General features: G+C 44.2%; 1 protein-coding gene across 2 annotated transcripts; it reads left to right on the plus strand.

The window, feature by feature from the left end:
• Positions 1-11,167: 11,167 nt before the first annotated feature.
• Positions 11,168-57,584, plus strand: Asb7 (ankyrin repeat and SOCS box containing 7). Of its 2 annotated transcripts, XM_048434783.3 has the most exons (7): positions 11,168-11,728; positions 11,923-12,020; positions 16,254-16,288; positions 17,865-17,984; positions 20,338-20,599; positions 40,562-41,167; positions 54,203-57,584. In XM_048434783.3, the coding sequence occupies exons 5-7, from the start codon at positions 20,389-20,391 to the stop codon at positions 54,340-54,342; spliced, it is 957 nt and encodes a 318-aa protein (XP_048290740.1). In that variant the 5' UTR covers positions 11,168-11,728; positions 11,923-12,020; positions 16,254-16,288; positions 17,865-17,984; positions 20,338-20,388; the 3' UTR covers positions 54,343-57,584. The 2 variants fall into 2 exon arrangements, with proteins under 2 accessions (XP_048290740.1, XP_048290739.1); XM_048434782.3 differs by lacking the exon at positions 16,254-16,288.
• The last annotated feature ends 14,311 nt before the right edge of the window (positions 57,585-71,895 follow it).

Genomic DNA, 71,895 nt, shown 5'->3' on the forward strand with positions numbered 1-71,895 from the left:
GCACACCATGTAGAGTGAAGTTAGATATTTATTCAGTGGGTTATGGAAGGGAAGGGGAGAAGGGGAAAAGCAGAGAGAGGGAGAAAGAGAAAGAAACAAAGAGGGGGGAAGGGGAGAGATGGGGAGAAGGAAGAGACAGAAGCTGCCTCTGAGGAGAGAGAGAGAGAGGAGAGAGAGAGAGGGAGAGCGTGAGGAGATGGAGAGAGAGAAAGGAAGGGACTCAGGCTGGAAGCTGAAGATCAACTTGCCTCAGAGGACAGGGGAGGGTGTGGTGTGGGAGAATTGTCTGTATTCTGTCAATCATGTATTTTAATAAAATGCTGATTGGCCAGGCAGGAAGTATAGGCGGATCAACTAGACAGAAAGTAGAGGTGGGGCAATGAGAATAGGAAAAGGCTAAGGAAGAGAAAGCTCCCTCTGCCACTCCTGCGCAGACCACCAAAGAGGCAACATGTGAGCTGTCACGCTGAGAAAGGTACTGAGCCATGTGGCTAACATAGATAATGATAATGGATTAATATAAGTTACAAGGACTAATAAGAAGCCTGACCTAATGGGCCAATCAGCTTTATAACTTATAGAGATCGCTGTGTGATTGATTCTCTGGGACTTGCCGGCTGTGGGGTACCGGGCAGGGACAGAAACCCCAACAAGCCGGCCCCTCATGTTACAAGGGTGTGGGTGTGGCTTGTCTCTTAAAGGGACAGGACAGACCATTACACCTAGTCATGAGACAGTCACTTTCTTTCCACCAGACTCACCACTGGAGATGGTGTGTTCAATTGTCTCATGGCTTAGAACTGAGACAGAGGCATGGTTCCTAATCAGTACTCTCAACTGCAATCTCATCTCAGATTCTTAACAACAAATGTTCTCTTAACAACATTTGAAAATGATTTCATGTTCACCAGAGCCAAGCTATCATGTCCCCTTCCCCCAGCTCCAAATCTGCAAGGAACCCACTGTGGGTGTTGGCCAGGTTCTTAGGATCTTTAGGAGGAGTTGTCCCACCTCATCCTACTGACCACCATCCATGCCCATCTTTTCAATAGAGCTCTCCCACATCCTGAGGCCCTGCCACCCTCTCCCTCACCTGTTTGCAGAAAACCTTCAGGGAACAAATACCTCCCACTGGACAGAATAGGCCTAATATCCCTTCTGTGAGGGACCAACAGAGAATTGGAAACCATCAGAGTCCATGTTTTCTTTCCCATACCTGTCTCTACTCACACAGAAACTGAACAGCTCTTTTAATCAAGACCCCTTCTTCATTCATTAAAGAATTTCATATAATATATAAACTGTCTCCTTGACTTAGGGTTTCTATTGCTATGAAAAGATACCATGACCACAGCAACTTCTAAAAGGAAAATATTTAATTAGGATGGCTCACTTATAGTTTCAGAGGTTCAGTTCATTATCAGCATGGCAGGGAAAATCGCAGCATGCAGGCAGAAATGGTGCTGGCTACATCTTGATCAGAAGGCAACAAGAAGTGGTTGTGATACTGAACAAAGCCCACCCCCCCAGTGACACACTTCCTTCAACAAGGCCACACCTTCTTCAACAAGGCTATACTTTCCAATAGTGCCCCTACTTATGAGCTTATGGGTGTTATGGTAAAAGTAAAATGGCGCCATTCCCCGAGTGGCCCACGGGCCACGAGTGGCAGCTGATCCCTGGCAGGGAGCCCCATGGCGGTTGAGAGCTACTCAACAGGTGAGAGACAGAGACCTATTAGGCATGTCATGCAGAGAAAGTATGTATTTATTGTGTTATGGAAGGGAAAGGGGGTAAGGGGAGAAGGGGGGAGAGCAGAGAGAGAGAGGCAAAGAAAGAGAGAGAAGGGGGGAAGAGAGGAGCCACGGTAGCAACTACAGACAGAGACAGAGAGGAAAGGAAAAGAACTCAGGCTGGAAGCAGAAGGAAGATCTGCTTGCCTCAGCGGAGGGGGAGGAAGGGGAGTAGGTGGGGCTTGTTTCTTAAAGGGATAGGACAGACCATTACTATGGAGGCCAAATACATTCAAACGATCACACTCCTATACATGAGTAATTTGGTTACAAACCAAGAAATGGATCAGTGAGGCTCATGCCTATAACCCCTGTGCACTGGTTAGATTTTTCTGTCAACTCAACACAAGCTAGAGACATGTAGGAAAGAGGAATTTCAATTATTATCATGCCTCTATAAAGACGGCCTGTAGCAAGTCTACAGGGTATTATCTTGATTAATGATTGGTGTGGGAGGGCCCAGTCCAGTGCGGGTGATGCCATTCTGGGAAAGTGAGTCAGAGGTATAAAAGAAAGCAATTTAGCTGCCCATGGAAAACAAACCAGGAAGTGCATTCCAATGTGGTCTCTGCTTCAATTCCTACCTCCTGACAGACTATCAGATATACGAGTCTGAAATAAACTTTCCTCCCCAACCTGCTTATGGTCATGGTGTTTATCACAGCCATAGGAACCAAACTAAGACGCCATGGAAGCCCCTCCTGGGAAAGACACAGTTTCCAAACAGCCCCTGGGTTAACTTATCCACCTGTGCCCATGGTTAGTAGAAGAGATGAGAAGCGCCACAAGGAAACCTATTAATTAAATCAAATTGAGAGAAGTAAAACAGGCCCAGTGAGGACTCAGCTTTGCTTCATTCTGGAGTGGCCATGAGCACACATACACACACTAACCTGGATGGAGGGGGTCCCACAGGCTTTCCCATTCTCAAGACCCATTTCATCAGCCAAACTTCCTTAAACACCAGACAAAACCTTTAGAATCTAGACAGACCCCACTTCCTTTGGCCCACTTTACTAGATATATATAGCTCTTTAAGATATTCAGCGATGGGGGGAGGCCTCAAGGACCAAGAAGGAAAGGCAGCGTGACAAACAACAGGCACAGCACAGAAGAGCAGTCACAGACCACGCCTATGCCAGAGCAGCCCTAGGTACCTTCCCCATATGGTCCCATTCTGTATGCTAAAGCCCAAGTTGATTAAAACTTTCTTAATTTACAAGAACCCTCACTGGATTGTTACAACTGCTGCCAAGTAGGACACGTCATTTAGAACTGTCAAAATCCATGTGCCCACCACCTTGCCCATAACTGGAACTGCAGGAACTGAGAAAGGGACTGCCCCTGCCTGGCTCAGGAGGGGGCTCATCTCAACAACAGAAGGCCGCAGGACTCTAGACCAGAGGGACTGACAGTGACTTTTGATTCTGTTTCTTTGTTATAAGGCCATTGTGGAAAGGAGCCATCTTCAGATTGACTGATAAGAGCCCAGAGGTTGTACAGACTCCCAAAATTTCCCATCTCTATGGAAGAGCTTTGAACGAGTTTTGTTCTTAGGAGCTGGAACCAGGGGAATGGCAGCATCTAATACAAACTTGATCCTTCCTGGCTAGCTCTGTCATTGCAGTGTCCAAGGGCTATCTTTTTCTAACGCACCACAGACTTAGTCCAGCATCAGAAAAGTTTTGAGCTGGAATACAGCTCAGTGGTGGGGCATGCGTCTAGTAGGTGTGAGTTCCTGGGTTTTAGTCCCAGAACCACCACTACCACTGCCTCTCAATTTAGTACCAGAGGAATCTAGAACACGATATAGGCAATATTCTCAAATTCGAGCATCAGAATTCCCCAGGCGGCTTGCTAGAACATGGGCAACATGCTCACCCTCGACCCCAGATTCTGATTTTGTGGGTCTGGGAAGGGTCAAGAATTGGGTCAAAGATGACACTAAAATTTTCTGCTCAGGCTTTAATTTTACTGATGACAAAGCTGAGTTCCCTGGTTTCATATCAAACTGTGCTAAGCATTTTCTAAAAATGGAGCATCTTATTAATATTAAAAGTGATGGTTTTCTACTCTTAGTTACTCATGATTAAGCAGTCCTTCAAAAATCAATCTTCCATGGGAAAGATTCACTGTTCTTCCCCACCCCACATCTTCTTAACTGTCTCACATTTCGGCATCCTGTTTGCTGTGCCAGTGTGATTTCTCCACTCACCCCTACCCCTCTTTCTACCAGGTATAGCTGGATTATGGCTACAAGGATATCACTGGTGACATCTGGTCTACTGTGGTCCTATTCATAATTGCCAGATCCCTACATGGTTCCATCCAGAATGGTACCTATCATTCAGAGCACAAGCTACTATTTTTCTCTACTACCAACTGCTTTAGAGACTATTCATGGCTTACAGGACAGTATCCTACATAGACAACATAAATTATTAGGAAAAATTTCCAAGCCCCAAATTCTAAAGAGTAACCAATTATAGCTGCTACATTTGGGGTTGGGACTTCCTCCAATGAATCACTGTTTAAGCCTCCAATGAATCACTGTTTAAGAATTATTTAACCATTGAAAACAAAAACCAAACAAATAAAAACATGTTGCTTTATAAAAGATTCATTAGTTAATATTCTTTTATGATGAACCAAACACTACACACACATAGGTGTGCACACACAAAGATTTATGTGTGCCTGTGTGTGTGTGCCACAAGCGTTTGGGAGCCCACAGAGGCCAGAAGAGAACATCAGATCTCATGAAGCTGGTGTTACAGGGAGTGTAAAGCATCTAATGTGGGTGAGAAACTGAACTCGGGCCCTTTGCCAAGTACTGTATGCACTTGAGAAGTCAGATTTCTGAGGTGCACTGGCCAGCCAGCCGAACTGATGAGCTCCAAGCCATTAAGGACCTTGACTCAAATGAGGTTGATGGTGTTTCTGACACCCAGGGTTGTTCTGTGGCCTCCATCCAAACAAGCACATGTATAAACCCACAAACCCACACATACACACACACACACACACACACACACACACACACACCAACGAACTGGCTTTTGCAGGCCATGGAGTAGTCAAAGGACTGTTTCTTCAAGGACAGAAGCCCCTCATTAAGATAAGGGTGAGGTTTTTCTGGAGGTTTCTCAGGACAAGGAAGAATAGCCCAGGTTTCCTTCAGCAGGAATTGGAGATCAGTGCAGTGGTCTTGTGGCCTATCTGGTGGAGACAACCCTGGGGTTGTCTCTCTATTCTAGCCAATAGTTTGCAGGAAGAACAGTATGTCTGACTTGGCTGCAGCATACAAGTGTTGCCCTCAGTGAAGTCACTGCTTAAAATCTAAGACTATGTAACCTTGTTTAAACTGGCTTTCAGTACTAACAGACAGGTGGGGGTCAGAACAATCAAGAAACAAGGTTTTAAGGCAACAATGAAATGAACTAGAGAAACAGGAAAACCAGTTTATTAGTAACATAGCTAAGGGTGTGGAGGCCTGGCTACCACACCTGCATCAAGAGATGCTACCTACGAAGGAAGGAGCTTGCTCCTCACACGTCCCTGGACTGCAAGGTTCTTAAGAGCACGTGTCTTCTGACAGCTGTGGATGACGGAATGAACAAAACAGCTTCCTCCTGTGAAAAGCCATATCATAGTCTAGGCTGGAGAGAGGGCTCAGAGGTAAATGCACTCGCTTCTTTGCAGAGGACCTGAGTTCAGTTCCCAGAACTCACAGTGGCTCAGTGGCCCACCGCCCTCTGTAGCTGCTGTTCCAGGGGATGTGACACCCTCTTCTGGCCTCCTCAGCACCAGCATACATGTGGTGCACAGACATGCAGGCAAACAATCATTCCCATAAAACAGAAAGAAATACATCTTAAAAGGAAAAGTGCAACACTGAAACCCCTAACTGCCTACTTCGCATCAAAGTGAAAAAACACCCCAGAGGAGTCACTTCCACACCAGGGAGGTCAAAGTGCACCCAGGAAGAATGTCTGCCTTGCTGCATCCAGGACCCATTCAATCCTGATGATATGGTAGCATTATTTAAGAACTGGGCCTAATATGATCCTGTATACGAATATTACACTAAAAAATAAGATAGGGCTTACTACCAGGAGCTAGAAAGACCAATCATTTTTATTTTGAAATAAAATTAAATATATGCAGTTATTGTATAATGTTGAAAAAAATCTTGGAAGTTTAAAACATAGTAAATAATCAACATTAAGTCAGCCTCTGATCTCCATATGCAATCATATATACACACAAAATAAACAAATGTAAGTTTTTTTAATTAAAAACAATCATGCTATATTAAGATAAAACCATGACATTAAATCAGGGTTTCTTGTTGAAATACACTTACTATTTTTATATTTTGAGAATATTTGTAGTCTGATTTTAGGGGTAAGAATCTTTGTATTGTGTTTATATGCAATCACTGCCCTATCCTCAAATAAACAAATGGCACACAGGTATTTGTATAGATGCTTAACTGGGAATATGCATGGAGTTGGCTAATTTAAATTCACTTTTTGTATAGAGTACAAATATTTTCCATTTTTGTAACAGTTAACCCTCTGTCATTTAAGCAAATCTTCTAACTATTTCTAAAACAAATAATATTCTGCAGTGTAAGGCTGCCTAGCAGGTGTGAGTCCCTGGGTTTGATCCCCAATACTGCAACAAAAGCAACCAAAGAAAAAGCAACCTCCACCTGCTCCAAAGCTATGCGATCTGAACTGCTTTTAAGTCATAGATTATAATTTAAGAATTAGAAAATCTGATAGCTGAGGTCAATAAAGAACTCTGGGTTCTCCAGTAGCACACCTTGCAAAAATTCTGGCTATCTGATGTGCTTCCTGTTATCTCTATATCATTTGAAAATTTGTTCCAACTCGGCTGTGGGATTTTAACTGGAAGATGGATGAACAAGCCATGCAGAGAGAGCACAGTGACCCTCACAGGGTGCTGCCAGACCTCCCTGTCTCTGAAGCAGCAGCAGCATCTGGCCCGAGCTCTGCCACTGTGTGGCAGTCTCTTCTCCCTACCTCACACACCGATTCCACTTCTCCCCTCTTGCTCCTTCTTGGAGTCTGAAACTGCCCGATGCTATCCTTAGCAAATGTCCTAAAAACTAACTTGGAAAGTACATCCGAACTATAAAAACCTTAACAAATGTAAAGATCTAATAGATTCACAAATTAGGTAACATCTCATTTACTGATTGTTCTCTTTTTCTTTCTTCCTTTTGTCTTTTTTTCCCTGTAATGCTCAGGATTTAGCCCAATGCCTTGTACATGCTAGGTAAGTACTCGACCCCTGAGTCACACTCCAAACATCACATAAAGATATAGAACAGGCATTCTAAGGAGCTGTGCTCCACAGGAAGGAAAACAAAAGCAAAGTAGAAATGACAGGGACATCCTTCCAAGCTGGCTCAAGTACAGTGGATTCCCATGAGTCCCTGTTGTGCACCTTGTGAACTTTATTTTTATCATTATTTAAAAAAACTGGCTTATTTCAAAGTTCAATTTAGTTACCTATACTTAGTACCAATGACTCTTGTGGTTTGGTCTGGAGGGCTGGTTAGGCCTGGCGCAAAAGCAAAGGCCTCCAGCAGGTTTCTTTCACATGACCATAAAATAGCAGCAAGCCATTGCGGGCAAATCTTAAAAGCTCTGGGCTAGATTATTTCTTGTAATTCTCAAATCCCATAACCCCGAGAGCACTGGGGACTACATGCAGGGACTTATGGGGAATTACTTCCATTATAATCACTTTTAGACTAAGCCTAGGCTAATTTGTAAGTATGTTCATGTTTTAAATGCACTGGAAGGTAAAGGAGTTTGGCTAAAGCCAAAGTGTTCTGGTCTCCAAACTGTCTGAGACACTCCTTTGTTTTTACAGTAAATCACTGTAGGGCGAAAAAGATAGCATACCACTGAACAGTCTTTGATAGAACTGGTTTCTAATTACATGTCAGGCATCCATTTTAAGCAGAAATGTCAGGGTTTGAAATGACAGCAAGCTGACTGATTGGCAGGGAGTACCAAGGATAAAACTGAGGGTTAAAAGGCTTTGGAAAATATGTGGAATCCTTCAAAACAGTTTGTGTCACTTTGTGCCACTGCTGCTGGTGCTGCTTGTTTGCTGCTGGAATTCTGAAGCTGCTTGCGGAGTGGCACACAGTTCTAGGAGCAAGCTGTTGCAGAGCTGCAGGCTCCACAGACATTTGGTCTAAATTAACAGCCAGAAAGGGATTGAAAATGTCCCCTCTGACAACCTGGCTCTTACGGAAACAAAATGATACATTTTCTAATCTAATTAAGCAGTTATTAAAGTGTCCCCTTCTGGGCTGGCAAGACAGCTCGGCGGGTACAAGAGCTTGCTGCCAAGCCTGATGACCAACCTGAGTGTGATCCTTGGAACCCACACAGGGCAGAGTGAGAACGTCCTCCACACCTAACACAGTGGTACATGTGCATCCCACACAGACGCCACACACTAAACAAAAAGTGTAAAAGAATTAAAGATGTTCTGAGAACTTGTATTCTCTGAGAATAAGGAGGGAAAGAAACTTGTGGGGCTCACTAAGGGAAATAGTAACCCAATCATTAGCCCATACTGGTCATATGCCCTGGTGTCTAGGATGCAACCTTGAAAACAAAGGCCTCTACTACTCTTCCCTATTATTTTCATACAAACTTAAAATTTTATCAATAGGTCTACTGACCAAGGGGACTGATTCTCTAAAGGGAATGTAGGCCTACGTTCACATAGGTAACAACTGTCCACTTTTCCATTAAAAAAAAAAAGGCTGCCTTTTCTAAAAGCACACTGGCTTTTGGCAACGTAGTCTATAAAGGAGCTCCTTCTCCATCACGCTCTCTGGATCCTCTTCCTCTCCTTGGTCTCCTGTCAGGACTTCTCAGAGCACAGCCCTCCCCACCCCCTCTCTCAGAATAATTCCATGAACTTCTATGTCTTCAATTTTACTTCTACAAGTGAGGGGTTAGCACCTTTCTGGGCTGTGCACAGATACTCCTTGACTTACCGTGGGGCTGCAATCCAATAAACACACCAGAAGCAGAAAACCCACTTATACCCTAACTTACTGACCATGTCTAGCATACTCAGATGGGCAAACTTCATCTAATACAAACCATTCTATAATGGAGTCCTGACTCATTAAGTGCTGTGCCACAGGGGAGAAACCATAGCTGTCTGTGTATAGGATGCTTAGGGAAGCCTGCTACAGACATGAGGGGATGTGAAAACACAACAACCAACAAATACTGGAAGCTCTAGAGCATTGGCTGTTTTCCCTGGTGACCGTGCAGTTGCCTGGGAGTCATGGCTGCCCAGCATCTTATTGAACTGGGTATCATTACTCCAAGAAAAAAATTTACAAAATGTGAAGTTAGGCTTCCATTGACGACTAACAGTGAGCCTGTGTTTAAGTGCTCACACGCCTCCTGCAGAACTCCACTTGGAGATGCCACAGGTACTCTGACCATAGACACAACTCATTCCATGCCCTTCAAGCCCACCTTTCTCTCTACTCCTCCTCAGCAGGGTGTATGGAGCCCGCATCAGCTACTTATGGAGGCTGGAAGTCTTGCATTTTGGAAGCCTTCCTTACTCCACTTCCCCTGTCCTCACTGCCACTGCTTCAGTGAACCTCTTCTACCCTACACAGTCCATGGATTCGCTCCTAAGACATTTTATCTTGGCTCACCCTACATCCATCCACATACTGAAAAATTGACTTTTCTTAGGATAATGTCCAAAACTTCAAAAACGCACAGCCTGGCAGGGCCCTTAAGACCTGCCTATTTGGGTCTCTCTACTTCTGTGCCCTCAAACTTAATTTGTAGGGTTTTCCTGAGGTCCCCAAAGACTCTACAATTGGAAAATACCCAGGCTTTCACTAAGCCCCTTTCTGATGAAATCATGTTTAACAGTCTCTCATCTACTCTCAGTCCCTAGAAACATTGTATATATTCAAGTCAAAGCTCCCTGTCAAAACCACAGTATCTATTTCACTGTATTGTCCTCCGATGTTTTCAGTTTTAGTCCGTCCCCCCACTCCCCTTCCCTGTCTATGACCTTTCCTGGGAATGAATGAATCTAGTTTGCTCACATAATAGATAACTCCTATGGAAGACAGAGGAGTTTTGAATAAATAGTAACAGCCTAGAAGAAAAGAATCAGAGGCAAATTGAACACTTTGACTCCCACCTGCTTCAAAATCTCTCAATAAGTCTTTCTCCCCTTTACTCTGCTTCGGCCACGGCCTTTCCTTTCATACTTCTAAACAGTAAAGCTTATTCTAGTACCAAAGGTTTTGTGCTTTGTGCTTCTGATTAGCTCTACCTGCAAAAGACTTCCCTCAGATTTTTATTGGACTAGTTTTTTTTTTTTTTTGGGCCATTCAAGTTGCACAAATGTCATTCTTTGGGAGACATCTCCTGCCAATCTGAAAGAGCCCATCACAACCTAGTCAAACTGAATTCTATTACTTTGAGGTTTTTTTCCCTAATTATTTTGCGGTTTCATCTTTTCTTGTTAAGCAAAAGATGGTTTACAAAGTCTCTCCAACAACTAGAGCAGTACCAAGCAACCAGTAAACACTTGCTAAACGAATAAAGCACTTAAACATGTATCAATATGCCCACTTTGAATCTCTCCCCACCCCCACCCCCGCTCGTTTCATTCACAGGAAATCGCGAGGATCGCTATCCTCGCAGGAAAGGCCTCGAACCCTCATCTCGATCCCAAAGAGCGTGCTCCCTCGCAGGCTGGGCAAGGCGTCCGCAGCCTGGAAGCTAACCGGGTCTCAGAGACCGACAGATGCACCAAGGATCCGCCGCTTGCTTCCCAGAAGCGCGGCGGAGCGGCAGCGAGTCAGGGCCCTCCTCACTTGCCCTCGGCTCTGTCGCCGCGCCAGTTGCTCAACCTACCGCTTACACGCCGCTGTCGAGCCCAGCTCAGCCCGGGCTCCGGGTTACCTGGCTGCCAGCCGGTCGGGCCGCGCTGCCATCCACCCCGCCACTGGCGTCCGCAGCTGCCCGCTCCGGGCCACCGTACTCCACGGAAGGCCTCGCCGGCCCCTCCCTCAGCGTGCGTCCAAGCCCCATTCGTAGTACAGTGTTTCTTAGCAACCGCTTCGAGTCTCCAGGCCGGGGGTGGAGCCTCGGAAACCACCGCGGGGAAGCGGAGGGACGAAGCGAGAACGACCAATCGGAGACGAGTTCCAGTCCCTACCGGCCCGCCTCCTCTGACTGTCGCGAATCCGCAGGCAGCTTTACGGCAGCCAGGGGGTGGGGGCCTCTGGGTGAAGAGAAGGAAGCAACCAACCAACCAAGTCGCCCCCACCCCCTACCCCCACCTCCACCCACCGCGGATCTGGTTTACGGCTTGGAGCGCAGGCTCCAGTGCGGCAGCTGATTGGTTGCCGAAGGCTTGGTCCCATCCCAGTGACCCCAAAGTGCTGGAAGGAGGGGGCGGGGGTGGCCCAGTGCAAAGTGCATCCCGAAAGCCCCCTGTCGGGACACCCCGCTGCTGACACTTGGACCTGGTACGATTTGGGGTCTCCCTGTCCCCAGACCTCTTGAGTCCCTCGGTAGCTGGAAGCCTCCGGCCCGGCGCGCGGCAGACCCCTGGTCTGAGCCCCTGGACTGGGACTTGCCCCCCCCCAACCCGAGCCGGCACTTCCTCCCTGCACCCCTTCCCGGAGGCTGTTCCTGAGGCCAAGACCGCCACCTCTAACCGGATCGGCTCTCTGGATGCTCTCCGGGCTGGGGCCGTGAAGCATCGAGGAGAATCAGGAACACGGTGTCCGGCCCTGCCTGGGGTGTTTCTTCAATGGAGAAGTTGGTGAATGTGCAGGAGGCTGAAAGGAGGGAGAGGAGCTGCAGCTGAGGGGACAGGTAAAGTCAGTTTCTTCCCCCCCCCCCCACTGCCCCCCTCGAGGGGAAGGGGCTGACTGGGTGTGGGAGGAAGGAGAAGCCCTGCTTCGCCTGCCTGCCCTTGCCACTCTCCAGCCTTTCTTAGCTCCCCCATTCTCAGAGCCCTCTCCTCGCCCCTGGACTCACTGCACCGCTCATGGGTTTCTGTTTTCCAGGTTTGAGCTGGCTGGAGGACACTCGTGAGCAGAAGGGGTCTACCCACCCGCCGGAGAAGCAGCAGGGAGACTGCTTTGGACCCGCATCCTCTCTAAAGGTAAAGACCAGGCCGCCCCTCCCCCATTGTTTATTCCTGGCCCCTACCTCATTAAGCAGTGCTTTATTTTCAGGGTGGTTGCCTGGGAATGCCAGCTTTCCTAGACCCTAGCTTCCTAGCCAAAGGAGAAGCACAGCTCATGTCCGATCCTTAACATCTCAATAACTTCTCCAACCCAGAAACATCCCCTGGTTCCCGGTCAGAATGTTTCCGTGTTTTGCATTATCTTTTGGTACACTGTGTCATTTACTCTGCTCTGAGGCTTTGAGACCTTTCGGTAGCTCCCCGCCTTCCTTACTCTCTTAGGGATTCCTCGATTCCATGTTAATTGCTTGTTAATTCTGAATGATGCTGCTTTAAACTAAACCACAGTTTACTGTCCTCCCCCTTGGTTTTCTCTCTACCTCCATCAGGAAAGTTTCAGCGTTACCTAACTGATAATGGCTTGGCAGCAGAAGGTGAACCGGAGGACTGAAACTTGGGGGTTTTGAAGAAAATAATTTGCTTTGGTTTTCCTGGAAAAAGTGAATGTGTGTAGCTAACTTAATAGAAACTGTATACAAGCAATTAGCCCCTGAAACAAAGTATGTGGCTTACTCTTTGGGTTTTTGTGCCAGACAAAATGGATGGACACCAGAGTTGTTATAAAGTGGTATAAATATTTGTTACATCTTTGGGGTTCTAGGTGAATTTAGAAAAATTGGCTTTGTACCTCCTTGACAGTAGTGGCACAGTCAGGAATTTGAAAACAAAGTAACGTCTTGGTATGTTTAGCTACCTGGGGCTTTTGGCAGTGGTCTTTCTTGTTTTCTCACTTTAAAACCCTTACAGAGAATTTGCTAGATTGAAATGTAAGCACCTAGTTCATGTGGTCAGATTTCTGCTGCCTATTTTGTTGCTGCCTCCAAAAATGCCCTCAAGGTAAGTTTAGACCATTAATGTAAGCAGAGAATATCTACAAACCGACCATGTGGAGAGAAGGTATACAAAGGACAGCAGAGAGACTGCCTAATGAGTAACTCTATAGCATTTGCTATCACACACACACACAAAATGACTCATTTATTTTAATAACTCAAATTTTTTGGAATTTTCGGTACAAAGAAGTAATTAAATTGGTAGACTTTTTACTTTGTTCCTTTACTTTGTGCCTTGCACACACACACACACACACACACACACACACACACACATGCCTTTTGAGTTTACTGATCCTTAAGACTTAAAGATAATTTTAAAAGATTCTGAGGGATTGTATATTTTTAAAACTTGAAATTAGATTCCAAAGAAAGAGTGTTATGAATGGAATTTAAAAGTAGTATATATTAGCTTCATGTGATAGAGCCCTCTCTCTAATTGCTCTACTTATTTTGCTTGGTTTTTTTTTTTAAAAACAAACAAACAAACAAACAAAAAACAGGGTTTCTCTGTGTATCCCTGGCTGTCCTGGAACTCACACTGTAGACCAAACTAGCTCCAAACTCAGAGATCTGCCTGCCTCTGCCCTGAGTGCTGAGATGAGAGCGCTGGGATTAAAGATGTGTATCACCACTGCTATTCTTTCCAGGCTGAGGCAGTAGGATGGAGAATTTGAAATCAACTTGGGCTGTTTGCAGAGTGAGACATAGTTTTTAAAGAACCGAGTAAAAGAAAGCAAAAGGAGGAAGGAGCCCCTAATATTCATCAGTGACTGTACTGTGGAGAAAATTTAGGGTAGCATTCTTAGACACACACACACACACACACACACACACACACACGGAATTAAGGAAAGGTCTGTCAAGGTAAAGGGTAGTTGATACTACTTAAATACAGAGCTCAGGGCTGGAGAGTTCTGCAGTTAAATAGGGATCTCAGCAGTGGGCTGCCTTCTGAGTACCTTATACCTTTGTAAGTAATGGTAATAAAATATTTGGAGTTTGTTCCAGAGATAAAAAGCAGTATATATTTTGTGATCTAGCCTCTTTAGTGGGAGTGGTGGGGGGTTATTTTCCTCTTTAGAGTTAACCTTAGAATGTATTTGCTAGGGTTCCTAAGTGAGGACTATGTTTACCTGAGATTATAAATGAGGAGCACTAGTCACTCTTGTAAAGATGGATATTCCTTTGTGCTGGTTTTCAGCCAGGCCGTTAGTGATACTTAAATCACGGTGCGTGACTCTGCTCGGCTAGCAATGGTTTTCCTAAGAAAATACACACACACACACACACACACACACACACACACACCCGGGGTGGGGGTTGTAATTAGTATGGTTGAGAGTGTTTGGTTTAGGTTATGTCAAACATTTAAAATTTATTTAACTTGGACATTTACTTAACAACGTGGCCATCTAGATTTTTATATTTCTGTATCTGGCAGTCAACTTGGTGTTAATTTTATTGTGAATGACATTGGGGGTGCACTAATCTGGTTATTTGGTAACAAAATGCAAATTTACATCACAAAAGAAGAGTAATTAATGCTACTTAGGTAAGTGCTACATCTTTAGTATGTTATGACCGCCTCTATCTTTTATACCTAAAATGATGTCATTCAGTCACGATTAATTCTATTAGATTATATGCATACATTATATATAAAGTAAATGTATAATGTCTTATTTTGTTCACGTGTGTGTGTGTGTCTTTAGTTTGTTCACATTTAGTGTATGTGTAGTCTCTGCTCACATTTAGCCTTAGTGGTTCCATTCTTAAAATGGGTAAATAAGGTCAGATAATCCAGATATCTAAAGCCTGACCTTCAGTCTTTCATTTTCATGTGAATGCGCTCCCTCAGTGTAACTTTCTGGCAAACTTCTTTTAGGCACTGGCTAAGTTTGACTTGGCATGACTGCATTAATAGAGCACTATTGACAAAGCATTTCTAATACCCGTGGTTTAAGCTTTGAGTTGGATCTCTGTCACTTCATCTGCATTTTGTGAAAATCATTGGGTTTTCTCCTATAATTTATGTGAGTCATAGGTGCTGTGCATGACAATCCTTTTTGTCACACAGAGGTCCAGTCATTTGAAGGAAATGCAATGTCCTTCTTTAGGGACATGAATGCTATGGTATGTTGAGTGATACCAAAATAACACCTGCTTTATTTGGGCGTCAGGCTCTTGGTGGTATAAGTGGAGCCCGGCAGCCTGCATGTTGGCTGTATTGTGTGCTTTGATCGGACAGAGTATATTTCCATTCTGGCTTCTCTCTGGGGTCTTGTGAGCCATTGGTAGATTTTTAATTTTTGTCCTCAACCCAGTGTCTTGAAAGTTGCTTATTTCTTTCCTTATCATGATTTACTCTGCAGAGAAATGCTCTGTGCTATCCTGAGTCAAGTGCTGTGTGACCTTATTTCTGTTGGTTTGAGACCAGGAAACGGAGGTCCCATGTGTGTCCCTTCATAAAATGTTGCAGAAACAGGCAGCAAGCCTACAGTCCTGACACGTGGGAGCTAAGGCAGGAGGATCCCAGGTTGCTAGCCATCTTGCCCTTACAAGGGAGGCTTGGTATCTCAACCAAACAAAACAAACAAAAAAAGTGGAAGAAAATAATACGCAGAAGTGATTAAGTCTTGTGTCGAAGGAAATTGTTGAGACATCAGATTTGTTGAAAGCTATATATTCTTGAGCAAATTTCTACCACACCTTGATTAATGTGTATATTCTACTTCAGCCTATTATCTCAGTGTAGATTTTCTTTTAACTGTGCGAGGTAATTCTGATCTTAACTGAATGAATTTTACTTGTCCACCTGTAAAGAAATTAGGCAGCAAAAAAATTGTAGTATTCAGTATGGTCAACTGTATGAAAGCTTGGAGACCTAGGTTATGATCTTTTCCCTTTTTTATAGTAGAAAAGATGAGTTTGCCAAATGTAAGCATAGTATTAACATTAAGTAGTAGGACTACTTTAGAAAATGATACGCATTGGGGAAAAAGATTCATTTCGACTCTTCCAAAGTCTTCCATATTTGTTTATTATTTTCTTTTTTTTTCCTGAAACCCAGAATGTAATTTCTAGCAGTGAATCTGATTTCAGTGGTTGCTGGAGTCTACAGCCATCATTAATTTAAGAAAACCTTCCGTTGAATGTATATTATTTAGAAAATTGCTCCTTTGTCATGACTCCTATTTTATAGATGATTTCTGAGAGCCATCAGAATTTTGAACTTGTATTCCCTACAGAAAGTTTGGCGTTTCCATTCCCACCTGTGGCTTTTCTTGATCCCCCCCCTTTTTTTTTTTTATAGGCACCTGTACTGCTGAAGCTGTATTCGTTCTTAAGGTCTGTGGTGCTTTTTTTTTTTCCCCTCAAGTGCCCATAAAGTAAACCAAGAGGAAATTAGCTACTAGTCGGACACCTGGGACTTTGGGGCTACCTTGATAATGCAGACAACAGAGATCATGTGTACATGGTGTGTGTGTTCTCCCCTGTGATACAGCACGTGCATGTATGGAACAGCTTTTCAATTTAAAGTCTGTGGTCTTGGAGAAATGACTCAGTGGTTAAGAATTCTTCTCTTACAGAGAAACCAGGTTCAGTGGTCTCAGCTGGCGGAGAGCCCTGATGCTGGTTCCTTTGTCCTGGTGGCGGTGTTTGCTTTGAACACTTTCACGCCTTCAGGCACTGTAAGATGCTCCAGGCGCACCTTGCAGACTTCCTGCTCTGGTCTCCGGCCTGCTCGGGTCTCCGGCCATTTCTGCAAGGATTGTTCTGTAGTATTTGTACTTTGCTTTGAAGGAGTTATTCTGACCGTGCCTACTACTTTTATTTGGAAATAATAGGCACAGGTCGCACTCAGAATTTAGTTCCGTGTGCATACAAGCATTTTGCTGCTCTTAAAGACTTCAGACAAGGGAAAGTAAAACATGAAGAGAACACAAGGGACGCATGGCTGGTTCTAATGTGAGCTGAGTGTCCCCTTGCACAGCCTGCAAACCTCCACAGCTGCCACTCGTCCCCTGCACACGCCAGCTTGGCACATGGCCTGTCCCTCTTGTTGTCTGAAAGTTGAAGTGATAAAGGCTCTGCACTCCTTCCCCCCACTTGAAGGGGTGACAGGTCTCCCAATAGGCTAATTCCTAGAGTGATCTCCTTGTGATAACTGTGTGTGTGTGTGGGGGGGGGGTTGTCTCTGCTGTCCTTAACCTGAATGGAATGTACAGAACTGGGATTCAGTGGGAATGGGGAAAGAGTCCTTTTCTTTTAGCTATATAGAGAGAAAGAGATTGGGTTTTTAGTGTTTTGTTGTTTAGGAAATTATGAGCATAAGCTAGCAAAAACTCTGGCTAGTTAATGTTTTAAGTTGCTGCATTGTATGCGTGTAAATGTTGTTGACTGGATGCCTTTAAGGCATATGAATCACTACCATTCAGTGGCATAATCTTCATTTACTTATCATAGTTTACATTGGCCTTGGGCAGCTGCTGTATTGAATACACACTTTTTTTTTCTTTTTAGTCCTGTTTTTAAAAAGCAGGTGACTGATGCTGTCCTTAAAAAACTAATTCAAAGAAGCAAGCCTGAAGTTACAATCTCAGTAGAAAAGACAGGAATCTCAGCTTGTATCCAAATTCTAAATGTGTGATTTGTTATTTTCCCTATTTACTCTTTTTCAAGAAGCTGGAGAATGGGGGAGGGGGAATAGAAGGGCACAGAATGCCAAAAATAAATCATATTTGATTGCATCTTGGAGATTGTTGTAAGCAGCAAGATCATTTTTTCCTAAACTGTCTCTGAGTTCTATCAGTTTGTTATAAATTCCTGAAACCTAAAGTCGTCAAAAAGTAGAATTTGCCAACAGCTGTGGTCCTTTGTTAGTTTCGAAGACTCCCATGATTGTTGTTTGATTTGTTTTTAGGTGAAGCATACTCTTGCTCCAAGGCCTGGACATGCTGGGAGCCCCTTCCCCATGATGCTGCTTGTGCACAATGGTCATTAGACAACCTGTCTACCAAGAGAAGAGTCATTCTTCTGTAAGGTAACTCAGGACCATCAGTCGCCGATGCTGTTTTAAGGAAAATGACACTTAACTTTTACTTTTCCTCTTGAAAGCTGCTAATGAGTTGGTTGGGGCTGCTGCTTCCAGTAATAGAGTGTATGCTTAGAGTATAGGCTCTGGACTCAGTCTCTAGCAGGAATAGAATAGAGTTGAACAGAAATGAATGAGTGAAATTGTGATATAAGAATAAACTAATATATCCACAGTGCAGCAGACACTTGAAAGAAAAACTTAAGTGTGTTGTTTCAGTCTTTTTCCTGCATAGCAGGCCTCTTTCAAGTGCCAAGGTAATCTATCTGAAAACACTCTTTGGGGGCTAGGGCAGGGACTTAGTGGGTAACTCATGCTTGAGCATAAGTGTGAAGACTGAAGTTTGGATCCCCATTTACTCATGTGAAAGCTGAACATGGAGAGTGCAGAGACAGAGAGGATCATGGGGGCTAGATAGCCAGCCAGTCTGGCAGGAATGGTGCAGTGCAGGTTCAGTGGTGGACCCTGTCTCAAAACACAAGGTGGGGAACTGTAGCAGAAGAGACCCTAAGTGTATGTATGCACATATACCCTCAAAGCTCACTCGGAGCCAGTGTGGTGGCACACACCTGCAGTCTCATTGTTTGGGACGTAGGGATGGGAGGATCAAGAGCTCAGGGCAAGCTGAGGCTGCTTGGCAAGTTGGGAGGTCAACCTAAGCTAAATGAGGCTGACTCAAAAATAATAGCAAAGTAAGTAAAAATTTCAAAAGCATGCTTTAACGATGGTGGTCTGAATAGACGGTAAGAGCTTCCATTAATCTTCTGAAGTTTCAATATTGTCTCTTAAAGCACTGAAACTAATATGAAACTATTCTGAAAGGTATTTTCTATGTTAAATTTCTAAGCCAAGAGACTGAATTTCAAGGAAGTAGTTAAGTGAAGAAACAAAAGGAAACTTGCTTATTAAGAGAACAAATTATCAATAAATTTCCTCTTTCCCAGTTTTCTCTGAGGAAAGAGCTATTTGAGGCAATAGCTTGATATTTTTAATTACATCACTTAGTGATATTGCTGAGACTGTAACGATGTCATTTTTATGTACAAAAGCTCATGAGATGTTTGTGATCTTAACCTGTGTTGGTTCTACCAAGCTAGGCTTACTTATTTGTGTACAGTCTATGGTGAGAAATTTTACAAGAAAAATTATTGATAGCAAAATTATCCTGAGTTGTCTAACCTACATATGAGAACAGAATATTTTCAAAGGGCTTTACCACATTTTTTTCTTTCAATCAAATCTACTTATAAAAATAGAAGTTAGATTAATCTAACTGCTTCTTTCAGTTGGAATGTCTTCCCAGGAACTTGTCAGCTAGGTTTCTGTGTATATTCCAATGCTTAAAAGCACACAGACAGCTTGTACCCCGACATGAGAAGTAGCCATTTTACTTTGGATTTCCTTATGTGCATAAATGAGCTCATTCGCTGCTAGGTTTGAGGATACACTTCTCCATGACCTGCAGAGGCCCTGGACTCCTCAGAGGTATTGTTCACTGAAGTCGTCCATCTTGTGACTAACCAAAGGTTCTTATGCTACTTTGAGTGTTTATGAAGGAAAACTGGTACAGAGTTGGAAGGATGTGACAGCAAAAGAGGGGATGAAATACCATGATCAAATAGTCTGAGGTGGGAAAACCAAGAAAAAGACACCCACACACCTACACACCTATATATACCTATGTACGTAAATGTAATCTACTTTACTCCAGCTTAGTTTGCTCAGCCTACTTCCCCCAAGCTTTGTTACCTTGCATTAAAAATAAGATACCTGGACTACTTCGGACCCTCAGCCTGAAGTGTTTTCCTCGTCACAGGCTTTATTTAGTCTGCATGAAATAACAAGCTGTTTTCCAGTGCTCCATATTGATGGGCTCTGACATGTGAGAGAATCTTTGAGTAGTTTGTGACTTAAATCTTGATGGCGCATCTTATAAATCAGACTTCCCAAGACCAATACCACTCTGGCCCCTCTGGTACTGCATCTTAGCTTCTTGCTGCTGTCTCTCATTGTGTCTAAAATAGAGCCATGGTGGGGAAATGTAGTTTCAAGTTTTCAAAAGGATGCAGAAGAGAGTTTTCTGTTAATTCAGGAATCTCTATCTGGCTTTCTCTTTCAATTAACTTGTAACCTTAATACAATCATTGAAAGTTTTGGTCTTAGCATATGCATTTAGCCAGTAGTATTGAAGTGCTGTTAATTACTGTGCTGATCTAGGAAGTAGACAGTTCTGTGGTGGTCAGAGGGCACAGTGCAAAGAGTCACATTTTCTAAATTTCATGTGTTCTACCTTTCCCGAAAGGCTGATTCCTTTGACCTAATGACTGGTTGGTGAAAAGCGGACTCTGCTAGGATGTTACACCACCACTGTCGGAGGAACCCTGAGCTCCAGGAAGAATTGCAGATTCAGGCTGCAGTAGCTGCCGGGGATGTTCACACAGTACGAAAGATGCTGGAGCAAGGCTATTCCCCAAATGGCCGAGATGCCAATGGCTGGACCTTGCTCCATTTCTCCGCAGCAAGAGGAAAGGAGAGATGTGTTCGGGTGTTTCTAGAACATGGAGGTGAGTTTACTAGATGGAAGGAGAAACTTGCAATGGTGTTGAGTTGGAAATGCACTCATGCACATTTGCACGCAATTTTTAATGCTTCACTTGCCTTAATGTTCAGTGTCATTTTTTCCTCTTTGCAAAGATTTTTGTGAACTAAACGCTGAGTTTTGTTTCAAACCAGATTACTGAGTGGGCTTTACCCTGGCATGTGTAATTTCTACAGGGACTCAAGCTCTCCCAGGTCTTCAACTCAGAACCTTTATTGGGGCTGGCAGCCACTTGGGTTTCAGAAGCAGAAGTGGTGGCATTTACCACTGGGGTGTTACCCAGGTTTCCCCTTTTGGAAATTGCTCAAGCAGAGGAACCTAGCACCAGTCCCTTTAAGCATCTCGGTCCTCCCCCTCCCTTAGATTGTGGATTTACCTCCTTTTCCTCTTAGATGGTTTCTCTTGTTCTTTTAGAGCTCTTTCCTTTTCCAGAACGTACAGAGTGTGTAGATATGCCACAGAAGGGTGCTTGTCTGAGGTCTGAGTCTGTTGACAGACGTGGTTAGTGACTACATTGGCCATTTCTACAAGGCTTTGAAACTAATCTTCTCAACTGACTCCTCTCTCCAGTAAATTTCATCTTCATCCTTAACTTGAAAATAGGGGGCGGTGGTGTGTGTGTGTGTCTGTTCTAGATACCATTTATGTATACATTGTCTATATATTAGGGTGTGAGACAACTTGTCTAGACTGTTCTAGGACCCGGATCATTCATCAGCAGTGGTTTTGTTTCATTCCGAGAGTGTACTCTGAGATGTGTACTAGTAAAAAGACTGGCCAGACTTGCTTGCCTTCTGAAGTGCAGAAATGTTAGAAGTTCCACAGCTCTCCTACAGACCATGTGAATTAGTGACTGTATGAATGCTGATGCTAGGCTAGCTTCAGGAGAAAGCTAAATCTAAGCCCCGGAGTGACCATGTGTCCCAGCTGCCCAAAATGGGATTCATAAGCCCCACATTGTTGGCTGTGGACAGAGTCCCTGGTTCCCCAGCCTGTGTCTGTTCATAGCTGTCTTCCGTCTCATTTTACCCTCTGACTTAACAGACCTCAGTTCTATAGTTAATGAAGGGTGCGTACATGGAATGTCAGGAAAAAGGAGCAGAATGAATTCTGCCCGTAACTTGGTAAAATTGAGGCTAAATTAATTAATTAAAAATTAAGGTAAGATTAAGGCTAAAATTAAGACTGTGACTCATAATTTGCTTTTTTCACCTAGTCCAAGTGCCTTTCAGCTCCGTCAGCCTCACTTAATAAGGAGTATGTCCAGGTAGTCAGTAATTCATGGACATCATCTCCTTTAAACAAAGCACACCCTCACACACACTCTGCACAGAAGCCAAACCCTGCGTGGCCTGCCCGGCTCCTGCCTGCCACTACTCAAAAGTGCCCCTGACTTGGGTGAGTCTGGGTGCTTAGCCCTCTTATTTCTTCCTAACACACTTGTAGAAGTCGTGTTTCATGTAGTTTTGAAACTGAAGAGCTTCCTGGCTTACTGCTCTGCCACAGTTGTTTCTCACTCACCTTTGTGGAGCATTGTGGTTTTTTCTTAACTCTCTGGGGTCTGCTGTTGTAATGTGAGAAATTAATATGACATGGAAAACTTGTCACAGCTCTCTGACTGGCTTCCAGTTGAACTTTTTGTATAAGTCAATGAGTGATAAGGGCGGAAAGGAAAGGCTAATGATGAGCCGGGTTTAACCTGTGGACTACAGCTCCCGAGCATCTCCCTCTCCTCCACCCCACAGATGATAACTTGCAGGCCTGAGGGTGGTTGTGCGGTGGAGTGTATAGCTAGTGTATTTGAAGCCTAGTGTTCAAATCCTAACACTGCAGTAAAAGAAAAGTGGGTGTGTGCATGCACACATATCGTGTGTGTGTGAGTGTGTGTGTGTGTGTGTATGCGTATTTGGGCGTGCATGTGTGCATGCGTGTGTGTGTGACAAACTGCAATTCATGAACCCGCACTGCACAGTGTAGTGCATTTTAGTGTATTTGTGGAATTGGGTGTCCAGCCCCACAATTGATTTCTAAAGTAACTGTTAAATCTACAGAAAGAAACTTCGGTGATTCTGTTAGTAAGCTGTTTAGACTTACCCTGTTCTCTTGAGTACAGTATGTATATTAATATGCTTCCATTTGGTTATTCTTTCAACTTTGTATGTTCCTTTTAGTTTTCTTTAGCAAGCATGAAATGTTCTCAGCAGGCGTTTGAGGAGGTAGTGCATAATAAAACTACTTAAAACCCAGGTTGACATTCTTTGGGCTGTGCAGGGTGGTGGCCACTAGCCGCTCTTTGCCACCTGACTCCCCTTCCAGAAGCCGTGGCTTTCACTGGCTTCTGGTGCAGCTGCAGAAATAGCCTGTGCCCCTAGCTTAAAAGTTTTCAGCCTCTTCCTTCTATACCATAACTCTTCTTACTGTTCTGGCCAGTATCTTGCCTTTCGTTACAGAGTAGCTTCATCATGAAGGTTCCCTGTCAGTACCCAGGTCAGCTTCAGATTCCACTGTCTGGGTCCAGTTGATTTGCCTTTAACTCCAGTTATGGGACATTTGAAATTGTTTGAATTTTTCTTCTAGGGCCAATATTGCAGGAAGTGTTCTTTTTTTTTTTTAACCTTTGTTAGAGGTTTGTTGTTTTTTTTTTAATTTCTAGAAGTACTTGCCAAGTCAAACAGTATTTTATGGATGCTGACACATTGTCCTCCCAAGAGCCTGCAGTTGCCTGTGCCCTTCCTGACTGGGTGGGACAGTGCCCGGTCCCCACTTCACCCAGCTGCGTATTGCCAGATGGCTGGCTCTTCCTTGTGTGACGTGCTTACCCCCTCCCAACGTGTCATGCGAGTATCAAACTGATAAGCCTGAGCTTGTCCCTCTCTTGCTCACTTTTGGCTTGTTCAGGTGTTCTCTTTTGTCAGTTCCCAGTGGAAACCTTTCTCTTAGTTTGTAGTAATCCCATGTTCCTATTGCCCTCACTCTAAATTGGGCACGTTTTATTTTGCTTTTGCCTGGGTTGTGTCTCTTTGGTCTTGGTTAGTAAATCCTTTATACTGCAGGGTCATTATTTGCCTGAATTTTCTTCTCAAGATTTTGTAGCACTTGGGTCACCAACCTGCCCCTAATTGGCATTTGTGCATGGCAAGCGATTGTTGATATAATATCACTGCTGTTCCCACAAAGATTGCCTAAACTTTCCTTCTTTCTTCAGGGCTGCACGCTGCTAGGTCACATACACAGGTTCAACATCCCGGCTTCTACTCTTGAGTTCTCATTTAGGGCCTCAGGACCAGTGTAAGGCCATTTGCATTGTTCTCTGAGAGCGTTACTCCAGTCAAAAGAGATCTGTAGGATGCATCCCATGACTCCCTTCACTGCAAATTATAAAATAAGTTTGAAAAGGATAGTTAAAAAGGAAGCTCATAACCCCACCCCAATGGTCATAGTCGTTCATGAGGCTTTGACACATATGTGCATCTTCCATGTAATGTCCTGGCACAGCTGTAAATGGCCCTGCAGCCTAGAAGTGCCATGCAGGAAAGTTACAGACCGTGCTTGGCACCTCTGCCCTCACCTGTGATGTGACCAGTTGCTTGTTCTTCTGGATGTCTCCTCTGCTGACCAGCTGTCCTTTTTCTTCGCTTCTTTCCACGGAGCCACCGTTCCACTCTGTGACAGGGAAACCCCTTCTCATCAGGATTGTGCATCGATCTCATTCACCCCCACCTTATATCACCCTGTCCCAACCCAGTCTCCAAATAATGTGACACCTCTAAGTAGAAATGGAAATTAAATCCAGTAGGGACTTCTTGTTTTCCTGCACAGAATCTACGCAGTCCGTCGTGTGCTCAGCACAGCAGTGGATCATCTGACCCCTGCAGTTGCAGCTCTTGTGCAGCAGCCCCTCCACCTCCTTAGGGGTCTCTGAGCTTAGAGGCGTGGTCACAGAGGTCACTGTAAAGCGTCTGCCATCATGGTCTTCTTTCCTTTGCTTACACCTGCTTCCGCTTTAAGTCTTCTCAGCACTTTCTCAGGGCTACCACTTCCTTCCAACAGACTAGGTCAGGTGGAAACTTCATTTTTGTCCCATTAGATGCTGCCTCCGGGCCCTGGATGGTGCTGTCTCTACCCTGTGGGATACTGTTTCCTGGAATAGTTGGAAGCATGCTGAAGGGCTTTAGCTTTCTGTTCAAGGTCTGTAGCTCTAGTTCACCTGAAGGTGCTGAAGACAGAACCACATGCATGTTTGTTCCCAGTGAAAAAGAACAGAAACCAGCAATCTAAGCTGATTGCTTCCTGACCTTGTGAGCTAAAACTGATCTAAAATAGTGATGATGATGATGATGATGATGATGATGATGATGATGATGATGATAATGCTTAAAAGTCAGTCCCTCATTGGGTTAGGATTAGAAACTGCCGAAATTCATGGCAGCTGCTCTTCCAAAATCACCAAATAAGGGAACGAGGGAAAGGACTTAGAAGCAGGTTAGTTCACTTTGCCCTCTGCACTACTTCCCTCTCTGCTCACTCTGTGTGTGTGACAGTGACTCTGAGATGTATGAGGTGGCCATTTGGTTCCAGATAAAGCGTTCGCTCATCTTCAGAAAATGCTGCTGAGCACCTAATGTGTTCATACCAGGCCCTGTGTATGCCAGGCCCTGCCTTCAGCAAGCTGCAGTGGTAAATGGCCCTGGTATTTCCCAGCCCAGCAAATGAATGGGTCAGTAGCCATGTTCCCTGGTGACTTGTCCTGTGATGCTCTTAGTTTTCCCATCGAAAGATGAGCCACAGAAGCAAATGTAATTCAGATACCCCAGGTCTTCACCTTGATGACAGCGGAGCCAAGCTCCAAACCATCATCTAAGCTGTGGTTCTGTGTTGCCTAGAAAAGAAGCAAGGCATTCCAAGAGAGCAAAGTGCCATGTGGAACAAGGCCTCTCTGTGTGAGGTGTGAGAGTCCAGGATCTCCCCCAGAATACAGGGCTTGGCCGGAGTTCTTGAAAAGTGTGAAGCAGGAAGGACTGGAAGCTTGGTGGAGTGGAACATTCTACCTGTGTGGGACACTGACGGTGGGGGTTTGAAGGAGAGGAGCATGTGTGATTTTAAGGACTGAAATAGTTGAGTATGACTGGAGCAAGTCCATCAGTTTAGGGATGCTGGGCAGGGCAGGGACAAGCAGACAGGACCATAGGAAGTTCTCTGGTTAGTTTCTGTGCTCATCAGAACGGCTAAAGACCTAAGGCAGGAAGAGCAGGTAAGCTATACAGTGGGAGAAATGAAGAGCAATAGAAGCGTCAGGTCAAGAAGGAGGGAGAACTGTCGCCACTTCCTAAAAGGACATAGCTACCTCAGGAAGCAGGGGAAGGGGCAGCCAGGTGGAATATGAGAAAGAAGACGTGGAAATCTCAGCCACTTACACAATAAATAGAATTTATTTCTATTTAAATAAACAGAAATTGTTTATTTAAATATTCATACATGAAAGGATACAATGAGAAAAATACAGTTCTGCCTGTCAAGTCCACAGAGCTACATGGTCATACCAAGCCGCAGAGCTAGCAAGCTCAGGACCAAGAATCAAGGGGAGTGATGTAACTCTGGGAAGAAACATGCTGGGAAACAGCTGTGAATCCAAGTTTCCTTAAAACAACAACAAAACTGTTTGAGTCGTATAACACACAAGTGGTGGCGGGCTGGGTCATAGGGACCCAGGGACCCGACCCCAGTCTCTAGTTTAAGCCTGTGCTACCTGTGGCATGAGAAGCTATCGCATTACAGTGGAACTAGACAGAGTCAATCCTTAGTTTCAGGACTGACCGCATTCTAAGTGCTTAGCAGCACACGTGCTGAGTGGCAGTGCGTGGGTGAGTGACGCTTTGTTGTCTTACATACTGCTTCAAAATTATGAAAACTTCAGGTTTTCAAATGTCTAAAAACTTTAAATTTTCAACACAAATGGCTGTATCCCATCATACCTCTGCACAAATTGTGGTAATTGGGCCAGTGGGATAGCCCTGTGGTAAAGGCACTTGCCATGTAAGCTGAGTTCAGCCCTCACCCCATATAAATGTGTGGAGAGAGAAGTGACTCCACAAAGTTGTCCTCTGACCTCCTCTTGTGGCAGGGGTATGTGCATAACCACACTAACAACCAATTGAAACCTTGGTAACCTTTCCGAGAAGGTTAGTGAGCTCTTGGATTAAGAGTTTCCTACAGAGGCCAGGTTCCCTCGAGAAAGCAGGTAGCATCCTCTTGAAAGTCACATGGAAATAAGAGAGAGAGAATATAGCATTAGCCGGGCAGGGTGCAGTGGGAAGGAAGATGAAAGGGTTTGAAAGATAGCAAGGATAAGTAAAATAAGTATATGATGTGGATTTGTGGAGGCACTTTTGGAAAGCAACTTTGTAGTGTGTCTTAGGGCCTTAAGTGGTAGATGCTTTGCCCAGTAAACCTATTAGTTTAAACTTGATTATATAATCACCACGGTTTATTAATTTATTCCAAGGGTAGACTCTTAAAAACAGGAAATATTTTCACATAAAAATGTCACACTTCTTTCTCTCTTTTTTTTGCGCTTATTTTATCATTGGCAATGGCATAAAACAAGATGTTTGGAAGTACTATTTGGCTCTGTGTGTGTGTCTGTCTGTCTGATAGCATAGCACAGAGGAACAAGGTTATATTAAAATAGTTTTTAATCTATTAGAATTAAAACCAGAGTGAAAGTAGGAAGGAAATAAAAAGATAGAACCTCTCCACCCAACCTTCTTCAGGGTCTAGCCTGGTAAGTCTCCCTGACTCTTCCTTCCCATGCTACGTGCCAAACTTGTCAGATCTAGTTTGGGTCCAGTGCCCCAGCCTAGTCTGGCCACCCCTGTCTGTGCCATAACCAATCTCTAGTCTTCTGCCAGGACTTTATCTACCTAACCCCCTACCCAAGGCCACACCACATCCCGCCTTTCCCCCCCCCCCATCCAGTGCTACCTCTACACTCTAGGCTGGACCAGGAGGTACGTCCTGAACACCACCCCAGTCCCTTTTTTCCACCTGACCACTTTTACTGAAGCTATTTCCAGCCTCTAGGCTCAACCTGTCTGGATGTCTCCTCTTCTTCCCCAACCTGCTCTGTCCATCAAACTTAAAAGTCTGTATGCTCATCACAAAACCACCAACATTGAAAGATCAGGCCAGTATCTCCTCTCCTCAACCTAACAGTCCTATCAAAATGTTTCACAATGAGAATTATGTAGATGAACACCAGGACACAGAACTTAAAAGGATGATCATAAGCTTCATCAGAGAATTCAAGAATTTTTAAATGCCACAAACTGTTGACAGAGGTTTCTGTTTCAGTCGGACCCATAGCTGTTCTGTCCCAAAGAAACACGTAGAGGTCTACATTTATCATAAACTGATGGCCTTTTAGCTCAGGATTTTTATTAACTCTTACATCTTAAATTAACCCATAATTCTTGTCTATGTCAGCCACGTGGCTTGGTATCTTTTATCAGCGAGGCAGTCTCATCTTGCTTCCTCTGCACCTGGATCGACTGCAGACTCAGCCTTTCCTCTTCCCAGAATTCTCCTGTTCTGGCCACCCTGCTTATACTTCCTGCCTGGCTACTGGCCAATCAGCATTTTATTAAAATACAAGTAACAAGTAACAAATCTTTACAGTGTACAAGACCATTGTCCCACGACAGCAAACAGCACGCTGAGATCAAGGAGAATGAACTTGAAGAAAATAAATACCCGAATGATGCCCAAGAAAATGCAAACATGAAGATGTTGGAAATGAGTACCAGTCAGGACTTGGGAATGGAATTCAGTAAGGAAGTAGTAGAAACACTGAAGAGAACTCAAGCTGACATGATGCTGGAATTGAATAACACAAATAACTCAACTACAAACCTCAAAGGAAAGCCTGCAAGAAGAGTGAATCAAGCAGATGGTACAGTATCAGGACTAGAAGATACAGTAGAAGATCTAGATCAGATACTCAAAGAATATGACAAATTAAAACAGACAAACAAAAATAACAGAAAAGGAACATGGAAATGTGGGACACCATAAAACAAAACAAAACAAAAACCTTTGAATTACAGGCATAGATGAGGGAGAAAACCTTCAAAATCTCATAAAAGGAGACATCTCCAAATTGAAGAAAAGACACATCCATACAGATACAAGAAGTACACAGAAGACCAAATAGACAAGACCAGAAAAAATTCCTGCACCATATAATAGTTAAAACACAAAGTATATATAGCAAAGAAAGTGTATTGACAACTTCAAGAGAAAATTCAAGTCACACATAAAGAAAAGTCATCAGAATAACAGCTGCTTTCTCAGTGGACAGCCTGGAGCAATACATTCTGAACCCTACAAGGTGATGGCTGCCAGGCTAGACTAATAGACAACTAACAATCCATCATTAATGAAGAAGAAAGAAAAACTTCCCACAGTATAAACATCTTAAAAATTTTGTATCCAAAAAGCTAAACCTAAAGAAAATACAGAAAACAATATTTAGTCCAAAGAGAGGAGTGAAAGATAGCAGAGAAGATATGAAAAAAAAATACAAAGCCATAATTAGCAAATACACAACTACCATTAAGAACACAATACCAAAACTCAACAGCAAAATGGGCACAATTAGCACACATTCCAATAATAACTTTAAATATAAATGGCTTAAGTCCTCCAATCAAAAGACACAAGCTTGCAAAATGGATCAAGAAACAAAACCCATTTATTTGTTGTCTACCAGAAACACATATTTGCTTTAAAGATAGGTATCACCTTACAGTAAAAGGATGGACAACAGAACTCCAGTGAGGTGGGACCAGGAAATAAGCAGGCATTGTTATCCTAGTATTGATAAAATAGACTTCAAACAAAAGTGACTCTGAAGAGATAAAGAGGGGTATTTCATTCTAATCAAGGGAACAGTTAACCAAAAGGACATTACTACGATACACACACACACTAAACTCCTGTGTACCCAATTTCATTTTAAAAAATGTATTATTATATTTAAAGAGAAACACTCAAAAATTAATAGTGATTTCAGTGCCCCTTTTCTCCAATTATTAGGTGGACCATCTTAACAAAAATAAATAGAAACCTCATAATTAATTGGCATTATACATCAAGTGAGTTTAGCAGATACCGTTAGGATATTCTAGCTAAACACCAAAGAATACACATTCTACTCAGTAGCACATGGAAGCTTTTCTAAAATAGACCACATCTTGGGACACACAAGAAAAATTATTAACAAATTCAAAAAGCTTAAAATAACTCCTTGTATCCTACCTAATTACAATTCAATAAAACTTGAAATTGACCACAAACAAGTCTTTAGTAAATGCATAAATCGTGGAGATCAAACCACTTATTACTGAATGATGAATGTGTCAAAGAAAAAAATCAAGAAAAACAGTATCTAGAACTACATGAAAACAAAAGCACAACACAGCAAACCTTCTGGGGCACATTCGAAGCAGCCCCTCAGGAACGTTTATGGTTCTGTGTGCCTGCATCAGAATAACTGAGAACAAATAAATGACTTAATGATGCAACTCAACAATTTGGGAAACAAGAATAAACCTAATCCAAAGCCAGTCAACTCAAGGAATAATAGAAATCAGAGTAGAAATCAGTGAAATAGAAGCAAAGAAGCAAAGCAAAAACTCAACTTATCTAAGAGTTGATTCTTTGAAAAGATAAATGAGAATGATAGACCCTTGACCCAACTAACCTATATTAACAGTATCAAAAATGTACAGGGAAGCATAACAGCAGATACCAAAATAAATTCAAAATATAAAGGGATTTTTTATATCGACCTTATCTTTTGTCATAACTAAGGAAAGCTTTACTTATAACTATCTATTCTTCAACTCCATCAAAGACTTCAGAAGGATATATTACCTAAGTAAGCAGGAAGTACATTGTAAGCAATTTCCAAAATTGACAGAATTGACAGAGACATCTCGCAGCCTGGACAGTCACCCAAAGTTCTTCTGTAATATTGGGACACTCATCTTCAGCCTACTGACCCGTAGGATCTTGACAGACTTTTCCATGAAGCAGGAAATTTCAAAGACAGTTTCACCTATATTGGCAGTTTGTCAGCCACTTTCTTCTGTGTCCTGCAGAATGTCTGGCAGACTCTTTCATGAAGCAGGAACCCCAAAGGATGGTCTCACCTTTAGTCAAGTTCAGCAGTCATCTCTGTGGGTACCACATGTCCATCTCACATAGCATAACATCAAACATTCGAGGCAAGAACAGTCTCTTGCCCAAATGGCCAACAAATTCCATAAGAAGCTTCTTTGGTGCCCATCATCCTCTTGAAGTAGCTTGGTGCTGCCAGGAGCAGATGTGTCTCACTGTCATGAAAAGTCCTTAGTTTTTAAAACATTTTTTTTAAACTTGTATGTCTTGAAAGTGGTAAATCTGAAATAAATGAATTGATTTCTATATTCAACCAAACCAAAATTAAACCAAGAAGACAACCTATAACAGACCCATAGCAATAGAGGAAATTGTAATAGTAATAAAAATTCTTCCATCAAAAAAAAAAAATGTGGAGCCAGATCTATTCACTGAAGAATTCTGCCAGGCATTCAAAGAGATCTACAGCCAGTCCTCCTTAAACTACTCAGAAACTAGAAAGAGATGGAGCACTCCCAGCTCCTATGGAGCCAGTATCAGTAATGCCGCAACCAGGTAAAGGTGCAACAAAAACAGCTACAGGCCCCTATCCTTGATAAACATAGGCTCAATAAAGCTCAATAAAATACGTGAAAACAAAGTATAGAAACACATCAGAGATTATCTACCATGATCGAGTTGGCATTATCCTGGAATGCAGGGACAATTCAACATAAATCAGGAACTTAAAAATTAAAAAAAATTAAAAATCACATGATCATTTCAATAGACACAGAAATTCCTTTGAAAAAAACCTAACATGCTTTTTCAATTAGAAAGAAAAAAACGTCCTAGAGAATGTAGACCTATAGGGAACACGCCTCAACATAATAAATCTACATACAAGGAACTCACAACAACCAACATCCTAACATGGAGAAAAACTTGAAGCAATCCCACTGAAGTCAGGAATGAGACATGGATGTCCGCTATCCTCAACTCCTTTTCAACATTATGCTCAAAGTACTACCTGGAGCAAGTAATCAAGACAAGAAAATAAAAGGGTACAAATAGGGAAGAAGTCAGATTATCCCTATTTATAGATGACATGATATTTTATATATATTAGACATCCCAAAAATTCTACCAGAAAATTTTTAAAAATTATGAACAAATTCATCAGTGCAACAGGACACAGAATCAAATTTCACAAATTTATAGCTTTTCCATACACCAATAACAAACATAAAGAAATCACGACACACTTCCATTTACATACAGTCTGAGAGAAAATAAGACATCTAGGAATAAACCTAACCAAGAAAGTAAAGGACCTCTAACAGTGAAAGCTAGAAATAAAGCTCTGAAGAGATAGACTAGAACATTGAAAAAAAAAAAAAGTTCATGTTCATGTGTAAGTAAAATTAGTGTTGTAAACATGACTTTTACAAAAAGCTATTTTCAGATTCATTGCAATTCCAATGAAAACCCCCCATTTCATTCTTTGCAGATATAGGAAAAACTACCCTAAAATTCATATGGAACCTTATAGCCAAAACAACCCAGAAAACAAAAAACTGCAAACAATTATCATTCCAGATCTTCAGATTATATTACAGAACCATAGTAATAAAAACAGTATGGTACTGGCACAAAAACAGACATGTAGACTGATGGAACAGAAACGTCCTCTTCCCAGCACTTGGGAGGCAGAGGCAGGCCTATCTCTGTGAGTTCAAGGACAGCCTGGTCTATAGACTGAGTTCCAGGATAAGCCCCAAAGCTACACAGAGAAACTGTGTCTCGAGAAACCAAAGAGAGAGAGAGAGAGAGAGAGACAAAGACCTCTAAGATTGGTATAACTTCAGCCATTTAATATTTGACAAAGATGTCAAAAACATCTTATACAGGAGAAAGAATCTACGACAGATGGTGTTGAGGAAACTGGATGTCCACATGCAGAAGAATTAAATTAGATCTGTATCTATCACCCTATACAAAAACTAACTCTAAGTAGATCAAAGACCTAAACACTGAACTAGCTGGAAGAAAACAGGTGTAGGAAAGGATTTTCTGAATAGTAGTCCATTTGCCCAAGAACAAAGGCCAACAATTGACATGTGAGATTGTATAAAACTAGAAAGTTCTGCACAGCTAAGCAATCAGCTGGCTGGGCAAGGTGGCATAAGCATTTGTAGGGCAGAGCCAGGTGCATCTTAGTGAGTTTGAGGCCAGTCTGGTCTACTGGGCAAGTTTAAGGCAACCAGAGCTATTACCCTGAGAAACCCTGTCTTGGAAAAACAAAACAAAAATGAAAGAAGCAGTTAACCAGGTGATGAGGAAGCCTGCAAACTGGGAAAGAATCTTTGCCAGTTATACCTCTGACAGGATTAGTATCCAGAATATACAAAGAATTCACAAAATAAAAAATTAGGTCTATTTGAAAACTGTGCCTGAGGCTTGGAGCTCTCAAAGGAAGGAAAAAATGCCTAAGAAGTATCTCCCAAAGTGTTCATTGTCCCTAGCAATTAGTCACTCCTAATCAGAGTGACTTAGAAGTTTCCTCTCACCCCGGTGAGAAAGGCAAAAATCAACAAAACAGCTGAGAGCAAATGCTGAAGAGGGTGCAGGAAAAAGAGAATCCTCATTAGCCGTTGGTAGTTGCAAACTGGTGCAGCCATTATGGAAATTGATATGGTGAATTCTTTTAAAGCTTAAAATAAATCCACCTATAAATGGAGACTCTGATTTGGTTTCCCAACTGCCTAGACCTGAATAATCACACGGAAACTATATTAATTACAACACTGTTTGCCCAGTGGCTCAGGTGTATTCCTAACTAGCTCTTACATCTTAAATTAACCCATTCCTATTATTTTATACTTTACCATAAGGCTCATGGTTTGATTCCTCATAGCTTGTTTCTTGGGTGGCTGTGTCTGCCTTACTCTACCTTCTTTCCTCCTCTGTATCTGCTTGGATTTCTCACCTTGCTGTATTCTGCCCTGCCATAGGCCAGAGCAGCTTCTTTATTGACCATTGGTAATAAAGCATATCTACAGCATATGTAAGGAATCCCACATCATCTACCGTAGGACCCAGCTGTCCTGTCCCTTCACATATGCCCAAAGGACTTGACATCTACTCTTGTAGGTCCTTACCCAGTCATGTTCATTGCTATACTATTCATAATAGCTGGGAAATGGAAACAACCCAATGTCCTTTAATCCATAAATAGATAATGAAAATGGGATAGTAAATATACCCTATGGAATGCTACTCATGTATAAAGAAAATTGAAATAATGAACATTACAGGTAAATGAATAAAATGAATAAAACTAGAAGAGTTTTTTTTTTTTTGAATGAGTTAACTCAGACTCAGAAAGACAAATGTCACATATTCTTTCTTATTGGAGGCTCCTACCTCCAAATCTTCAGATGTGAATATAGATCCTGCAGAAACTGAGAAAGTAAAGGGGGACCATTCCTGGAGAGTTGGGGGTGGTCCAATTAGTTAATGCTATTCATTAAAGAGAATAGCAGGGCACAAGTGATTTGAATAAGGAAAGGGGGAGCTCTAATTAGGGAGGGAGAAAAGAGGTAAATACAGAAGGAGGGAAGAGGGCAAAATAACAGATGTCTATAAAAGTCATAATGAATTATCTATGTAAAAACTACAATATAGGTCTGTGTATAAATATGTATAGATATTTTTAATGAAATTTTCTCATCTGGGCTAACAATCAATTTCAAGAGCCAATCTAACAAAAACTCTTAACACCAGACGTGAGGCACCCTCTTTTGAGTTGTTGGTCAAGGTTGTCCAAGAGACTCCCAAAACATAGCAAGCTATTGTTATTACCCATGGTTGCTCCCCAGAGGTAGAAGGTCTTAGAAGACACCAAGCTCTTCAGACCCAGAACCCAGAAGCCCAGATCTCTAATTGACCCAAAAGCCTCTTTTCTGAGGACTCTCATGATACCAGACGGTATCATGCAAGTCTCTAAAGGAAGGAAGCAACCAATAGCCCTTATCCTGCTCTAATGCCTAAGAACCACAACAAGCAGCCTAGCATAATAGCCTTAAGGGTGCAGTAGTACCATGTCTACCTTGGTGGTAACCAAGGGCTCTCTAATTGAACTTGAGACACTCTCAGCGAGAGGAAGCCAATCCTGGTGCTGGAAACCTAGCAAATACCAAGACTTTTGAAGTCATGATCTGGAAGGAGAACCTTCAACTGCCCCATTACTAGCCCAGCACAGCCCTTCACTACACTGTAAACATTTGTCCTCACTCCCACAGCTAGTGTAGGTCAAGGAAACTTCTCTTTGCAGCAGACTAGTTGTGGACCCCACTTCTAAAGGCTCCATCTCCAGTGCAGCTCCCCCTGCTATGGCTCAGAGAATCTTCAGACACAGGGGCTGGAAAGATTGCAAAAGCAAGAGGATGAGGAATTGGCTGTGAGATTGTGTTTCCCAATATTGTCGAAGTACCAGCCTTACAGAGTTCACCAGCATGAGCTAAAATAAACAGCCAGAGTGAACAGCAAAACCACAAAGCCTCAACCCTACACAAAAAATTATAGACATCAAAAGAATGCTGAAACTGGGAGAAATAGTCTTTCCCAAGAATGAGAACGCCAACTACTTATCTAACAGTCAACCCAGAGTACATATATACAAGTAACATTATACAGACCGAGCATATTTTATATAGGTATATTTATATGTACATATATGCATGTAAGAACCATTCAGGAAAAAGGAGGCCATGAATTTAAAAGGGAACAAGGAGGGATATATGGGAGAGTTGGGAGAAAGGATAGGTAACAGGGAAAATGACATAATTGTATTAAAAATAAAAGGTACTTTAAAAAAGAAAACCAAAAAACCAGTGTAATAGAAAGGGAGCAAATTGATGGAGCTGAAAGAAAAAAATAATTCTTTAAAAAGATCAATATAATTGACAATTCTGTAGCCAGACTGAAAATGAGAAAAGACATAACCAGTTTTAGGACTAGGAACACACGCTGGCCTGGGTCCTACAGATGTTAAAAAAGACATGAATACGGTGAGCTTCTTGTCAGGGAGAAGAATCCAGTTCCATGACACAAATTGCCAAAACTGACCGATAGCAAAAGAATGATTTCATCACTGTCTATAGCGCTGAAAGATTGAGTTCCTCATTAAACATCTGCCAAGAAAGCTATGGGCCCAGCAGCTTTGCTCTTGTTTGTGTGTTGCGCCACATAGTGATCCAGCACACAGTCTTTAGAGGAGGTACTGCTTCTCATTCAGTGTGCAATACAATGTGCATCCCCTGCCGCAAAACCAAAACCACAGAAAAGAAAGTGCAGAGCAATAGCTTCTATGGCAGCAGACTCAGGATCCGACCTAAATGCTAACTAAATGATCCACCAGTAGCATTTTTCAAGGATGTTACAGTGTAACTATGTAGTATTTATCTCAGGAGTCAAGGTCTGCCCACAAACCCTGAGAGGTTTGCCAGGCTAATAGGTCTAAAGACAAGTGCCAAAGGGTCACTTCAGAGCCCAGGACAACCCTATCCATTCAAAATGACTGAGCAAGCCAGAAGGCAACTCAGCACCTGAGAAAAGGGACCTTGGCAAAGCTTCAGCGTGCTTTGTACTCAATGCTGAACCGAGGCTTTTCTTCTAAGCATGGATGGAAGGCTGTCCACACTTTTGCTATTTTGATACAGCATTCTCTCATAGGTTCTAGCCATTGGAGGAAAAGAACAAGTGAAACTGTTCTGCTGATGGCTCAGCAGGTAAAAGTCCTTGCAGTTAAAGCCTGTTGGCCTGAATTCCATCCCTAGAAGGAAAGAACTAACTCCTGAAAGTTGGCCTCCAGAGGCACACCTTGGCATATGTGCCCCCCAATACATACACACTAATAATAACACATAAAAAATATGAGTGAAACTATCTTAACTGTGTGTGTGTGTGTGTGTGTGTGTGTGTGTGAGTATGTGATGTCTACAATGAGTATAGTGATGAGAGGACAGACTTTAGGTGTCTCTTTTCTTCTTCAGCGAGATTTGGAATAGAATGCTGGTTGTTGGGCTGTTGGCAAGCACCTTTATCTGCTGAACCATCACCGCTGCCATCCCCCTACTTTGTAAAGAAGATATTGTAGCAAATGGTGCCAAAACAAGTCGGCAGCTGTAATGCAAATGATGAACCTTGATCTTCCTTTATACCACACAGAAATATTCAGTGGTAGTAGATCATTACCTAAATGTAAGGGTTTAAAGTGCAAACCTAGAAGAAAGCAAATGTGTCGCGTTGTGTTCGGCAGTTTTCTCCCGCAGAACAGAAGTCTAGTAAGTGGCTGAAAGAAGATAGTGATAATAGACGAAGTCTAGAACCAAGAGCTGAGTGCAGATCCGTGGTGGAGTACTTGCTCTTGTTCAGTACTACAAAACTAAGTAAGTAAATGAGCATGCTCCATTTGGCTCTATGCAGAACATGCAAAGACTTTTACAACTCCACAGTCGGACAGCCCAGCAAAAATGAATAAGCAGTGTGACAGACAGATCACTCACAAAGAATGTGTGCAAGTAAGCCAGCCCTCGAGTTACTTGGACAATTAAGTTACTTAGTAAATTAACAGGACGGGGAGTCATCACTTACTCTTTTAATGAGCCAAGTTAGAAGTGGTGATGACACAGATGGGGCATCTGCAGCTGTGATACATGGCTGGTGAGGACAGAGGGCAGGGCAGCTGCTGGCAGCAGGCTACAGGGCAGCTTCTTAGGAAGTTAAGCAGTAGCTAGCCTCAGAGTCCATACTTAAAAAGTAAAATGGAAATAGGACGGTGATAGGATCACTCAGCCAGTCCCGCAGACACACACAGAAGAGGGTACGTGAGTCTCAGAAGCATCATCTGAGTTAGCTGGTCCCAGAGATCTGCAGACATCCGAGGAGAAGCCAGGCTTTGTCTTGTTGATCAGTGGTTTACCTGGGTCCCAGAATCTCAGTAGGAAATGAGCTGTAAAGAGATATGAAGGAACTTGGAGGTGACAAAAATGTTGTGGATGTTAACTGCTTTTAGTTAACATGACTATTTGTATGAATTCTTGAAGCTTGTCAATCTGCACTTGATGAAGGAATTTCACTTCCACTTGACAAAACAAACCACGCAGCATAGTAATGTTTCTTTACGTTTTTAAACGTATCTCTGTGTTTAGATTAGATTGTACTACCAATAGTTTAAAATGGTCTCACTCTGGGGTCAAGTATCTGGTAACGGGGAGGAAGAAGCTTGGCAGGGCTGTTACTTTATTCATTTATTTATTTTGGTTTTTGAAGACAGGGTTTCTCTTTCTAGTCCTGTCTGTCCTGGAACTTGCTCGGTAGACCAGTCTGGCCTCGAACTCAGAGATCTGTCTGTCTGCCTCTGCCTCTGGGTTACTAGGATTAAAGGCATGCGTCACCACCTTCATGTGGGGCTGTTATTTTAGAGCACTCGGGAAGTCTCGCAGATAAAGAGAAATTGTACAAATAGCGCCGGAGAAAGTTAAGGAAATCCAGCCAAGTGGATCTCACGTGTGTTCCATGTTTCTCACTGACCTCTCCACTGGTGTGTGGGTTTCACAGGCCTTGCATTGACTGATCCTGACTGTAGTACCTCTCATTTGCACCCTCGTGTGCTTTGTCACTTCATTTCATCCTGTCACTTTTTCTTGGGGACAGTAGCTATAGTTTTTATGCATTTTCACCTTGTGGTTCTTGGCTCTGTGCTTTGCTTGCAGAATGTAGTCAGTTGGGCTGAGATGAGTCAGGTCACTGCTGTGTATCTTAATCTGTGTTTTCTTCGTTCAGTATAGCACTGGAATGTAAGCGGAACCTTAAATAGACCCACAGTGAAAACCAAGCATGCAGGAGCAGCACTGGGTAACAGCGTTTTAGCCTGACTTGTCAAATAGAACGACTGTAGGGTGTAAGGGTGCTGGCACTTTCAAAGGTATCCCTGGTGGACAAAAGGTAGGAGGGGTGAGAGAAGGGGTTCCAAGATTTTGCTGACACAGGTGGCTGAAAAGAAGGGTGGGCATTTATCTCTTCTGCCTGTCTTCATTTTTTCTATTCTACTTATTTATTCACTTATTTTTAAATCTTTATTTTTATTTGTGTATGGGGGGATCGGTTTATGTGCATGCATGCCGTGCCTGCAGAGGCCAGAAGATGGCGTTGGATCCCCTGAGGCTGAAGAAGCAGGAGTTTATGAGATGCTGATATAGGTGCTGGGAATTAAACTCTCAGAGAGCAGCAAGAACTCTTAACACTTCATCTATTTTACATATCAGCCAGTTCTGTAAGGTCAGTTTGGGCTGAGAGCTCCTTCATCTAAGTGAAAGCTGACTGGTGCATGTTTAGCCACTTCCAGTAGGTGGCAGCAGAGTGCTGTGCTTTAGTGTTCTAGCCTGTCTTGAGGGTTGCCTAGTCCTAGGTATTGAATATTCTTCTAGTTAAGGCCATTGCTGATGCCTAAACAATTTTTTTTTGTAGACAGATCAAAGTGACACTGTGGTTGTTAGCTGTCACTTTGTATCAGATGTTATGAGGAGCTAAAATAATAGTTTACTTTGTATAGGTTTTGTTTGCTAACAACCCTTTAACTACAGTCTTCACCCGCTGCAGTATGATTAATATTTCAACATATCGTTTTCTGCCTTACAGCCTTTTATAGAGAGTCCAGCTGCTGTAGTCTGGAACTGAATAAGGTCTTATTAAATAGTGCATAGGTATTTCATTATAGCTTTGGGGGCATTTTGTGTCTGTGTAAAACATTCACTTTGTTTCCTTTTGTAAACAAGCCCAAAGCTGAGTTGCACAAGAAGCATTTTAATTCTAGTAGTTAGGCCGGGCTGGTTTTTCTTCCTCGTTGCTGTGCTCGCTTCCAGGAAGCAGTGTCTGTACTGTGGGTAGCCCATGGCTCTGTTCTGCCCGCTGCTCAGAAATGGCAGTGCAGTATGAGCTACAAAGTGGACCTTTGGAAAGGCCAGAGCAGGAGGCAAGTCTGTAGCATGATAAGCCACTTAGCAAACAACTCTTACAAGTTTTTCTCCCTAGGGAATCTGTTTACTTAGGAGAGAGTTTTAAAACTGTTCTTTAAAAACAATGTAGTGCTGAGGTTTCTCCCATTTTTCCCCACACAAAGTGCTTGCTGATTCGTGTAAACTCGCAGGACCATCTGTAACTGAATTTGGAATCCCGTCTTATGCATGCGAACATGCTTCATCCGGGGCATGTCATGCAGCATGTGTCTCACCTGCTTCTTTCATGAGCTCAGAGACTGCCTGAGTCTTTGCTTCACCCCCACGCTAACCCTGTTCAGTTCTAAACCAAGTCAGGCCGACCACAGGCCACGGACTCAGGGCAGCTGCCGCACAGGCTTCTCTTTAAGCCAAGAAGCAGCGTGAGAAAAGCACAGCAAATAGCTGAAAAGAACGACAAGTGGGCTAAGGCTGCGATGCGGCTGAGCAGACATCCTCCCTTCACTGGGCTAGAGGGTTAGGTGCTGTGGGACCGGGTCTTGTCATCAAACGTGTCCCTCTTCTCCCCTCTTCCCATTGACTTGGGTTTGAGAACTTCCTCCTCAAATGGATTTTCTGAGACAACCTCTGCCAAATATGGGGAAAGGCCTCGGTTGTTGGTTGTGTTTGACCCTTCACATAGATGCTGACCGGCTTTGGGTTGCTTTGTCTCTGCAGCCACTGATGTTTTCATTCTGGTTTAACCCTAGCTGATCCTACGGTTAAGGACTTAATCGGAGGCTTCACCGCTCTGCATTACGCAGCCATGCACGGCCGGGCCCGGATTGCACGCCTGATGTTAGAGTCTGAATACAGGAGTGACATCATTAATGCAAAGAGCAATGATGGCTGGACTCCTCTCCACGTGGCTGCCCACTATGGGAGGGACTCATTCGTCCGGCTCCTTCTGGAGTTCAAGGCTGAGGTCGACCCACTCAGTGATAAAGGTACGACGCCGCTTCAGCTGGCCATCATCCGGGAGAGGTCCAGCTGCGTGAAAATCCTCCTGGACCACAACGCCAACATCGACATTCAGAACGGATTCCTGTTGCGCTATGCTGTGATCAAAAGCAATCACTCTTACTGCCGCATGTTCCTTCAGAGAGGGGCAGACACAAACTTGGGGCGCCTAGAAGATGGACAGACTCCTTTGCATTTGTCTGCCCTCCGTGATGACGTGCTCTGTGCACGGATGTTGTATAACTATGGAGCGGACACGAACACAAGGAACTATGAAGGTCAGACCCCACTGGCCGTTTCAATAAGTATTTCAGGAAGTAGTCGGCCATGTTTGGATTTCTTACAAGAAGTCACAAGTATGTAACATAATTACTACTCTTATTGCATCTTTTCCTCTTATTCGCACCTTCTGAGTTGCTTGAGATATTTTTGTAATACGAGATGACTAGACATTAATCATTCTTATAAGTCTTGCTTGGTAAGTAATCCTCATTCGTCCAAAACCCAACTGTGTTACTAAAAGTGGGTAGTAAAGTTTAGAGGAAATGGCAGACATTTTTTCAGGATGAACGAATTTTGATGTTAGAACAAGTCAATTCCCTCCGGTCCAAACAATAGCCTGTCTAATACTGTATGGGATTCAGACTGAGGAATTAGGAGGAGAATTTGGGGTTTTAGATTCCTTAGCTATAGAGATGGTGCATAATTTGCACTTCATTGCTAAGCTCCAATGAAAGGAATGCCACTTTGGCTTATTTAAATACTCCAGTAATGGAGACTTAGGACCCCGGAAATTGTTTTGAGAAAACACTAAGAAACTGGCCCTTTGTCCCCAGGCCACAGAGCTTCCATCCTTGTCTGCCCAGTTTTCGAGATTTGCTTTCTTTGTACTTCCAAATGTCTGAATCATCTAACAGAAGCAGTGGATGTCCACATTGCTTTCTGGGGGCAGCGTTCGTCTGCACAGACTTTGTTACCTTTTCTTGTCCTGCTTCCCTGGAGCTGCCCGAGTGTGTGTACCAGAGGTTAATGTGTGAGCCAAGGAGCTGAGGGGTGTACGTGCCATTCATTTACTCTCCACTGTACTGTCCAGTGTCTAGCTGCCCTCTCCCACACCATCTTGATTACAGAAGAAAGGCTGGCTTCTGTCTATGTGGCATTTGTGACAGGCCAATTTTAGTTTTGAGTTTTTAAGTCTGGAAGCCAGGAGATGGTGCCAGTAAACTAGAGGACATAGATCTTGGAGTACACGAAGGTGTGTCGAGTGACAAGTTGGCACGGTCATAGGACAGACGGCTCCGAATCCCAAGGAGATGAACTGCCCTTTCTCCTATGGCTAGGCTAGCACCAGGTAGAGTGGAACTGTTTGTCTAGGTGTCCATGTGGACGTAATTGTGGAACCGGAAGATCGTGGGTGTTTGGTCCTTAGAGGCTGGGTTACAGCTCTCCAAGGGGAAAAGCAGACTATGGAAGTGCTTGCCCCCCTCACCCCCTAAAAAAAGAAAAAAAAAACCCTTATTTATACAAAAAAAAAAAAAACAAGGGAAAGCTGAAGAAAGATTGTTGAAACAGTGGCACAGTTGTGTAACTTGGTGACATTACCTAAGTATAGCATAACCTGAGGGTATGGTTGGCTACTAACGAAACCCACCCGAGAACTGATTTGAATTTAGCGGAGATGAGATTTTTATTCTCGTCATCGTCCTTCCTGTGTAAAGCTCTCTTGTTAATCGATAACTACAGACTGCAGCATTGTTTAGAGTATGGAATATGTTTTAAAGACATTTTTAGTTTTACTAAATGCGTGTGGTATTTTGCCTGCCTCTCTGTCTATGTACCACGTGTGTAGCCGCCAAGGAGGCCAGAGGAGATCATTGGGTCCTCTGGAGCTAGACTGACAGGAGAGTGTCGGCTGGGAACTGAACCCAGGTCCTTTGCACAAGCAGTGCTGTCCAAACGTAAATTGAGAAGCAGAAATTTCATGAGAGGCCCTGCCCTACCCTCGGGGAGTGACTAACAAGGACTTGCACTGAAAGATGAGGTTTTAATGAATTCATGCCTGGAATTTGATTCACAGAGAAATTGTAGTCCCAGGCAATGGCCGTCTAGAAATGCTCGAGCAAGGATTATAGACTAGATCACTGGGTACATGGCCTCTGTACCGTGACAGCCACTTCTGCAGCTGGGAAAGGGAATCCTTGGAAAGAGCCGTGGTGGTGCACACCTGTAATCTTAGCACTCCGGAGGCTGAGACGGGACTTTGGGTTCAAGACCAGGCCAGGCCAGGCCAGGCCGTGTTGGAATGGCTACAGTCACAAGATTCTGCCTCCAAAAAGCCCGTTCGGTGAAGAGCTGGTGGCCTGCAGTTGCTTGCGCTGCAGTCTGGTAGCCAGCTCAGTGCGGACCTGAAAGGAGGCTGCTCTGCATTGGCTTGCTCATACCTCAGAGCCTTTGTTGTGAGTGTTTCCCCTTGGGTAGGAGAGGGCCGTGTTCAGATGACAAAGTAGAGCAAAGTTAGAGCCAGGCAAGTGGAGTCGGGCTGTCCTCCTGGCCTCACTCCGCCAGCTCCGTCCATACCTGCACCGTGTGGGACCCTCAGCTCCGCAGAGCAGCTGCCTCATTCGGGCGTTAGGCAGGATCTCCCGCACTCTAAGTGTTTCCATTAGGTTTAAATGCATACTCATACTGCTCTAGGTTCTCTGGCTTACGGTCATTGCCACATCTGTATCGCATCTAAATCTCCTTCTGATGCCAGCTCTGTTTCTGGCTGCCTTTTTATCCTGCCTAGTATGCTACAATTTTTTTTTAAGTTGAAGCTAGGCATGATGTGAAGAGCAGCAAGAACTCAGGTGATAGTGCACTCCCCCTTTTTTGTTTCTGTTTTGACCTTTTTGAGACCATCTTGGCTATACAGCTCTGCTTGACCTGTGACTTGCTGTACTGACCATGCTGTCTGCAAACCTGCAGTGGATTCCTCTGCCTCCACCTCCCTAGAGCAAGGATTGGGTGTGTGAGCCGCCATACCTGCTCTGTACTAGTCTTTCTTCCTGTAAGGCTTGCTGTGAGTCTGGCTAGGCACAGGGTGTAACTATGTGTAACTACCTGCAGAGAGCTAGATGGGCAAACTCCCCCAGCATCGTCGTTTCTCCCTCACCGGCATATCGACCCTCATGCCCTTGCCTCGTCCTCAGGTGTGCTGGCTTTCGCCCACTGCAGCTGCAGTGGGGCCCTGTTGGTGTAGTTTTCAGGTGTGGTGGTGGGCCACTACCCTGCAATTTTCTAATTAAATTCCAGTCTTCTAAACGAGCCTGTGTCCCCAGGCTGGAATCATCATATGTGTTTTCCCTTAGGTTTTTTTTTTTTCTTCCAGCCCTGTCAGATGAGGTAGGAAGGCCAGTCCTGAGAAATGTCCGTTCCCTGGGTGAGCCCTTTCCTTTGGAGAGCAGCCGTAGTTGTGGAGCAGCTTGGGATGCCAGTTGCGCATCCCCTCCCTGCCATAGCCATCAGGGTCTTTATTGGTCTCCACTTTGAGGACCTGGCAGGGCCTACTCAGACTGGCTCTGGGCGTTCTGTCCTTCCATGGTCCCCAGTGCCTCTGTGAGCCCTGTGGCTTCTGCTCGGGTAAGTGGGCGTCAGCCTCGGTGCTCTGGGTCTATCGTAATCTCCAGAGCTTTTGATAAAGGTGCAACCTCCAAGATCAGGCTTAGTTTTTAAAGTTGTTCAAGTTGTTCCTTCAAGAACTCAGGAGTGATGGTGTCTAAGCCCTGACGCGCTAGTGCTGTCATAGGATGGCCATCTGGTTTTATCGTGGCTTCATTTCGAAGCATCCTTGCTGTGGTTCTTTGAGAGCAGGAGGATTTTGCACACTGGAATCAGAGGCTCCTTTCTCTGCATCATCAGGGCTCTCAGCTGTGCCCCTATCAGATGTTGTTAGACCAGCAGCATGGGGAGTGCAGAGGGCCCCAAATGACCTGCCTAATAACCTTAGACAAGGTCTTCAGCTTCCAGCCCCGCCCCACAGAGGAGGAAAGGAGAGGGAGGGAGGGAGGGAAGGAAGGAAAGAGAGGACCATATAGATATAGAACTGATTTTATCTGTTGTTTTTTCTCCAAGGATGGGCTTTTAGTAGTCCAGGTTGCTTTTGGTGGCCATAAAATCCAGTTGCATATCTGTAGTGCTTTCCCTTTGCACTGTGATGACCTTTGTGCTGCTGATGTGTAAGCTTTGGAGGGAAAACTGCTTCCAGGTTAGCATGGCAGACAGCCTGGCTGGGATGCTGATAATGGCTGTTTGCTGCACTGCCAGGAGCCTCAGTCACGAGCAGTCCAACCCATTTACAAGTGTCTGCAACAGAGCAGTAAACATAATTGAATTACATCTTGTCCCTTTGTGCGCATACCTTTTAAATGTTCTGTAGATGAAAATAACTGAGTGGGGGAGACGTGACAGGTTTGTTTGAGCTGCACCAGTAGCTTTTTCCATGGAAAACCACTTTTCCGTGAAGGACTGAGAGCCAAAGTATACCATTTAATCACGGGCACTTAGCAGGCATTTTCCTGGAAATGCACAAAGTTCACTTGTCACTCTAAGGGAAATGACCACAGTATTGATGACCAGCTGGATCTTGAGCTTTGAAAAGAAGGATTTTGAAAACTTGAATTTACCACTGTGAGAGTCCTACTATGTAATGACTTTTGTCTGAGATCAGTGGAAATATTAAGAAAAGTAATTTTTTTGGTATCATATAATGAAATTGACTAACAATTTGAAGACATGCATAACCTAGTATGCCATGTATTTCTGATGACTAATTTATATTACTCTGTGTATGGATAAATGGTCCACTAAAAGTTTAAGATGTGCCAATGAACTATAATCTAAAAGTACAAAAAGTTCATCAATGTAGTTTCAGATTCTCTCTCACAACTGTTGGAGCTGGGGAGATGGCTCAGTTGGTAGTGCTTGCCAAGCAAGCATGAAGACACCGGTTTGGATACCCAGCACCCACATACAGAGTTGGACATGGTAGCATATTTTTGTAACCCCAGCACCGGGAAAATGAAGACAGGAGGCTTTTGGGCCAGTTCTCAGTCAGTTGGGGAACTCCAGGTTCAGTGAGAGAGCCTGCCTCAAAAAATAAGGAGCAGTCAAGGAAAACAGTAGTTAATGCTGGCATCAACACACACACACACACACACACACACACACACACACACACACACAGAGAGAGAGATCACAAATATAAACAGAAAAAAGTCCCTTGTCCCATTTTAAGAGGGTTCATGGAGTATCTAGTTGTCTGGAAGAACCGTTCTAAGTATCCCTTGCTTTCCCAGCAGCGTATCTGAGTGGAGCTAGCTCGGGTTCTAGCCTTCCTAACACTGCCGCCCTTTAGTGCAGTTCCTCTGGTGACCCCAGACATAATGTTATTATCATTACTACTTCAGAGCTATAATTTTGCTACTGTTGTTAATCATAATGTGAATTTCTGTGTTTCTTGATGGCCTAGGAGACCCCTGTGCAAGGATTGGGTCGTGACCCACAGGTTGAGAAGCCCTAAGCTCGAGGTCTTGAGGTTCTGTAGTCAGGACAGCACATGGACTGAGCTCAGCAGGTGGAGAGCAGACATTAGGAGATGCTTGTAGGAATAGAGGAGCGGGCGCCGCATCTCGGCCTTCTCGATAGTTCAGAAAGTGATACTGATTTTTGTTTGTTTTCATAAAAAATTACTTCAGCTGATGAGCTGCTGTTTTAAACAAGTCAAATGTTCCTAAAATTTCTAGTTTTCCAAAGATGGTAAACATGGGTGAATATAATCTATATAATCTACATAAGCAAGACTTCTTTGAGAGTCTCCCATTTTCAAGGTGCAAAGGTGTCCTTCAGCTAAGGAGTGAAAGCCTAGCAATGTGGAGTTTCCACATTCTTGGGGCTAAGGATCCAAGTGAGGGCCATGGGCATGCTAGGTAGTCATTCTTTTTTTTTTTAAAGATTTTATTTATTTATTATGTATACAGTGTTGTGTCTGCCTGCAGGCCAGAAGAGGGCACCAGATCTCATTACAGATGGTTGTGAGCCATCATGTGGTTGCTGGGAACTGAACTTAGGACCTTTGGAAGAGCAGGCAGTGCTCTTAACCACTGAGCCATCTCTCCAGCCCTGCCAGGTAGTCATTCTGTCATAAGCTGCATGCCCATCCCTACATTCAGGATTTGTTAGGGGAGTCCTATCAGCCTAGTGGTTTAGGATTTGAAGAATCCTTAATGTATTTTTGGTTGAAGTTAAAGTCTGGGTGAGCTGAGAGCCTGCCTCGTTCTTGCCTGTTTATGACTCAGGCTCTAGAGATGTTGTCTATGAAGTTGTGACCTTGCTGACTTGGCTTAAATGGTTCCTAACAGTCGGGGATTTGAGTACCTCGGGTCCTAGAGACAGTTTTCAGAAGCTGATCATGCACAGAACATGTCAGAAGTGCCGGCTCCTCGAGTCAATAAACCATCCCCCTTGCTGTGTGGGCTGCTCCCAGTGCGTTCTCACACGACATCTTTTATTCTTGTGGCTCTGGTCTAGACTGTTCTTAGGTTGACTGAGCTTATGTTTCATATCCTGAGATAGCTGAGCTGAGGCAGTGACCTATGTTCCAGAAACATCATTCCAAGACTAGAGTCACCCATCAGCACGCTCTCAGGGCTGTATAAAAGATAGGCCTGGGGTTGATTTTGATGTGTGTGTTTTAAGGGATTAAATAGCTCGTAATGCTAAAAGGAAAAGTTGAAGTGGCTGGGAATTGAGTTGTATAAACTGTTTCACAGGAGACTTAATCTGTCAAGTACTTAAGTTGCTTGCTGGAACAGTAATCACAGATGTTTAAAAATACTGTTTTATAAATATCTAAGTAACCAGAAATATGTTTTTGTTTAGATTTCAGTAATAGTCAAATACTATGTTACTTTAAAAAAACAAAACAAAATGAAATGAAAGTACTATGTTTACAGAAAGAAGATTTGAAACGAAGGGAAAAAATTAAAACCTGAGGGTGTGTTTTTGGCTCAGTGGCTGTGCAGTGGAGTACATGCTTAGTGTGTGTGAGGCCCTGGGTTCAATCCCTGGCACCACCAACATACACAAGCAAAAAAACTTTAAAAACTACAGGCTAGGAAAAGGCATGGCTCCTTTGTTTTTTTGTTTGTTTGTTTGTTTTGTTTTTGTTTTTTTTGTTTTTTTTAATTTTAAGGAAGTGAAAAAGTCTGTGGTTTCCTCAGCTAAATCCAGCACAGAGTAGGTATGTGCGTGGATTTACTCCCAAGGCAGCCTGGATGTCAACAGCCCTGGCCTACTATACTCCTTCCCAATGCCTCCATTGTTACTTTGGTAGGCTTTCACTATGGAGAAATTCATGCAACACATTTTAACTAAGTTTTTTTCATATTTTTCCTAATGAATTGGAGGTTTTCGCCAGTCCATCTGCATTAGAGTCTTACAGGGTTTTTTTTTTTATCTTAACTTATTAAAAGCCATTTTCAGAAATGAAAAGTCCAAAGTTGTCCTTCAGAATTTTTAGCTTCTTTGAATAGCAAATGTCTTTTTGAAATAAATTTTAAATTTTAGGATTTAAAATTTTAAATAAATCAGTTTATTCTAACTAACCAGAAAGTATCTTATTCTGTACCTTCTTGTAGTGCTTTTATAGTTCATACTTTTAATGTTGGCACCTGTAGATGTCTTTGTAACATGAGGGCCTGCTTGTTGGGATTTCTGTCTGCCCGGTTCCCCAGCCATTTAGTCCCAGAGAAAATCGCACAGAGATTCTACATTAGATATAAACTGATTGGCCCATTAGCTCAGGCTTTGTATTAGCTTTTGTAACTTATATTAGCCCATTATTCTAGTATAAGTTAGCCACATGGCTCAATACCTTTATCAGCAGGGCAGGTCACATCTTGCTTCTTCAGTGTCTGGGCAGGACTGTGGAAAGAGCTTCCTTCTTCCCAGAATACTCTTGTTCTCATTGCCCCACCTCTACTTCCTATCTAGTTTTCCCGCCTATACTTCCTGCCTGGCTATTGGCCAATCAGCATTTATTTAAAATATAATTGACAGAATATAGAATTGTCCTGCACCGTGTCTTGCCATTTGTGAGTAAACCATGTATAATTTTTGTTTGACTTTGTTACTTTTTTATCACTATGGTAAAAGACCATGACCAAGGCCATTTATAGAAGAGTTTATTTGTGCTTATAGTTCCAGAGTGTTAGAGTCCGTGATGGCAGAACAAAGGCTTGGCAGCAGGAGTCACAAGCACCAGGCAGAGACAGCAGATTAGCAATGGCAGGGGTCTTTAAACTCTCAAAGCCCACCTCCAGTGACGTATTTCCTCCCACAAGTCCACATCTCCTAAGCCACCCCAAAGAGTACCACCAACTGGAGACCAAGCATTCATATGTTCAAGATTATGGAGGACATAATTGGCGGTCTGACAGACCACCAATGCTCGGTGTCAGAAAGCTGACACTGTGTACATTTGAAGTGTAAGGGAATGTTGTGACATTCCTCTTTAGTTTAGGAGCTAGAACCTGCCGTTGGCCTCTAAAGTAAGAGTTGTTGATCCCACTTTACACTTAGTCCAGTGAAAAGCATGCAGAAGCAGGAGCAACAGAATCATCTGAGGTTGACCAGACAAGGTGGTGCACGCCTTTAATCCTAACACTTGGAGGCAAAGGCAACTTGATCTCTGTGAACTGTAGACCAACCTGGTACATACAGTAAGCCCCAGGTCTACTGGGGCCATACGATGAGACCCTGTCTTTAAAAATGCACTTATGGTAGAATTTTAAAATGGGAATTGGAATTAAACAGAAAAATTAGGGGACCATTCTGGATGCGATGGAGATGGAGAGGTTCTTTAGGGAATGACAGGCTCTGAAGCAGTCCAGAGGAAGGGAACACCCTGTCATTTCTTGGCCCACTCCCTACCCCCTCCATGTCACTGTGTCTATAACCACCAAGAAGCCTAGGACTCTGTCTTCTGTGAGGTTGCCTTTGACTGTTCTAAGTGTTTGGTCTTTGTCTACCTTTATGAGTATGAGTATGTTTTAAAGATTTATTTTTAATTATGTATAGGTGTTTGTGTATATGAGCACAGGTGTCCAAGAGGCCAAAGGCACTGGATCCTCTGGAACTGGAATGGCAGGTGGTTGTGAGCTATCATCACGGGTGTTGGAAGTCCAATTCACACTCTTTAATAGCCGGATCATCTTTCCAGTCCCCAAGTCAAGATATCTTTATCCCAAGAAATAAATCAGGTCTCCCTTGTAAAAGCCATAAGTGGGGGGGGGGTGCTTCGGGTCAGTTAATTTTCTAAGTTAAACCCTTGCCCAGGCATTTTATTCATGCTAAACTTGGCCCTTCAGAAGCAGACTTTCTATTTTGTGCCAACCTGGTTATTAGTAATGATAGGCCACTCCACAGCCTGGCAAGATTTGCCCTTTGAACTGTTGTGTAAGCCCACTGTACAGTTGTTGCTGCATCCTCCTCTGTTTATAATTCATAAATTACAGTCCATGAGAAGCCGCCCCGCGACCCTCCCTGTTACAAGCCCGTGGTGGAGCGGTACATATTTATTTCCTAGGATGCCTGGTGGGTGGGATGAACATTTTTGTTGATGCGCCCCCTCCCCATTACTTTTCTCCTTTTTCCCCTTTACTCCTCTTCTTTGTCCCACTATCCTTTGGTCACTGCACTGCTGAATGTGTAATAGGTACTCAGGAAATGTTTTTATGTGGTCTGGTAACAAGAAATAAATATTCATTTAATCATAGCCTTCTGGTCCCAAGATACTGTCCCTGAAGAGAGGCTTCCGCGATGTCTGGAGTAACAATAGCGCTGAGCTGCCCTGCCTGCCCAGCTATTGGCCTGCTGTTGTCCGCGTCCTGGTGTGACAGAGAGGACTAGCTAAACCCTCCCGCTGCTGTGCGTCTTCTCACACTGTACAAGTCCTCGTCTCTAGCCCTCTGAAGGCACATGGCTGACTTCATAGGGTGACATCAGATGGGTGCTGTCCAGCAGTTTACCCAGCTCCTCCCTGCTCATGGGTACTGCTTGTACTTCTACCCATCTTGTTTTTACCATCCTCACACCAGGAGAAGACCACCGTCCAAGGACGACCTGCTAGTTTCCTGAGACGAGAAGAAATACTGTCTCTACAAGTGTTTAGCAGCTCGTACTTTTAGAATTTGCTTTCCGGTTTCCTCTGTATGCTTCTCTTTGTCCCAATGAATGTTTTTAATTCTTTTGAAACCTTTGAGGTAGGCACTGTTAGGAGGAAACTAAGGCATCAGGCTAAACACCTCAGCCTAGATCATGTGGGAGGTGAGTGGCAGGGCCAGGAGCCTGTGTCTCTGCTTCCAGCACTGTTAATTTTAACCCCAACAGTGTGCCCTTATCAGTCCAGGCGATTCTGTAGTCAGGAGTTCATGTGATTAAAACACTTTTAAAAGACCACATTCATCCAAAATATTAAAGGATGCTCTGTGTGGCGTGTTACTTAAGAAGAAAAATAACAAACTGAGAAAGGCAGTCCACTATAGGCCTGGGATTTCCCTGAGTGAAGCATTCTAGAACATGTAGGCCTGGACGGTCCTGACTGCGCTCCCAGTGGCCACAGCGCTAACCCACTAGCCACTGAGTGAGTGAGCTGTTTTGCAGTAGAACCCCCAAGCTGGTTCGGAAGTAATGCGTGGTGCAAACAATAACATAATAGAGTGCTGTCTTAAATGGTCGGCCATAGGGGAACTCAGTTAAGTACTAGAATTACTGAGCACCAATGATAGACCAGGAGTCTTAAGTCTTATGGAGCTCTTTTTGCTTAGGAAGAGTTACTTGATTTGCTTTATCGCTATAGAAACAATGCAAGCAAGAGATAAAGTCCTCAGAACAGCGGGGCATCTCTGACAGCATGTGACAGAGAGCCAGACCTCGTCTTTTCTGAGGAAGGGCTGCTTTGGCCTCAGCCTGGGAAATGGAGGTCATGTGATCTGTCTAGAGACAGACAAGTGTACGAGTGTCACTTCCATGCATGAACATGGAATGTCCTCAGAACAGCGGTGTTTATCCAAGTATAGCCTGGGACCCTTCCAGGGAGGCTGTGAGGTCGGAGTGATCTCATAGCAGCCGCAGGGTGTTATCTGCCCTCTTCATGTTCCTTCTCCCCTGAGACTACATGGTGTGGTTTTTAATCTTAACAGACTGCAAGTGTGCACGAGACGTTCAGCGATCCGCTGTAAAGCCGTGCACTGTAGAATAGGTGTGCACAAGGAAGTTCAGCCATCTGCCGTGCACTGTAGAGCAGGTGTGCACAAGGAAGTTCAGCCATCTGCCGTGCACTGTAGAGCAGGTGTGCACAAGGAAGTTCAGCCATCTGCTGTAAAGCCGTGCACTGTAGAGCAGGTGTGAACAAGGAAGTTCAGCCATCCGCTGTAAAGCCGTGCACTGTAGAGCAGGTGTGAACAAGGAAGTTCAGCCATCCGCTGTAAAGCCGTGCACTGTAGAGCAGGTGTGAACAAGGAAGTTCAGCCATCCGCTGTAAAGCCGTGCACTGTAGAGCAGGTGTGAACAAGGAAGTTCAGCCATCTGCTGTAAAGCCGTGCACTGTAGAGCAGGTGTGAACAAGGAAGTTCAGCCATCTGCTGTAAAGCCGTGCACTGTAGAGCAGGGCAAACTGTGTGTGTGCGCGGGGTGAGGGGTGGGGTTGGGGGGGGGTGGTACTAGTTCCCTTTCACCGTTGCTGGTTCGTTTTGGAAAATATAGTTTTCATCATATATTGTTCATTTTAATGTGTAATTAGTTTGTTTTAATTACTTTTTAAATGAATTAACAGGCATTTATAAAATTTCTGTTGTAACTTCTGATGTGGTTTGTGCCATAGATACTGCTCACATCAGAGTTCTTTTATATCCTCAGTCATCTTTAAAAACATAATGGAATTTGAGACTCAATGTTTTATAGCCACTGAAATGCACTATCTTCTTGACTTTGGAAGCTTGGTACTTAATCTCTCTGAGACTGCAGTAAAGTGGAGTGACACCTCGCTTGTAAAAGGAATAAACGGCTCCATACTCATCATAAGCTGCTCTTGGACATGGAGCAGCAGGCATTTGACACGGGGTAGCCTCTCCACACTGTTAGTTCTGTGTGGCTCCAGGCACCTGCTGAAGCATTGTTGAAGAAGTTTTCCTTGGGTCAGTAATGATCAATACTGTTAAGGTGTAAAAACAAAGTTGTTGAGAGAAACAGAATTGGATTTCACCGCTTTCGTTTGGATTCGCTGACAACAGTGGGTGCTGATCGATGATCAGGGTGTGGATTCTGAAGTGAGCTAGAGATGCAGGCTAACTTGAGTTACCTTTCAAACTCCCCTGCTGCCGGACCACCCGACCCTCATCCCCTATCCAGGGTCTGCTCTGCCATGGTGACAGTGAATAAGGAAACAGACATCGTGGCAACGCATCATAGAGATGGTGCTATGTCAAGGCTCCGGCATCTCAGCCTCAGGGTCCAAACAGTCCACCTTCGCGAACATCCGTTTCAGTCCCTGCTTTTCTTGTGGAGAAACTGAGGCCCAAAGAAACTATTTCCTCACAGATGCTCACCTTCATATTAGTCTCATCAGGATGGATCCACAATTCCTTGATTTATAGTAGAAAGAATACCAGGCTTGGAATCAGAAAGACTGTCCTCAGAATTATTCTAAGCTACAATTGGTTGTCAGATAGTGGCCAGTATACTTAAATCTCTCATCCTGAGGACCTTGTTTGTAAAGCAGAGATGGAGGCATCTGGTTAGTTGCTTGTCAGTTCCTAGTGACCAGTTACCAGACATAGGCTGCTTAGGAGAGGAGAGATTCTTTTGGACCTCCGTTTCAGAGGGTTACACCCACAGTTGACTGTCCCCATGTGTGTGGACAGAAAGTCATGGCAATGGAAGCTGTTCCTGTCACGGTAGATAGAGAAGAGGAAACAAGACAGGACACGATCCAGGGATAATAAACTCCCAATGCCCCGCTCTGGGTAACTTGTATCCTCTAGCTAGATCCTACCTCCTAGGGCTTCCACAACGCTCGCCAAAACAGTGTCGTGATCTAGGCACGAAGCATTCTAATCGTGTGCCTGGCAGGGTGATTACAAACTCAGACCGTAACGCTACCAAGTAGGTGAGGCACTGCACAAAGGTACTAAGGACACTTGGGTTTCAATCAGTCCAGTGTTTCAGCCCTTGGTCTGTAAGGTCCGCAGCAGGCACTTCCTTGGAAAACAGTCACTTTGCCCACGCCAGAGGCTCTCCCTCCTCAATGCTGTGCTTTGTAGCTTTCTAACATTTTCTTTTCTCTGTCATTTTAGGACAACCCAGAACCCTGCAGGACCTGTGCCGAATTAAAATTCGACAGTGTATAGGCCTTCAAAACCTGAAGCTGCTTGATGAACTACCAATTGCCAAGGTCATGAAAGACTACTTAAAACACAAATTTGATGATATCTGATATACCTGGACTGTGAACAAGATTAAGAGTTATTCCAGATACTTAAGAGGCTTTGGGCCTTGCACAAAGTATATCCTATGCAATTTCTGATTTGCTGTGAAGTCAGAAGGCAGGTATACACTTTTAGGGTTTTTGTTTGTTTGGTTTCATTTTAGGGGAGGGATTTTTTTATATATATATAAACACACACACACACCACACGCTTGAAGGTCTTAATTTGGTTTTTTTGGTCCAAGTCTATGAGGTCCAAGCCTTTCTATACAATAATGCATTTAGAAAAATTGTTTTTCCTAAATGCACCAACACAGGCAGGTTTAAAGTGGAAGGTTTTCCCCTTTAGTGCTCCGGTTTCATTGGTGAACAAGGTACTAAGAAACCAGTGGAACACTTGTTAAGTTTGGAGGTCTTGGGTTCACCCAGCAGATCCTGGGTGATGCTGGAAAATTCCCTACGAAGAAACTTACAGTAATGCTGTCACCTCATTCATTTTTAATGAGTACAGATGAGCTGTTTAAAAATTCTTTTTTCTCTTCTAATTAATGTAGCTTTCCAATGAAAAGAAAAAAAAAACCAGTACCTCTGCTTCCTTTTGGTGTGCGCTTATTTTTAAATTATTCTTTTTAAACAACTGTAGGACACTACTCTGAGACATTGTGTTTCAATTCCTTTCTCTCTTGTTGAACTGTACTTTTAAAACAAGATTAACGGGGAACAGAATTAACTTTTTAAAGCCAGTGTCTTCTGTTTTTTTTTTTTTTTTTAAAAAAAAACAGTGCCTATTGTGCAACTCTCTCTGTGTAGTTTCTTGATCTCTCACCCGTCCCGTTCCGCGCCGGCCTCCTCGCAGCCCTCCACGCAGGTCCACCCCTTCCAGTCCCACTGCAGACCCACAGTGTGTCACCTCAACCTCCATTTTAAGTTTTGGTTTTCATTTCATTTTAAGGAACAAATTTCATATCCTGATGATACAATGTTCCCTAGAAATAGCCCACATTCTTGCTAAACCATTTGATTTTAGTGATTAAATAATTTGGGGTAGTTTCATGGTGGTTTTTTTTTCCCCCTTCCTGGTAATATGTATACATTTATATTTTAAGGGTAAAAGTCTCTAATGGGCACTCTTTTGTGAGCCTGGCAAATTGCTGGTATGCTAATTAAATATTTCCTGTTTTGAAGGTAGATACAGTAAAGCTCTTCAAGACAAATGTGTTATTTTCTGAGTTGGTTGTGCAAGATAAACCCGGATGTGGTGAAGTACCAATAGCAAGGGAGAAGGTCCCGTAGGCAGTAGGCGTCAGGGATGTGCCCCCGACACGTGCTCACTGCTTCATTCGTCATTATGTTAGTGTGAAGAGATCCTTTCCAAGTGCCCCGATGTCATTCTTAGTGCCGTGACAAATTTTTAAAATATTTATAACTGTTGATAAATTTGCTATCAGAAGTTTGCAAGGTAAGGGCTTCTCCTTTCTTGTCAGAACTGCCAGTTTGGGGGCACCAAGCATAAAACTCTTTTACCCCAAAATGTGAAACTCAACTTCACTGAGTTCAGGCCAGCTGTGCTGTCTTCTTCAGCCCAGAGTTTGTCGTTTTGGCTGCAAAGTAGCTGTGCCGTCAGAACATGGAATCTGCGTGCACCTAGACGGCACACAGACTCCTCAACAGGCAGCTTGGGCAAGAAAGATGATTCAGGGACTTGCTAGTGTGACCCATAGACTCCTTCAGCAAGCTAGGGAGCACACAACCAGAGTTAGAGCTGACCCCTAAGTAGAGCTGGGAACCCAGTGGACAGGCGTGGCTGTTTGCTGTGACCTTGTCTGGAAGGTCATCTCCTTGGAGATCCCCCCTGCAAAGATGGCTGTGCAGCTGTGTTCTCATTCTTTATTCAGCACCCAGATCAAGGCTGGAGACTCGTGAACAGCCTGAGGAACACAAAGTGACCAGTTATCTGAGTGTAACTTCTGTTAGAACCCCAAGCCCAGCAAGGAAGGGAAGTGGAGGGAGGGCGTCTGGAGTCTGCGCTCTGAGCTGCCATGTTAGTTTCCTCGTTTGCACAGAATTCGTGCATGTGTGAGTGAGTGAGTGAGTGAGTGTGTGTGTGTGTGTGTGTGTGTATGTGTGTTAATTTATTCAGCAAGTTAATGACACTCATTCCCCAGCCATTCAGAGGATTCTGAACCAAGCCATGAGATTGAGTCAGGGAATCCAAAGTAAAAAGATCATATTAAGGCAAATTCTTTGTTCTGTGTGCTGCTGTGACTTCAGAAAAAAAAAAAAATTATGAGCGCTCTTCCTGAAATTGAGAATTCTATTTAATGAAGAAGTGTATAATTCCATTATTTATTGTTTGAGATTTGATTTATCTGGAAGCTTAAAAGAATGTTCTTTGTTTATTAATAGAACCCCAGACATGCACTGTGTCTTACGGTGACTAAAAGGCTGTATAGTTGCTAATGTGGCCCTGATGACGTGCAGGTCCGCACTTGAGTTTGATTATCCGAGAAACGGTCTCTGGCCATGAGGAGAGAAAAACAAGCGTTTTCAGAAGCTTGGCATATTGGCTATTCCAGAATCTTGACTCAAAATTTGCCACTGATTCTTTTGTGTTTCTTTTGAGATGTATTATTTAAGCCTATTCCGAAAACTTTATAAAATGCATTTGGCAAATACACCAAAGAAACCAGCTCATAAAAGATTATGATCATTAATGAACTGCAAACCTCATCTTTTGCAAACAAGGGTGTTTCTTTGTAAATATTTGTGTTTATAAATGTACAGCAGAGTAAGAGTGGTTTTTTTTTTTAGATTATTTAATGCCCATATTTCTAAACTATTTACTACAGAATAACCCATGCTCATTAGTTTGGATGACTTGATTGTTTGGTTTTTTTTAATTCATTATCAGTCAGGCTTGGAACAACGTTTCGCTGGAGAAGGCAGCATTGTGGCAGTGGCGGGAGTCACTTTTGGAGCATGAGGGAGTCTAGACTCACACCCTTGTAAGACACAAGAAAGTGTAGCTTAATGACCAGAGTGGACCATACGAAAGCATCTCTAACTTCCCCACTGAATCACTCGTTAGCCCAGGATGGGATTGGGACAAGGCCGTTTGCCCACAAATTTAGCTTTCATGTAACTCCCAGTGCGTTGTATCATAATATATTCTGTTCTTTCTTTGTAATGTACGTTTTGCTTTGGGTCAATTTGAATTAAAAAAAAATCTTAAATCTGGTTTAAAAGAGAAACATACTGCATTTGTGTTTTCTTTCTCCTCTGCCTTAACTTCTTAACTCTAGGTGTTTAGTAAAATGAAATCCAGCTGTCTTCTTCATCAGCATCTTCTGTCACCAGTGACTGGGTAAGACAATGATTTCTAAAACAACTCCATATTTCAAGCCATTTCTTATCTTCCCTTTTATTTGTTTACTTTTTAATATTTTATTGCATTTTTTTATTTACTTACTTTGTGGAGGTCAGAGCCAACCTTCAGGAGTCTGTTCTCTCCTACAATGTGGCTCCTAGGGGTTATGAGTCTTGACTGCAAAGCCCTTAATCTGCTAGACCTCTCACTGCCCCCATCTCCTTTTAAAGTACATTCTGTGACTACAAACAAGAAAAGGACTCGGCCTCGAGGAGGGTGTCTGTTTTAAGGAGGCACTTGTTGGTTCCCAGCTGCTCAGCCCCGAAATAATCACACAGAAACTGTATTACTTAAATCACTACTTGGCCCATTAGCTGTAACTTCTTATTGACTAATTCTTACATCTTAATTTAACTCATTTCTAGTAATCTGTGCATCACCCCGTGGCTGTGGCTTACCGGGTAAAGTTTCAGCACGTGTATCTCTGGCGGGGCTACATGGCTTCTCCCTGACTCTGCCTTCTCCCTCCCAGCATTCAGTTTAGTTTTCCCCACCTACCTCTATTCCCTACACAGGTCCAAGAGAGTGTCTTTATTAACCAATGGTATTCACAGCATATAGAGGGGACTCCCACATCAGGTGTGTCGCTCCAACATGAAGGAATCGTGTGTCACTGTCACTCTCTGCCACGTCTTGGTTAGGAAGACAGGTTCATTGGCTGCTTCTCTGTAGCTGTGCTAGAGCACCACAACCAGGGCAACTTACAGCAGGAAGGGTTTATTCAGACTGATTCCAGAGGGATAAAAGTCCACAAGGAGGGCAAGCAGCAGGCCTGGAGGCTGGAGCAGCAAGCTGAGACCTCACATCTTAACCCACAAGCAGGAAGCTGAGACAGACAGACAGAGAGAGAGAGAGAGAGAGAGAGAGAGAGAGAGAGAGAGAGAGAGAGAGAGAGAGAGAGAGAGAGGGAGAGAGGGAGAGAGAGAGAGAGAGAGAGAGAGAGAGAGAGAGAGAGAGAGAGATAAAGAGAGCGCTGGGAATAGGTCAAGGCCTTGCTCGCAAAGTCTGCCTCCAGTGACATACTTCCTCCAACAAGGCCACACCTCACCTCCCAAACTTCCCCAGACCGTATACTGATAGACTATGAAGGAAATCTTTTTATTCAAACCACTAAGCAGAAGAGCAAATGCAGGCACAGCAGAGCTGAGGTGGTTTGTTAGCTTGCAGGAGATAGCAGCATAGCCTAGAGTTTGCACTACTTCTGTGTAGCATAAGCACGGCTTGTTTGGGAGCGACCTGTAGCTCCTATGAATGATGACTTGGTATGAGGAAGGAAGAACTGGCTATTGAAGTGCCTCGTGCAGGACAGTGATTTGCTGGAATTGCAACTCTGCTGCATGCTTCTCCAGGGTTTGGTGCAAATGAAGGCCAAGAATGGCACATTTGAAATCATTTGTAATGGTTAACAGGGGAGTTTGAATTTGAAAAATAGCTGCATTGCCTGGAAATCTTGGAGTCATTCCTTTTCTGATATGATGTAAGGAGTGTGTTGTTTTCTCAGCTGAAGGACAGATTACAAAAGTGGCTTCCTAGCTGTTGCTAGAAGATACCATCTGCTTGATAAGAGAATTATTTCCACACCCATGTAGTTGGATGTCCAAGATGAAAGGCTATGTGTCACCTCCCTCTTTTTCTGTAACTTAGGCAGCTCTGTGTTCCCTAAGGAGAAGAAATGATACTTTACATCCTGGTGCTTTTGAGACAATGTCTCACTGTGTGGCCCAGGCTAGCCTCTAACTCCTCCTCGCCCTGCCTTAGCCTCCTGATCACAGGATTAAAAAAACAAGCTTCCATGCCCGACTTTAATATTAGTATTGTCATTCAAAACCAGTGGAGATGTTACAAGCATCCGCTGCTAGATCCTGGATTATAGAACAGCTGGTGTAGGCTGGCGTCGCTGGTATAGGTCATACAAACCGGTGTGTCTTTATTCTTGCCATTACTATGCCAGCACTACCTACCTGGTAAGTGTTAGGTAATCAGAGGGTCGGCCAACACAGGGTGCCAACTAGATCAAACGATTTCCTGACTATCTCTGGTTCCGTGTTGCAGACTGTTGTACATTCTATAGACGGTTCTATACTGAATACCTCGATAAGAGTTCTCATTCTCTAGGGACAAGTTATGCTCTTCACAGACCAGAGCACATTTGAAAAAAACTGAGGCTTTCTCAAGAATCTTCTGCAAGAAAATGTCCCTGCAGTGATGATATACCCATGAGCCCCACTGCTGCAGCTGGCATGTTTGGTCTCTTTCAGTCTTAAGTGGGAACTTTCACTAAGTGCCTAGGTGTCATTCATTCAAGTGTGTGTGTGTGTGTGTGTGTGTGTGTGTGTGTGTGTGTTGTTGTTGTTGTTGTTGTTGTTGTTGTTGCTATGTGTATCTCCAAGCAGAACAAGTTTTCAATCCTGAAGACATGATACATCAGACATAGATGATCTGACAGTTAGGAGCCTGAGAAAGGGACTCATCAGCTAAGAGAGAGCCTGAATTCAGTTCCTGGCACCCACGTGGTGGCTCGCAGCCGTGTATAACTCCAATCCCAGGGGACGCAATGCCCTCTTCTGCCCTCCTCAGATACCAGATATTCATTTGCTACACATACATACAGGCAAACACTCCTGAAATATTTTTGTAAATCCTTAAAGCTATAAAAATTAGTTTTCTGTTGTAAATCATGACTTTTAGAAAACTAGTAGGCATTTGTTGTTGTTTCCTTTTATTGAAAGTAAAAATTTTCCCCTTTCACATAACATATCCTGATGACGGTGCCTCCTCTCTCTGCTTCCAGTTCCTCCCTCCTCCCCTCCATCAGGATCCGCCCAACTTTCTGTCTCTAATTAGAAAACAAACAGGCTTCTAAGGGGTAGTAATAAAATAAGATATCAAACAAAAGTGAATACATTAAAATTGAAAAAGCAAAACAGAAGGAGAAGAACACAAGAGAAAGTACAAGAACCAGAGATCCACTCTTTCTCATACTCCGGAATTCCTTAAAACACTAAATTGGAAGCCTGGTGCAGACCCATGTATGCCTTGTGCATGCTGTTTCAGTCTCATATGGGCTTCGATCGTGTTGATTTCGAGGGCCTTGTTTCTCGGTGTCCTCCCTCCCCTCTGGCTCTTAGACTCTCTCGCAGGGTTCCCTGATCCCTAAGGGATTTGATGAGACACCCTGTTTAGGGCTGACTGTTCCAAAGTCACTCGTTCTCTCCAGAACGTCTGGCTGTGTGATCTCTGGGTGTATTTTCTCCCATCTGCTGCAGGAGGAAGTTTCTCTGGTGATGGCTAAGCAAGGCATGGATCTGTGAGTATAGCAAAATGTCATTAGAGTCATTTCACTGATACATTTTTGTTTGATTTTAGATAGCCATTAGAGAAATGCAAATCAAAACTACTCTGAGATTTCATCCTCCACCTACCAAGATCAATTTGAAAAAAAAAAAAAAGTCAGTTTATGCTGGTGAGGATGTGGAGTAAGGGAAATACGCATTGATTGCTGGTGGGGGTACAAACTTGTACCACCATTATAGAAATCAGTGTGGTGATTCCTCAGGAAGATGGGATTTGGATCTCCCTCAAGATCTGGCTATACCACACTTGAGCGTACATCCAAAGGATTCTATAGCCTATCACAGAAACACTTGTTCAACTATGTTCATTGCTGCTCTATTCAGAAGAGTCAGAAATTGGAAACAACCTAGATGCCCCCAAGAGAAAAATAAAGAAAATGTGGTACATCTATACAATGGAGTATTAGTCTTTTTTTTAAAAAAAAATGAAATTATAAAATTCACAGGTAAATAGATGGAACCAAAAAAAAAAAATCATCCTGAGTGAGGTATCCCGGATCTAGAGAGAAATAGTATGTATTTGCTTCTATGTGGGTGGCAGCTGTAAGTCAATGATAACCAAGCTACAGTTCATAGAACTACAGAGGCTGGGCATTGATAGAGTAAGGGACTGGCAGGAGTAGGGGAGGGGTGCAGATAGCTCTCTCTAGGAAAGGGAAATAGAACACATAGTTATGGATGGGTTGGGGGAGGCGCTGGAATAGGAGGACCAAATGGGGAGGGGGAGGGACAAGAAGGATGATGGAATACAGGGAGAGACAGGTAAAGTTACAGAACATTTTAGGGATAGTACAGAAACAATACAGTAGACGTATTGTTTATAGACTATAATATACATGAAGGGGATTTAACTGAAACCAAATAATTAAGGAGGCAGAGCCCCAGCTGGCCATTTCTTGTCACCAAATGAAGCTTCCAGTGCTTGGATTGTGTTACATCTAATTGAGTTGTTGGCCAAAGGGGTTCCATAGGAATCCCTGAACAGCCCAGGCTGTTCCCAAGATGATAGGCTGCTCTCCGTGAGCTGACAGCAAGGCAATACCTATGGTGCCTTCTTCCCTGTGTCCTAGTGTCTTTGTTATAGCTAGGAATGCTTCCAAAAGATTAACAACCCTCAAGCCAACCACAAACTCTTGGCTCGGCAATGGTGTCCTGCCTACATGATGTGCTGGTGCAGTGATCCCACAAAGCTTGTGACGGTGATCAACGGGTATCAGATTTGACTTGAGGTCCACTCCGCGAGATGGAACCCATACCAGACTCGCTTGAGTGACCAAGATAGCCCAGGGACCAAGGTAAAGTCAAATATACTGTTCTCTTTTTTAAAAAGTAGTCATTTGTAATTGTCATAAATAATATTAAAACTTGGCTTGTTCTGGGATTCAAAAATCTCATTGGAAATGTGTGTGTTTGTGTGTCTGTGTCTTGTGTGCAAGTGTGTATGCAAATATCCTCATCTGTGCAGGTCAGAGATTGGCTCTGGGATTTCCTCTGTCTCCATCCACCTTATTTTTTGAGACAGGGTCTCATTAAACCTTGAGTTTGAAGTTTTGGATAGACTGGCTGGCCAGCAAGCCCCTGGGTTCCACTTGTCTGTGCCCAGATGCAAGCCATTTCATATGGGTATTTATGTGTGTTACTTCTGTGTGTCCTCCCCCCCCCCTTTTTTTTGCTTGGGAGACCTTTAGTATAAATGTAGCTTAAGTCATGTGGAGAACAATGAAGTGATTCACTTCTCAGGGAAACCAAGTCTTATAGATCAGATGGGGTGGCTGTGTGTGGCAGTGGATTCTGTTTAGGTTGAGAAACTGGCTTGTTATGAGATGTCTTACCCTCCACCGACACGGTGGGGATGCTGCTGGAGATTGCCTATTTTATCTGGCAAGCCCAGTCCTCTTTGTCCCACTGTTCAGCTCTGACCTCATGGTGCTTTTCTTCTGCTGGTAGTTCTGGGTCAGGTTGTAGCTTCATTTTCATCGTCTTTCCCAGAATAAAGAGCGCTTGAAGACCCAGGAATTCCTGTATATGACTCTTACAGATGCCGCCGGAGCAATGGTTCTCAACCCATGGGTCACAGCCCCTTGGCAAACCTCTATCTCCAAAAATATTTACTTTATGATTCATAAGAGTAACAAAATTACAGTAAGATAATTTCATGGGCTGGGGTGGGGGATCACCACCACAATAGGAACTGCCTTAGCGGGGTGCAGCATTAGGAGGGCTGAGAATCACTGCTCCAGAGCGAGCACTTCTAGATTTCCTTCTCAATCCCAGTCCTCTAAACCTACAGTCAATTGCATGCTGTCGGCAAGGAATGGGCTCACCCTTAGCAAACTGCATTAGGGTTGCTTCTGAAGTCCTAATCAGCTTGCTTCCCCTCCCGTAATTACCAGAGTAAAACGACGGCTCAGTTTTAATAGGAAAGAATGGCTAAGATCTGGTGTGGGCCGCAGCCATCTTCCATCTTGAATGTACGCAGAAGCAGGTTGCATTTCTTCCTGTTTGACTATTGCTGCTCCTAAGAAATTATTTTCCCTGGGGCAACGAGCTTCTTGACACCCAACTCCCTGGGGGTCTTACCTGCCTGTTTTTCCATTTTCCAGTGTTTTACACTTCTGTGGTAGTCATTTAATATTTCTTAGCCCATGTTTATCCTTCAGTTCTACAAAAAACAAACAAACAAAAACAACAGAACCAAGCAGGCGACAGCATCCACATTTTTCTCTCCCCTGCTCAAGCGGGTTTAGTCCTGACCCCTGCCAGTATTGGCTTTGTTGTTCCTCCAGGCCCCTGCCCCTTTGTTTGACCTTTCCTCTGCCCTAGGTCCAGGCAGTAGGCCTACTGGTGGCGGTGAACTTCCACAGAGCCCCTGAACCCCGGCTGCTGAGAGCTGTATTGGGTCTCCCTCTCTTAGCTTTCCCAGCACTTTGGGTTTCTGAAACATGCAGGGGACAATCTATGACTGTCCAGCTCAGAGTGTCCCTCTGGGTTCTCAGGTTGGCTGGGGTGTCTTTACAGGTTCCGGTGCCCCCGGTTCTCAGGGCAGCTGAATGAGGTCTTCAGTCACACTCTGTCAGTTACCACCTCTTGAGTTCTTTCCTTTTTTTTTTTTTGTTTGTTGCGCGGATGGGATGTGGGGTGTGTGTGTGTGTGTCTGCAGTATTGGCAAGGAGAATAGTTGTGAATTAAAATCCTGAAGTCATTCATTTTCTGCAAATTATTTAGGCTATGATTTTGCCTCTGCCAGTGATTTGCTGTGGAATAGGGGCCGAGCCATGTTCTGACAGTGGTAGAACATCATATGTATTGGCAAAGTTTATAGAGCTTAAGGTTTCACCCATTCCCTTCCGTGATTAAGGTCCATACCAAATGCGTATCCTGATGGCCTTGCCCTTTTCATTCCTATTTTTAAACTTTAGCAATTTTATTTTAGCCACGTGCTATGGCACATACCCAGTACTTGAGAGACAGAGGCAGGCAGAGCTCTGTGAGTTCAAAGCCAGCCTGGTCTGTTTTGCAAGTTCTAAGCCAACTAAAGTTGTAGAGTAAGATCTTATCTTTAAAAAAAAAATCTTTTTGGGATGGAGTCTTCAAATCGTATAAATCCCTAGTACTTGGAAAAGCAGTGCCACCACCACGTTCAACTTAAAATAAAAGCGTCCTGGGGTAGAGGGACCCTGTATTGTGCCCTTTGCCAGTCTGGGAACCTGGCAGTGAGAGCCACTGTCATTGTGGCTCTGTCCTACGCTGTCTTTCCTAGGTGGCTTTGATAATGGGATCTAGGCGCTTGTCCAAAGAGGCCTGTGGTGTGCCATCTGCTCTGCCACTTTCTGTTAGCTTTCATGACAGCTAAGAACATCATGGACACCCAGCCTTCTGTCGTTTGCTGCGGTCTGAAGGCCTGCAGGTCTGCACTCATTTGAACTCAGGCATGCAAGAAAAGGGAGACTGAGGAGACGCTGGAGAGCACGGACACTTAGTTCATGGGGCGCTTGCTGCTTCTGAGTTCCCATCCTGCTAGACACGGGGGCCCCTACACAGGATGGCAGTGAAGGAAGGCTGCTTGGGCCATTTCTCCAAGGCCTTCCTGCTTTAGTCAAGCCACAGAGCCTTCAGCTTCCCATCTGTGGGTCCAGCTGTGTCTTTCGGAAAACCCTGGCTGAGGAACTGCTCGGAAGCTCTTTCTAAATGGGAAACCCATTTGCTTTGCGTCCACCTGTCACGCCTGAAGCTTCTGGAAGACAAGATTTATCCAGCTGTGGGCCACGCTGCCCAATAGCGAAACCAGCCCTGAATATGGTCACTGGCAGGAAGTGTCTGGTGAAGGAGGGGTGAGCATGGCCCTGCTACAGCCCTGGCACCAGGTAAGAGCCAGAAGGAACCAGAATTTGACCGGGTACCTACTGTGGAAAGCCACTATGCATTCCTTCTAGGGCTTCTCACCTCCTCCCTATAAAGCCACCATACATTCACCCTCGGGTCTTCTGACCTCCTCCCTGTGAGGTAGTTTTATTATCTCCACAGAAGTTGAGGCAAGACCTCTGTTCCCTCCCTGAAACTGCCCTCTGAGAGACTTCAGTCAGCTTCTGAGCTGGCCTTACTCACCCTGACCAGACATCCCACAGATTCGCCCCCACTACCTTGTCCCAGGGACCCTAACCCCCCTCCAGGGGGGAGGTTGTACACAGATGGAGGATGTACACAGACGAGGATCTGTCGCATTGCCAAGCCAACAGAGGAGTCCAGAGCCCAAGCAGTGTTCAGAGGTGGCACATTTGAGTGACCCTCCATCGCTCTCCAACTGAGCAATGAAAGTCGGCCACACAGGATCTCCTGTCCCTGGGGCTTTGATGTTCCCACCTGGCTGACATCAAGCTTGTGTTACACAGCACATGCTTGCTTCTCGCTTCCTGTTCGTTAGCTTTGCCTGTGATGATCAACTTGTAGATAAAATAGATTCTGTGGGCTCAGGGTATAGAGGTCTCAGTCTCTGACTGGTTGATCCTGTTGTCGTGGGCCTGTGCCGAAGTTCATCGTGGTGAGAGCAAAATCACCGATGCAGATGCATGGGAATCAGAATAGAGAGAGGGAAGCCAGGGTCTTTCAATTCCCTTTGGGGAGGCATTCCCAGTGGCAAGAGGACCTCCCACTAGGCTCTACCCCCTATACACACCCTACCTCCCAAGAGCACACCATGCTAGGGATAGACAGGAACCATTTCAGACTTGAACTATTAGCACTTGGCCAGCTTTCTTCTTTCTTCTCGTCTCCCCAGTTAATTTGCCCCACGAGTCCTATCTTAAACACAAAGCTCTTAGGATACTGAAAGAGCAAATAAGCTCACAGAACCCTTGGAATCTCGCTCTGCACTCTGGTAAGGAGGAGGTAACCCCGAGACCAGAAGAGACTGGGGGGCTTGTCCACATACTCTACCAAGCGTCTGGTGATGCCCCCAGCCAGATTCTGCTGTCCAATAGCGACATCTGTCTACTGTACCCTGGCTCTTCTTTGTCCTGCCTCCTGGCAGTCCTGTGTGACAGTCCTCCTCTGCAGAGGGTTTTCAACCTCCTAGGAGAACCTACAACACAGCAAAGTGTTTTGGGAGAGCAGCTGATGCTGTCTTTTGAGGGGCTCACCAGAACCTCTGGCAGACGGCTGGTAGTGTAACTAGCATGGAGCTACAGTGGTCCATCAGGCAGGGTGGGAATGTTGACACTGAGTTCACACATTCCGCTGGTTGCTTCATCCCTGAGCCAGGCTGGCTCCCCTGGGTGATTAATTCCTCATTGCATCCTCCTCTGGACACCTTTGTGCGTTAAGATAAAAGGGCTGGTATATAGGCTCCAGTGTGGAACATCTAAACCCTATATTATACGAGGGTCCTCGTGATTCCTTTGAGAATTCATAGAAACCCTCGCAGGGCCTATAATTAAGTAACTTTGGTTAGCTTCATGGAAACGCTTGATGTTTAGGAAGCTATTAGGGTGTTTAAAAAAAAAAGAGCTCTACCCTAAGATTAACTGATACCATTGCTTCCTGCTCCATTTAATAATTGTTTTAAATTAAAAAGTGCTTTAATCACCTTCTGTTTTAACGGGAAGTAATAAAATGCCTGCTTAGCAGAAGCCTGTCTTTGTGGGATTCCTAGGCTCACAATTTACTCAAATCAGTGTATGTGCCCTGGAAATGGTAGAATAAGGACCCTCAGAGGGGTCCCTGTTGTGCTTCTACAGTGAATGGGAGATTGTGGTGTCTCTGGACCAAGTTCACCAGATTCTGGGGGAGGGGGGGTGTTGAAAGGCTCCAGCTGGGGCTTGATTGCTTCTTCAGTACGTCGTTTGTGAGTGGCTATGCTGAAGGGCAGAATAGCAACAGCATTTAGAGCGACCCAACTGATGGACAAGGGACAGTCGGGGTTGGCTAAGTAGGGTAGGAAGAGCAGTGCATGGCCAGCCAAGGAACTTACACTTTCCAGTTCCAAGAGGAACTGCATGGCATTGTCGGCAGGAATGTGGGTGAGCGAGCTGCAGAATTCCCTGGCTCGTGGCTACCTCTTGTCTTGTAGCAGGCCTGGGGCAAAGCCCAATTAATCTGTCTTTGTTGATTTAGGTTGTGTTTTGTTTTGTCAGTGCTAGGGACCAAACCTGGTACCTCGCGCTTGCTAGGCAAGTGTTCTAGCCCTGGGCTCTGGCCAGGACACAGTTCAGTTGAGTTCTCAGGCTGAGACAGGTACCAGTGGCCCAGGGGCTGTACTGAGAATCAGTGCATTAGGGAATTTGGACTCTTACATAGCGAAAAGGAAAGGCAAGACGTCAAGTCTGGTGACCTCTAAGAAGCTTAGAGAAACCATCTATTGCCATACTTGCCCCTGAGGGGTAGGCAATAGGCATTCCAGGGATTCCCAGAGCCCACATGTTAAGTGAGCCTCCTTATTTTGCGCACCGGGCTAGAATAGTTCTGTGTGTTGTGCTAACAAAGACTACAGATCGCTGCTGCCACATTACAATTTGACTCCACGTCTAGACCTGTATGTCTCCAATTATTTCTTGCAACTACTTAATTAGTTGGGCACAGACAAAACCGGTAGCATGTGGCTCTCCTCTCCTGCGACTGTTGTTCTTTAGCCTAGTTTAGTTACTTGTAAATAAATATGTGTGCCAAGCATTAATAATGACAGCCTCAGCATGCTTGAGGGGAGGAGACTCTCAGCACCTCAGCCAGCATGGGCCTTGGCTCTGCCCGGGAGGCAGGCTGCCAACGGCATGTCCCTAGGAGGGAGATATTGTCGATGTTGTTCCCAAGGCTGGTGGCAGCTGGGAAACACCTTGCCACATTCACCTGGCTAAAGCCAGTGTAGTTGGAGGGAACCACAGCACCTGACATCCTGGCCCAGCCCCTGGAGGCAGCCTGGACTTCGTGGGGGACTGAATTGGCATTTCCTGCTTTACAACCCAGAGCAGCTGTGTGGTGCGTGTAGCCTGAACTGCCGTCCCTGGTTGTTGAGGAAGCCCCTCTCGAGAACCCCCACAGGAGAACCTCTGCAGGAAATCTGCCTGCTGAAATGAAGACCCTTTCCTTGCTCAGATGGAACTACTATTTTGTCTTTTTTAACCATGTGTTTAACGTGTGCACGCTGGTGAGTTGAACATTCTCACTTGGAAACGTGAAAATTTCGAATGACAGAAGATGCCCAAAGTCTCTCTTCAGAATTCACCACATACAGCTCGGGGCCTAGACCCACCCTACTCTGTGTTCTGAAGCCTGACCAGGTTTATCTTAGGGTGGGTGGCTTCTGGCCTACCAGCCCTTCCCAGAGAGCAGGTGCCATTGGCAAAAATGATTGCTAGAAGAAGGCCAGACATCGTACACTAAACAAGAGTAAATATTTAGAGTCTTTGAATCTTTAGGATTTCAATAGTCTCCTAACACACACACACAGTGGGACATTTTCCTAAAGGGAAATACAATCCCCAACCTTCTAGCTGAGGATCACAGACAGTGTCGGGCCTGTTGCAGTATTGACTGTTGCAGTATTGAGTGTATGTATCTGTTTGGGACCGGAAATAAAAGCCATGGCTGTCTGTACTATTTCGTGAGCCTCCACTTTACTCCCTATTCTAGCTTGCTTTCTGATACAGTGATTGACACCACAACTGAAAGCAACTTGGGAGGAGAGGGTTTTATTTCAGTGTACACTGTACAGTTCCTCCTTGAAGGAAGTCAAGGCAGGAGCCTTGAAGAAGCAGAAACCAGGCAGGAATGATGCTTAGTGGCTTCTTCTCCACAGCTTGTTCAAGTCTGCTTTCCTATGCAATTCAGGACCAATGCAGTTCAGGTCCTATGCAATTCAGGGACCAAGCGGGCACTATTCACAGTGGACTGGGCCCTCCCACATCAATCATCAATCGAGGAGATGACCCACAAACATGCCGATGGGCCAATCTGATGGAAGCAAATTCCCCAATTGAGAGTCCCGATTCCCAGGTGGCCCTAGTTTGTATCAAGTTGACGAAAAGGAACCAGAGCACCTCCCAATGAAAACCTGTGGCTGTGCTGAGATGCCAGAGCAAACAACATGAAAAGAGGAATTGTGTATCTGCTCATGGTTTCAGAGGTCTTGTCCATTGTGGTGCAGAGGGTGTGGCATAGGCGCTGTTGACCTCATGGTAGACAGGAAGCAGAGACTGGAGTCTCTGGAGTCTCTGGAGATACAGACGCAAGGACACACTCTCAGTGGCCTACTTCCTCCAACTAGATCCCACCCACTTTTGCTTCTAGAAACTCCCAACATTTCCATCATTTGGAAAGCAAGCACTGAACACATGTGCCCTGGGGGCACTCTGTGCGCTCAGCAGCACGGTCATCTGACCCACTTGATTGTACATGTTGTGTGGACAGGGTCTATTTTCCCTTCAGTTTTCAGTCCGGGCAGAGAGTTCAGCATGTTGCAACTATCTGGGCCTTACTAGATACTTCCTCGACTCTGATTTATTTGTTAGGCTGCTGAATTACCTGGCGAGATTCCTATCTCCTTCAACACAGTTGTAGCCCCTGTGCGGCAGCTCGTTCTGAGCGAAGAGTGTGATCCGGAACTAGCCTTCGGAGAGTCAGGCCCTACCAACACAGAAGACAACTCGAAGGGGCCAGTTCCAGGAGGGTTCCAGCTAAAGGACTACCACAGCACTCACAGAGCCGCCCCACTTTCTGAAAGGGTCCCCGGCATGGTGGTTCTCGTTCCTGGGGCTAACATCCAGCTTTGGTGGTGGCGGGAGACATTAAGGACTCCGTGACCAACCTTGCGCTGCATAACTCTAACATTCCAGAGAAGCCAGAAGGGCAGCGGACAGGCACCTGGGACCTGAGTGCAGGCATTGAGCATCTGGTCAGCTGCGTCTGTTAGCATCCCCCCACTCATGTGCTCACCCTATCACAATGGCTTATTAGAGGGGGTCTGTGCAAGCCCTGGAATCCGTGCTCCAGGGCCCCGTGGCTCTGGCGGAGGCTTTAGCCCCAGAAAGCCTCGTTTGTGAAAGTGCAGCAACTGTGATAAATACGCTTAGGCCGCAGAACCCACTTTTTCACTTTCGGCAATTACCTTGGGCTGCTTTGTGACAGGAGTTAATGCCGTCTGGATTTCCAAGGAGCCTCATTTGCCTTGTCTAATTAAATTAAATACTTGAAAGGTGATTCGCGTACTGATTCTCTCCCCGTTTAGCCACCTGAAAATTACAGGGCCTTTCAGGAGTTCAAGTCACCCGACTTGCCCGCTCAGCCTCTGGGGTCAGAGTCCTTACCTAGGACACTCCTGCCAGCATCCCACCCACTGGCTTTTGTGCTTGACTGTCCCTAGAAGGGATTCTCAGATGAACGCTGCCTGGGAACATTTAGGGAGGCCGTGCCTTGTTATTTTTCTACCTGCAAAAAGAAATCCATTCAGTTTGTCCTTGTCTCCAGTTTTGTTTTGTTTTTTTGATGTCTGTTGACTTAAAATTTTTATAAGTTGACATGAATTATATTCTGGAAGTTCTGTGTTTATATATATACATACATGCATACATACTTAAATACATTATCAGTCCAGACCAGGGTTAGCATATTTATCTCCTCAAACACTCGGTATTTATGATGACATCTTTCAAAGATCTAGCTTTTTTGAAACACGGAGGCTGTGCCTGTTAGCTGTAATCTCTCGACACCCAGCAGGACTACACAGCTTCCTGTTCTTCTCTGGATACAGCGAAGTGTCCCGTTCCCGGGTCTCTAGTAGCCCCCCCCATGCAGCTGGTGTGTTCAGCGTGAGAACCCCAAAGACCAGCCACATCCTGCTGACCCATCATTTTCGCTGTGACGTGGTCACAGGATTCACTAGGGTTACACTCACGGAGTCAGCATCGCTTGTCTCCTTCCATGGTACTAACTTGGATTATTGAGCAGCCACAAGATGCTAGCAAATTCTTTTTGTGGTGCCTACAGGATGCTGGGATTAGAAACGCACAGTTCTCTGATTTCTCTTCTGCCTTCTGCCTTGTCTTTCTTAAATGGCCACAGATGCATTAGAATGAGTGCTGTATGAGACACGGCTATTTTCTTGGATGCAGAACTTCAAGAGCGTCTGGGAGCCTCGGGGATAGAATGTGTGTAATGAGCAGGCCATCCCTGGACACCTAAGGCGTCATCAACTGCAAAGTAACTTTGTCTTGGGCAGCTTCCATGCCCAGCACTCCTGCTCCACTCCCAGGCCACCCTTCCAGATGTGTATTATCATTGTACTCATCTTTAGAG

This window comes from Myodes glareolus, chromosome 24, assembly GCF_982192425.1.
Source record: "Myodes glareolus chromosome 24, mMyoGla1.1, whole genome shotgun sequence".
NCBI lineage: Eukaryota > Metazoa > Chordata > Mammalia > Rodentia > Cricetidae > Myodes > Myodes glareolus.

Bases quoted from the DNA above. Each gene is read 5' to 3' on its own strand.
- Asb7 (XM_048434783.3), top strand. From the start codon at position 20,389: ATGTTACACCACCACTGTCGGAGGAACCCTGAGCTCCAGGAAGAATTG. The intron at 20,600-40,561 runs GTGAGTTTACTA...GTTTAACCCTAG, and splicing joins GGTGTTTCTAGAACATGGAG to CTGATCCTACGGTTAAGGAC. The intron at 41,168-54,202 runs GTATGTAACATA...CTGTCATTTTAG, and splicing joins TTTCTTACAAGAAGTCACAA to GACAACCCAGAACCCTGCAG.